Source organism: Elaeis guineensis, chromosome 11 (genome assembly GCF_000442705.2).
Source record: "Elaeis guineensis isolate ETL-2024a chromosome 11, EG11, whole genome shotgun sequence".
NCBI classification, from domain to species: domain Eukaryota; kingdom Viridiplantae; phylum Streptophyta; class Magnoliopsida; order Arecales; family Arecaceae; genus Elaeis; species Elaeis guineensis.
Window position 1 is genome coordinate 106,872,869 of NC_026003.2, and position 61,851 is coordinate 106,934,719.

At 40.7% G+C, this 61,851-nt stretch overlaps 2 protein-coding genes across 2 annotated transcripts; both read right to left on the reverse strand.

Annotated features, from left to right (window-relative positions):
- Positions 1–4,228: 4,228 nt before the first annotated feature.
- On the reverse strand, positions 4,229–8,529 carry LOC105054297 (protein SHORT INTERNODES 1). Its single transcript, XM_010935795.4, is given in 3 exon segments — positions 4,229–6,973; positions 7,190–7,315; positions 7,318–8,529. Coding segments are annotated over 3 exon segments (1,011 nt in total). The 5' UTR covers positions 7,766–8,529; the 3' UTR covers positions 4,229–6,536.
- Positions 8,530–18,803: 10,274 nt separating this feature from the next.
- LOC105054295 (uncharacterized) lies at positions 18,804–44,871 on the reverse strand. Its single transcript, XM_010935793.4, has 13 exons — positions 44,648–44,871; positions 44,323–44,481; positions 40,926–41,177; positions 40,677–40,796; positions 33,888–33,968; positions 33,286–33,378; positions 32,743–32,838; positions 32,159–32,212; positions 31,874–32,077; positions 27,458–27,583; positions 23,570–23,635; positions 19,887–20,186; positions 18,804–19,693 (listed from the first exon to the last, which is right to left on the reverse strand). Exons 1-13 carry the CDS (start codon positions 44,708–44,710, stop codon positions 19,226–19,228), a joined length of 2,082 nt encoding a protein of 693 aa, XP_010934095.3. The 5' UTR covers positions 44,711–44,871; the 3' UTR covers positions 18,804–19,225.
- Between the last annotated feature and the right edge of the window lie 16,980 nt (positions 44,872–61,851).

Consider the following 61,851-nt stretch of genomic DNA (forward strand, 5'->3'; position numbering starts at 1 on the left):
AGAAAAAGAAACAATAGTAGTTCACCACTCAAAATTAAACTTATATTTATTAAATTATATAAATAATAAAAAAGCCAATCAGATTTGGGAACTCCCTACCCCTCTCCAACCTCTCTGTGTGGGTGTGTTTTTCTCTTTTTTTTTTTTTTTTTGGTTAATTTTCTTATGGAAAAAGTTTGTTTTAATTGTCTAAATTTTATGGATTGGCATTGTCTGTATCTTTAGAGAACTCGTTGTGGGAGCAGATGGGAAAAGGAGAAGAATACCAGGAACAGTGTTTGATGCATTTTGGGAAAACAATTGTGGTTCCAAAGCCTCTTGAGTCTTTTAGCTATGAACTTTGGGACTCAGATAAACCAAGTATAGAAATTTACAGTTTCAAACTTATTATAAGGATTTAGAAGCTATTGCAGAAGAATGAGTAAATAGGTATATGATCTGCTTGGCTCCTCTCTATAGCGCATCTTTCCCACTGCAGAGATGAGAGAACGGTGCATGCTTAGATTGCCATCATGTCGTTCATCTCGGAAATGGAGTGCGGTGTACCATGTGTCGGCGATCCTAGCATGCACTTCTCTCAGCACTCCAAAATATGCACCGCAGAGGATCTGGATTCAAACTTAATATGAGAACAAACTAGTACGCTAGTGGCAGCATAAAGAGTATGATATTATCTGGTAGTAACTCAAATATAAACAATAAAAGGCCATTTTTATGCTAACTATATCTAACATGATCGGACATTTTAGGGTCTGTGACTCGTAGTCAAGGCTCTTGCTTCTTTAATTTTCCTTGCATTAATAAACTTTGCATTAGGTGGAACAAGCAAAGATATTTGGCCAAGGTGAGGAGCACGCGGGAAGAGTCAGGTGCAGCAACATTGAATCGGACGCTGCTACGTACCTTTGGCTTGCTAATCTTTTTTTTCATCCTATTTTTTGTTATAAATCTTAATGCCTTATATGAACTGCAGAGAATCCTTTAGAATTCACATATAGCAACAAAGTTCACCAAATTGTTGAAAAATGATTGAATTGCTTAAAATTTTTTCATTGACTGAAATGATCCCTGAATAGCTAGCTCCATAATCAATGTATTAATAAGGAATTATTCATTGTTAAGAAAAAAAAAATCTTGTAATTATTCATGAATCATTCAGACTTTAATCTGTGAATACTTGAGACCATATTTGCTTGAAGTGAATTGCCCCAGAGCAAAGAACTTTGCGAGTTGAGACCGCTAAATCTATTTTAGAATTCTTTTAATAATATAGTTTAATTTCAGTGGCATAACTAGCTCAGGTCAGCCAATTTACCTTGTGTGGAAAGTGGTTTTGCTAGTACCATGTAGAAGGAAAACTATCACACAAATCCAACCCACTTTCTTTAGACAGGCTGACTTTTAGGGCCTGAAAACATCTTAAGTTGAATCCGTTCTAACTGGTTCGGGCCAGTGTGGAGCCATGCATTGATCCGACCCTTAAAATGACCTAGGTTTTGCATGTCCAAATGCACGCATGGAAGCTTGCACCAATTGACATGCATGAACTAGCTAGCTTGGCAAATAAATATGAAAACCGGCTTCAAAACAAAGATCTAAGTTGATTGCATTGCAAGGTAACTTCAAAAGATCGATAAATGCATCATGCTGATCAAAATTGCATGTCACATGATTCAATTTGGATGGTTAATCCATTATAGATGAAACAGTGATTTACAATGAACACCAACAGCAATAGACCACCTCTAACAGCTTGTTCGCCAATTCACCAACTCATTGACATAATGAATATTCTGACAGCACTCGCAATCTAACAAGATTTTCATTTCAGTTTTCATTTTTGTGCTTTTTTGTGTGGTGTTCACAGACGTGTATGCCGCTACGCATGTATGTGAATTTACATGCATGCATGTGAGAGGGTAGAAACAGAATGGCAGCTTTTAAGCAGCTAACATGTGGAAGATCCACAAAATTTACTTTTAGGCTACCCTCCCTTGATAATTCAAAACAAATGTGAAAGTAGTCAACATCACTAGAATGACATCAATAGTATTATGAACTCTCAAGTGTTCTCAGGTGTCCTACTGATGCCAAATCATCCATCATCACATGCTTACCTTCGGACCAGTCTATAAGTTATAGCAAGTTCACATTTTATCTCCCAACATGCTAGACTGGTCATGTTAATGGATCAACATTGGAAACCACATAGATTTCATTCCAATCCCTTTAGAAGATGAAAGCTTTGGGCTATGCACGCCTTGCAATTTTTTATAGTGGTGAACTGTGGAGGTATAGGATGGCACGTTGTGATACACAATAGGGTACCTTTCATACTTCCAGAGCACCTCATCCCTTTATTCCTTTTTCTTTTCCATTTGAAAACTCACGGAGCAAATGAGGATCCCACAACGTACAGCCACAGGCCGTATTGAATTCTCTTTCTATATCCTCCCTATTAAGCTCTGAATCAAGCTTATGATCAGGATCAGTTCCTTGAGGAACTAAAAAAATACAACACTTGTATTCCTTTATATGCTCCATTTTTTTTTCGTCATTGCTCCAAGACTACTTGCTGAATGGACAAGCATAAAAAAGAAAAAGGAACTGGAGCATCCTTCCAATAAGGAGAATATGGATAAAAATTTTGACGATGATCTCACAATGCACCGAGTAGCTCAAATTCTTCACCAGTAGAAAACTGGAGTATGAATATATTGGAGGATGGATAGTGTTTCTCTGGTGATTCATTAACGTTATAAAATCATATGATAAAAACATAAATTGAAATGCTTTCATGTGATTAAACTGAACGGTCATAGTCACTACCAGACCACTAGCCATCTTTGTTTTTGTGGTGCATTACCGCACTGATCACCCAAACTAGATTAGCTATGGTTAAAATCCTAAGCATCTAAGAGTCACGTAGGCATAGCTAAAATTTGACAGAATAATTGTAAGCATACCAAAGTAGAGCTTTTTCAAAATAGCATAGACTGGGAATTGATGGCAAGGTGATGCCAGCTACCATTGTCCCATGATGTGGTTGAAGATAGTTATCAATTATCATCCATAGATCGGATATTCTACATTTCTTGGAAACTATAACATATTCTACTGCAAAAAGATTTGTTATATCTACTGTTTTGTTCGGGAATCAGTGATGCTTTAGATGGCAACCTCCTACTCGGGACTCTATATCTTAAAGAAATTTCTCTGTCAAACCTAAAGTGTCATCCATGGTGTTCTGTGTATTATTTTATGGATGCAGTAGTCTTTGAATTTCATATACAATGCTAATTGTGTTTCTTTTTCAGAACCCAAATGCTGATCTCATCTTACATTTTAAGGATATAGGCAGCTTAAGTTCCCTACTGTTAATTACTATAGAAAAAGAACATACTGTAAGACTGCTACAAGGAACGAGTAGCTAGGTACGTTCTTAGCTTTCCTGCTATGGCTATCATGTCCTGCACCTTTTTCTTTTACTGCATCAAACCAATACGAGGATACATAATATCATTATTCATGCTATAAATGTGTCTGTGAGCACACTCCTCAGACCCATCTTTAGGCTTATGATTAACACTAATACTTATGCCAGACATCTTTATACTTCAATATTTGGCTTCTTGCGTTACAATATTATTTCTTTTGCTAAGACTAATGTATTCATCAGCTCAAAAAGATTATTATCTATGTGGTATGCTGCACACAGGCTTCCAGTGACTATTAAGATTAATTTATCTGGTAAAGCAATTTCACTCAGAGGGTAAATAATTACAAAGGTACTTTCTGTGTTTTTATGGTTTGCTAAAAAAGGTGTAACTCTATCTTTCTATATTAACTATATTTGATTTTTCATTTTTATTTCAGAGTTCCTTATTAATTGGCTTCCCTAAGATGTACCTCTGAAAAATTCATTATGTGACCTCATTGAGCTATAAAAATTGCATTTTAACGAAATATTACTTCATTAAAACATTTCAAATCATCAATACAAACGATGCAATTCTAGCACTGTAACTATAGGCATATATAAAAAGAAGAAAAATAACTATAATTTTCTTCTTAAAGCAAGAATGATATTTGACATTCATGTTCAATAATAATCTGAATATTTTAAAAAGAAACTCCAAAATAAATGAAAATGTCCCCTATGTTAGAGGATGGGGGAGAGAAGAAGAGGGGGGGGGAGCAATTAAAATAGGAATTACACAGAAAAACTTAGTATGAGATATTTCAAGAAGACTTGAAAAATTTTCTGCAGTGAATTTAACAAATACTCGTACCCTATCTACTTCTAAAATGTCCTTTAATTCTTTTAAGAAGGAAAAAAAAGAGAGAGATGAACATTTCTAGCACAGCATACAAATCTTCTTGGTGCTCGGAAAATAAGCTTTCTAAGTATACTTGGGCAATATTTAACAAGTTTTTTTAAAAAAAGAAAAAGAAATGCATGTTTTTGAGTACTAAGTTGTCGTCAGCAGCAGTATAACAAAAAATTTATAAAATATTATTAAATTATATCAAATAAAGACATGAATATGTCCTGGAACGCCAGCGAGTAGTGATGTTATTAAATAAGAAAAAAAAGGCAGCATCCTTTGGGAAAACAAGATAACACAAGATCATTAAATAATGCATGTAGATATACGATATATATTTCACCGTAAATAACAAACCGATTCCTAGGTATTAATATCCCTTCTAACATTGGTTACAATCAGTGTTTAACTGTCTATCAATGCATATATCCCAAAGTCTTAATGCTCTTCAATATTTGTTTCATAACTGAAGAGCACAAGATCTTCTCAACTTATCAAGGTCTCCTCAAATCATCTAGACATATATTTTCTTTTTCCATCTAATTTATCTATTACACAATTATTTGGTGAAATAACAAGAGCCCTCATATATTTGTACCTTATCTCTCCGAGTTTCAACCAAATCTGTTCATCTCTAAGAGGTTTGCTCATTCTAACTCCAGCTCTCTCTTCCATCTGCCCTTTAAGGACACCTTTAACCTGTAACAGTCTTTTTCTTATGTCTCAAACTCATGATATGGCAATCAAATTATTCCAGAGTTCCACTTTGTTTATCCATTATAAATCCATTGGATTTTGCCTATGCCTATCTCACTTTCTGTCATATGCTAATTAGTGTAAGAAAATTTTCTTGTCACATGGATATGTATAATATAAAGTACCAACTTTTGGCCAATCAGCAAGGCAAATTATGAACAGAAGCAATCAGCATAACAAACTATGAAGCATATATACATATCGTGACGACCAAGTAATCAATGATCAAGTAATTTAATATGTCTACTTGTAATTAACAAGTTTTATTAATATATTCATGCTTGTTAGTATAGGATGAAACAGTCCGGACCACTGACTTCTTCCTCCTGCTTGCCTTTTTTGACTTGCAATTTAGCACCCTAACAATACCATTTTCCATTATAATATAAGCTCTTTAAGCTATGATAACGTAGAGACAATGTTAAGGTCAACAATGTATACTAAGACTATGGGGTGCCGTAAACTCCTATTCCCCTTCCGACAAGCTGCTTGTCCTAATACACTGTTCCAGTCTTGGTCTAACAACATGTTTGTTAACTGAGAAATATATGTAAGCCAGAAATTAAGGTGAAACAAAGGTTACTTTTTAGAAGAAAAATTCATGACATTGCATCAAGGAGGGAGGGAGGGAGGGAGGGAGGAGAGAGAGGGAGGAGGAGGAGGAGGAGCTGGAGCAGCAGCAGCAGCCGCACTTCTCACGATGAGAGTCTAATGACAGCTAACACAAGCACCACTCTAATACCAAGAAGTGAGGAAGTTTCCTTCCTCTTATCATTATCATTCATCTCATTCTTCCTTATATTTAGGCCCAAAGGACGGAGGTGACGAGGGTCACATCCATCCATCAATCCCCAATAAAGAAAGAACGGAGCCCGCATAAATATTTTATGCACCCCGGCCGGTTAAAAGAAGCATGGAGAATCAATAGAAGATGAACAAGATCGAGAAAAAAAAGGAAGGTTTCCTCTACTTCTTTCTTGGGTTCCGTACTCAGAATGCCATGCATGGGCAAAAAGACTAGCAGTGCCGGGTTGGTAGACATGACCCTCCAATAAAATAAACGAAGCCAAACGAAGGTTAATCCTCGATCCCTCATAGGAATAAAAATGTAAACCAAAGCAAAACAAACACACAACCCACCGCTCGCCTGCGGGTCTTCCTGTTGCCAAACCAATTCCGCGCGCCGTGGTCAACCATTTCAAACATCTTCAAATCCACGGGCAATCCCAAGAAGTCCAAGGAATATAGAAAGAAGGAGAGAAGGGAACAGAAGAAAGCTAAGTAGATAGCCAGCTCGAAACATTTGTTAGATTCAAGCAAATGTCGGAGGAACGGAAAGAAACAGCTGGGATCGACTCCAACGCTACATTCACTGAAAAACTAAGATTAAGATAGCTCAGAAAACTGGTGAAATGCTTCAACTACCAATGTGCATTGCTTAATTAGTTCTAGCTAGCTAGGTCTGGGGTGGTGGGGAAAGAACTGGGTACCGGCCATGAAAGCACTCAGTGGAGCTGGGTACAGCGACGACGGATCCAAAAACCCGGTGGAAGCTGCCGCAGTAGTACCAGCAGTGGCACTGGTGCTCGCGGCGAGACCAGTAGAAAGAGCGGCTGCGGTAGTGGTGATGGCAGCGGCGGCGGAGGAAGAGGAGGAGGATTCACCGTGGTGGATGTGGCGAGGGGTTGTGGTCGTCGGGAAGGGGGCGCCGTCGGGTCCCTGGTCGTAGAGGATGCCCTTGAACACGTGCCCGCCGATGCTGATCGCCGTCTGGTACGCGAACTCGTCCTCCGCCTCGTCCATCGGGCTCACCCGCACGCAGCGGAACACCGCCGCCGAGCTCACCTCCGCCGGGAAGCTCCCCGCCTCCATCCCTCCTCCTCCTCCTGCTGCCAATAACCAAAAGCTTATATCGGCGGTTCTTCTTTAGCGCATATGTATATATATATATATATATATATTTATGTATATATATGTGCGTGATTGTGTCGTTAATTTGTTTGTAGTAATGAGCGGGTGTTAGTGAAGTAGAGAGGATCACGCAAAGGATTCGGGAACAGTGGAGATGGGGTAGGGAGGAATAGTGGCGTGATTTGTACCGATACCTGACGAGGTGTCCGTGGCGATGGCGGTGGGGAGACGGGGGCAGATCTCTCTGGGCCTCTTGGAAGGCTCTCCGCTGACACCGACACCGGCGGATCGGAGGGAATGGGATTGGGAGGCGGAGCGAGCTGCTGCTGGCGCTCGCGGCGCTTGGCGGCGGGGACCCAGGTGCTCTTGACGTGGGTGGGGCACTGGAATCCACGGCTCTTGCAGCAGGTGCGGCAGCGGAGGTGGGGGCAATCCTTCTTGGCCTGGTTGCCGCAGTCCTGGCAGCTCTTCCCTCCTCCGCCGCCGCTCATCCGTCCTCCTCCACCGCCGCCGCCGCGGACACCGGATTGGGGCGGATGCCCCGGGGGCTCATCGGAGAAGGAAAGAAGCGCGGATGAGGGGTAGAAGTGCTGCTGGTGCCGCTGGATCTGCTGCTGCTGCTGCCATAGCTCGAAGCCGCGGGTGTAGGGGATTTCTTCGCTCCTGGCGCCGCTACCGCTGTAGAGGAAGAGATTCTCTGGAGGGATTCCGCCTTGTTCTTCTTCTTCGCCTCCTTGACGGTGGCTCCCACCTAGAGAGAACCCTGCCATGCTCCTCCCCTCGATTGCTGCTTATAATCCATAGCAGGACTAGACCAAACCAGTCCCCTCCTCCTGCTTCCTCTCTCTAGATCTGGCTATATTTATGAAGACTGGTGATCAAAAGGCAAAGCTAAGCGTGGAGTAGAGAGTTACCACAATGAAGGTATATATGCTATATAAGCTATGTGGAAGGATTTCAATTAAATTGAGTAGTGGTAGTAGTAGGAGGAGGAGGAGGAGGAATAGATGGGGTACGGGGGGGTAGGTTTTCTTCTAGTCCAGGCTGTGGGTTTTAAAGATCGATGAATGAATGGAAAATTGTTGGTCGTTGCTGCGCCCGCCCGCTGCTAATTTTGTCCGTACGCACGTCGAGTGCTGGGATTTGGTTTGCTTTTCCCTTTCTTTCTTCCTTCTTCTTCTTTTTTTTTTTTTTTTTTTTTTTTTACTGACACTGAGAGGAGGCGGCAGCAGTAGCAGCAACAGCGATTGCTGCTGGCTCCCTCCCTCGCTCTCTCCCTCTCTTCGTCTCCCTCCGCTCTAATTCTCTTCCTTATTTTCTCGTCTCTTCCTTGGCTTTGGCTTGGCTCCCTTCTCTGTCTCACTTCCTTGAAGAGTATATTAAAGACACGGAATTGGAGCCACTGCACCGCCGCCCTCCCTGCCACAATCTCAATTCCATTTATGACACCTTCCCAAGCCCACTCTCTCTCTGCCCCCTCTCCACTGCGATCCCAAAACCCTCTCTCTCTCTCTCTCTCTCTCTCTCTCTCTCTAAACAAGCATTAAAAGTTGATGTAGCTTTTAAGTTATAGAAGAATAATACACAGTTACAACTTACACACGGTATTAAGATTCGGATGGATGGAGAGAGAGAGAGAGAGAGAGAGAGAGAGAAGGAAAGAGGAATGGACACGGGGAGGAACAGTGGCGATGCGAGAGGCCAACGATTGGCTGAGCGTGGAATAGAGAAGGGGAGTGAAAGCTATCTAATCTTGTCTCCTTTGGCGCTCTACTGTTCATGGGACCACGCGGACCGTTGGTTGGTCATCGGAGGGTGTTGAGGTGTTTCACGTGGAGGACACTGGGGGCGTTTGCTTGGCCCGTCCTTTGAACCCGTAAAACCCGGTACTTTTCTGTGACCGGGGCCATGCTTTAATGTCGCTGCTCCTGCCCCCTGTTCAAAAGCTGAGCCCAAACAACTAATAGTCCCCCTCATTAACCCCCCCTGTTAAATAATTCTACTACCATCTTCTACGATGTATAATTCTATTCCTACACATTTATATCATCACCAGCATTTTTTTTAATATTAATTTTGCGCCAAATGAAAATTTAAAACAGCCACATTATCAACATGTACATCGAACATATGCTACATATATATATATATATATATATATATATATATATATGCTAATACTGGTCATGTTGAGTAATAAAATTTGAAAAGGTGAATTTGGGAAGGTGATGAACCAAATACTGGTTTTTAATTACCACGTCGTCTCGGCCCCTCGTATTCTTTTCCCATCCATTGCTTTCTTTTTCCATTCACGTTACTGTTTGTTTGGTTATAATATAAAAAAGATCGCTCCCGCTTTCCTACGTACCGTACTATGAATGATTTTTCTATTGTGCTGCATTCATTGCTGCGCCGGTCCGAAAAATATCCCGCCGAACATGGCTACGCTCAGCAAGCTGGGAAAGCGTGCCGCTCCCACACCTCCACACTACTCGTTGTTGGGTCATTATTATTTCCGAATTAAAACTCTTATAGAGATGGGTGCTACGTATCCTCCATTTGGCCCGTTTAATTTCTTCCAAGCTGTAGTCGTCCTTTGTAGAGTGGTTAAAAAGGATTTGGTATAGCACCATAATGGCTATGATCGATTCACGAAAAAGAAGAAAGAAACATAAGAACTGTGTTAACTCGGATGCTCAGTAGTGTAATCTGCTCTGATGGAACTATAATATGTTGATATTTGGTTGATAGATTTAGTAATCTTGTTGTTAATTACTTGGTTATTTATTGTTTATGGTATTTTAAATAGACAAGCAGAGATGTTTTAAATACTTAATATAGAAATAATAAGTTTAATATAATAATGGATCATTTAAATTAACAAACCATACCATTGGCTATGAAAGATATATATATATTTTTTAATGAGATACATAGTTAATTTCAAACGTCCAAATCTTTTGAACTTTGAAAGGTTTTTGGACTTATGGGTTATAATCAATAGTGCAAATTTTAAACTTATATGCTATGTCATACATGTTAGCTAGCACACTAGCACTATTGATACTACTCATGTAACCAATTAATTTTTATATATAGTATACTTGGCTCCACTTAAGTCCCCATCAAGTCTAAATCGGATGATGAGAATCCCATATTAATAATCCATGCTGTTGTATGTGATATACTATCCTTAGATTGTTTATAAACTAAAATTCATATGATTTGGATATCCCTATAATCTATGCATCATGTGGTTAAAAAATTAGTATTATTTCATGTTATTTAAATTGCTCATGATTTTGTTTTTTGCATAAATAGTATAGAAATATTAGATCATATCAAACAATGTGGATCATCGATATTGAATTCCTTCAGCTGATTTAAAGTTGATTGGATATGAATAGAAATCCACTAGAATATAGCCAAATCCACCTATACATACTCTCTATCATGATTGGCAACTTAGTCAATGGCTTGCTTTACCTTCTTGCAAATATACTGAATAACAATGTCTGCAAACTTCTTAATTAGTGACAATCCTATTGGCAATAACAAAAACCAAGTAAAAAATCATGTTTTCTGCTTGGGCTATTCGATATATGAGGATATTACAGGGCAAACCAAACTACAGACCATACTTATAGGTTATTTTATATTTTGATAATGTCGAAAGCCCTCCCATACATAGCTATTCACCTTTCTCTATCATAATAAGCAACCTAGTCAATGGCTTTCTTAGCCTTCATGTGAGGATACTGGATATGTAACAATGTGTGTAGGACTCATTTTGGTGACAATCTTATTGGCAATAATAAAAACCAAGTAAATAGCTGGCTTTCTACACATGCTGTAAGATGTATGAGGCTATGACAAGGGGCAAAACTAACATACAATGACCATCCTTGCAAATTATTTTACCGATAATGTTAAATATTCTTTTTATAATATAATGACTACAATTTTATTTCAATAGCACAATATATATTGCTGATCCTGTATTGAAATTATGTCCTGATAGTTCCATAGGTGCCCAAAACCATGTTTATTACATCACACCTGCTTCCAAGGGTTCCAAAATTCTAATTATTTGAAAATAGTATAGATCTTGGTAGGATTCAAAATCACAATGCCTTGCAAAATGAAAGAGGGTGAGCATTAGTCTGAGGCCACAATTGGCATACCATTATTCAATGATGTAATTATGAAGGAAAATACTGATGTAAAGTTTTAGGTGTTGAAGTGTTCTATTTTGTTTAATAAACAACATGATCTAATGAAGCATGCTTTTTAAAACATTATAAGGCTTACGTGGAACCATTTTCTTTTTCTTGAGCAAAATAATGGACAACTCATCAACTTCATTTCATAGAGTTTTCAAGACTTAAAATAGATTAATTGTTTAAGTCATAACATTGTTCTATTGTTGTTATATACAAGGCATCATATGTACATGCAAGTACACATAATGGGTGACAATTCTAGCCATTATAGCTGTTTTTTCCCTTTTTTCCCCTTCCTTTTGCTCATAATGGTTAGAGTGCCACCGATCATTTCCTGAAACATTGGGAGATTACCCATTTTAAACTCTTGATGCTTGAACATGAAACCTCCTCCAAGTGAAGGAGAGAAGAAATGTTCTTACTGTGCTAAATCCCAATGTGCAGTTGTTATTGTAATTATTAAATTATTGTTTGTTGTATTATTCAATTCACAGTCATCTATTTGACCTGATAGTGTGAAGTAGCTAGTAGTGTACAAAGGCTCCTAGCCTACCATGCATGGTTGTCAAGCCCTAGCATTCTTTGATATCCTAGAACCAAACCATAATTAAATATAGTTAAGTATAGCATTAATTTGCTCACCATGTGTGCATATCACATTACTTGAACAACTTGAGCATATATTGCTCATTGTGGTGCTTGCTTTGAATCAAAGTCTCTTGTGAAACTCTTTAAGGATATGAAGATACCAAACATTAAAATCTATCTATGTGGGGCATATGCCAAGTATCAGTTGGCTAGCATTTATTCCTTTTAGTGATAAATTAATCTTTAGATTAAGCTGCTAGCATTCATAAAGAGAAAAAAGAGAGTTAACAATAAACTCTAGAAAAATTACAGTGATACTCTTTCAACTTTTTTACAATTATACTTGCATCCTAAAGCTTCTATTTTTTTCAATCAAACTCCAAAACTCAAAATTCACATGGGAGCCAATCTTGCTAAAAAGGGGTAAATGATTAGCACAGGATTTTCTCTCTGTGGTGCAAATGAAGAGATAATCTTACACCTCTTCCTCAAATGCCCATTTGCAAAAATCTTGATGAACATTTTGAAAATTCAATTGAAAATCAGAGGATGGCCTTCTTCTTTTAATGAACTCTTGGAGAAGAAGGAAGTTTCCTACACCTTTGAGAAGATGCATTAACCAACTGTTGGCTACCTATTGTTGGGAGATTTGGAAAAAAAGGAACAACAGAATCATTTTAAATAAGCCTTCAAACATCTTCTCTGATTTACAAAAAATTCTATCAGACTACTATCTATAGAAGAATTTATGTATCTAGGCTAATATGACAAGATATAAAATCCTTTGAAATTCTCTGAAAAGATTGCTATCGTCTACCGCAATCTTTAGGATTGTAAGAGTCAGTCAAAGAGTGCCAAGTAAAGTTATTACTGCAAGTGAGCTCTATTTGATACTCTTTTTTTCAAATCTTCGAAATGATCAATCAATGCTTTTATCAATGTTCAGGATTCTCTATTTTTTTTCCTTATACTCTGTTTTACTCCACTCTATATTGTATAAATAATTTTAGCAATAAAAAAAAGATGGTAGGCTCTCTGCTTTTCTTTCACTCAAAAAGAAGAAGAAAAAAAAAAACTTCAACACTTAAGATTTAGTTGCAGTATACCATGGTCGCAGTACTCATCCTCCACCCTTTAATAATAATCTTTACACCGTTAGTTGATGGTGCTCATATTTTAATTCAAAATATATATTTCTTCAAAAAAACTTATTACACATTCAAATTTACATTACCTACTTCTCCGGTGATGTTAATTATGAAGTCAGTAACGAGAACAGCCACATACGGTACTAAATGATAATAGGAACATCATCCACAGTAAACCTTTTGGCAGGATTACCGAATTAATTAATACATGCATAGCCAAATATAGATAGATAAAGCGTCGAAAAGACAACCAAGTAGCTCATTTGCTGGATGAATGATGTGGGGGACTCCCAATAAACGTGTCCATGTCTCTCCTTCTCGAGCCCTGTGCGGCCTCCCGGGGAGTTGACTCTCTCTCTCTCTCTCTCTCTCTCTCAACCCACTGCCTCTGCACTCTCTAGACTCACTCCCTCTGCGCTCTCTTTCTCTCTCTCTCTCTCTCTCTCTGTTTCTATCCCACCATATGGCATGGCATGGCATGGCATGGCATGGAGAATAGAATCCAAGAATACACGGAGAAAGGGGGATTTGAGAGCCATGGGATTAGGGAACCACGGGCACAAATGCCGGAGCTAACAAACTCGTCCACAGGGAACGCATGTGCCGAGTATTTATTTCGTAAACGCGTGGGTGTTTAAGGTTAGCGGAGGCGCGCGTCCACCGTCGCTTTCCCTTCCCCCCATTAATTGGTGGTTCATGCTAACCCACATGTCAAGCCAGCCTACAAAGCACGCGAGACGGTGTCCACCTCCCTAACTTTGGCACGAGTCTACTGCACGCATATCCGCGTGAAGAAACTTGGCCCAGTGATTTTTGTCTTTTTTTTTAAAAAAAAAAAAAAAAAGCAAGGAAGCAAGCCTGATAAATTTATCCAGGTCAATTATTTGGCCGAGCAATTATTTGATACATTAATCTTGGTTTTCATAAAAACCTACCTAAGCTTAACCTTAAGATGAGCATTATTGACCTTGCAATATTCGTAAAATATCGTGTTTAAAGGAACCCAGCTGTAAGAGCCCAAGATCCCTTGGAACTTTTGGATATGGATTTTGAGCTAATTATTTTCTATAGTCAGAGTTGAATCTATAGTCAAAATTAAGTTGTGATCTAAGTTTATTACCCAATGGAAACTCCTTTTTTCTAGTGAGAGACATTTTAATCATATATCTATGCCATGTCCAAGGGTAACACATATTTCACTGAGTAAACATTCCAACCATTATATTGAGTTTTTTTTTTTCTTTTAATGTCAGTACTTTTAATAAATAAATACAAAATTTTTAATTATAAATGATAATTATGAAATATACTGTTTATTTATTTAGTTATTTATATTGTTGAACATATTTTGCTGGAGGCTGTGAATTGGAACCATAGTCTATATAATTGGTTGTGACTTGGATTAATTAGCATCCTAGTGAAAATATTACTCCAATGCAGCATAAAATAGGCATATTCATGGTGACAAAAAAGCTATTTCCAGTTCAACTTTTGAAACAAACTATTTGGAAAGTTCATGGTGAAATGATTCGAGCACAGATCTTAGTCTACCATGCATCCCCGTCCGCCAGTGAAAACACCTTGTTTCCACTGTGCAACAAAACACCTTGTTCTTAAAATTGGCCTTCTCCCCCCCCTCTTTTTTTTCTCCTCCCCAACGGCGCAAAATCTCAGAATAACCGTTTCATTTGATCCCTTGATAGATGCTTAAATGTATATATATGCAGAGTAGTGCAGTACCCTTGTCAAGCCCACGCGGGGTCTCGGTGCTCGTCCTCCCAAAAACATGCATGCAAACACTTCTGCACACCGAGGGCACGTATCGGTGCAGGCTTCCCACACTGGCGTACGCAACTGCACCGCATTTTGCTTTGTCTCCATCCCTCCAGCTGCTGTTTGGAGAACAATAATAACTCTCCACCACGGCAAAATGGTCCGAAACGTCACAAAAATTCCCCAGTGACTCACGGATGCTGCCACTTCCACCCATTCCAATCATGGACATGAGCCATGGATGCATTTTAATACCTTTGCCAAAAGGAAGGGTGCCACAGTATACAGAAGAGATGGATGGGTAGCCTCTCTCTCTCTCTCTCTCTCTCATTCATACAAGAGCTGGGCCACCACCATATCACATCACATGGTGCTCCACAACGATTCTCTCGGCATCCCCTTTACCTCTTTTGTCTCCCTTACAGAAGAAGAAGGCTTAAAATATTCATCACCTGTTGTTCCTTCTCCAAGGCTCCCATTATTTCTTTGCTTCACATATATATATATACCTCTCTTGGGCTTTTGATGGTAGTTGAAAGCCTAGGATTTCTCCCTCCTCCATGTCTTTCTTTGTGTTCTGTTAGTTATCAACCCACTCTTCCAAAGTTTATATATATGTGCCTGTGAATTCTGACTTTGATGGTCCTTGAAACACTACACAATCTGCAGGCACCATGCTCTGAAGTTAGAGGCTTCCACACCTTTGATGAGGATAAATTGGGATACATGGAGAGAGTTGCATACATGATGGTGGCTTTCCAAAGGCTCTTGCAAAAGGCTGGGGGGCATGTGACTGTCTCTTTGTTGGAATGATTTGGGACCAACAGCATGACCCCCACTCTCAAACCCTAAGGATTCCCTAGGTTAACATATTCCATCACCCTCTATACCTCTCCACCAACCCATTTTTAATTCAACCTAATCTAACCTAATCGCAAGGAAATAGACAACAACAACAAAGCTAGGGTCTTAGGTGGTTGCCTAACATACTAGCATGGAATTGAAAATTAGGAGTATAGGATAGAACTCTACTCAGAAATGGCCACGATCGTCATCCCCATTGTACCTTACCTCCTTTTGCTTTCTATCGCTCTTGTGGCAATATTATCTCTTAGTATTAGTTTTTGAAAGTTCTGATATTGTTTTCAAGACCCTGATTTGGTCCACAAAATCTAGGGATCCACTTTGCGTTGGTTATCTCCATTCTTAGCTGGTCTGTACCTCGTTTGTTCGAGACAGTTATATTCGTTGCCTTTCTTTATCTTGTCAGCAGCAGCAACAAAGAATTAAATAGATGAATGATATGTTATACCAAACGAGACTAGTTGTGACATGGACAAATTGTTTTAGATTAATATATCGATCGGCATACAAGTGATCAGTACTGTTTTAGTTACAGTAAATGGCTGAGCAAATTACCCTAAAGGCGATATATAAGCTCCAATTCAATTAAGAATCTAGCAACAAATCTTGTAATAGTCCATCTCTAGTACTTGTTGCTACGGCTAGTAGGCAGGCAAACTTAGCGATTCCCGGTCTTGTTTGTATCTCTCCTTGATCCTTTGATCAACAAAGCCAGCTGGGAATCATGTACTACAAGAATAGCTGAAACAACGTTAACCGGTTAACATTTAAAGCTAACAGTGACTAACCATACTGATTGATAAAGGTATATAAGGACTTGATAGTTGATACCGACAACCATAAACAAAATGGAAGGAAAAGATGCATTGCCTACAATACTTAAATTGTTTGAACAACGAAAAGAAAACACTATTAGCATTGTGTCGAAACCCTGTGAAGTTACTGACACAAAAAGTCATATAAAAAGTTTCATTTCCTGACTTTACCAAGTATCATGCTCATTGCGATTCACTCCATGGAGAGATAGAATTGAAGATTTCAGTAGGGGACGAGAAACAGCAGAAGAACGAGAAGAATAGAATACTGATACAATTACTTAATTCCAGCTCTTCTTTAGAAATGGTTTCATTGAGACTGTTTATATAGTATAGAATGTGATCCTTCGGGACCTCTTACCCTGATGCAGAACCTTCCAAGGACATGCATAATGCATGCGTGCAGTCCAAGAGACAAGAGACACCACAAACGGACCATATATGGAAACTCTTTTTTGAATGAATGTTGACACCACAAACAGAGCATTTATTCTTTTTTTTTTAAAAACATTTATTGTGTAACGTCTCCCTCATATTATTCAACTCAGCATTGATGGGTTTAGTTAAATGAATGTTGCTCGTACACTTCGTTCCTGTGTCATGCACTGTGCAGCTGACGCTAGTTTTGCTGCTCAAACAGTACTCCACCATGTTTCCAACTTGATGCTCTAGTTATACTTCTTGCATGCTTTGAAACAATGGTATGAAATTATAGAACCTTAGACCAAATATATCACGCCCCAAACAATCCACATTAGCGAGAAGCATCAACCTTGACATATTTTTCTTTTAATGTTCCTATTTTTGAGAAACTAGGATGGTGGGAAAAGTTAAAATTTTATGACATTGATTGCACCACCTGTCTGGCACTTGGGCGTGTTATGAAGTAAAATTTTGATATGCCATATGGTAATAAAAGATTGGCATGGTTTTCTGAAAAGAAGAACATTTTGAGTGGTTGACTTAATTGCTCCAATAGCATTTTTCAATTTCTTTTGCGAGCTAGAATCCGACAACTCATTGGTTATCAGTCTGTAACACTTGAAGTCAACTTGATCAAACTCTTGGATAAGGTAATTCTGAACTATGCTAGCAACGTTCATGTATGCTTTTAATTTGTTAAATAAATTTTATATAAACCAACACGAAGACATTTGTGACATTCGCACGTGTTCATTGATATGCATTTTTGGTTTTCTGGATTCCTAAGGTTTATAATCTATGCATAATGCTCTTTAGAAAAGCTGTACGGGCCCAAGATGAAGTCACCTAAATGGCTGATCAAGGGAGATTTCTTAGAAATTCATGGAGGAAACATAAGTATGCACCATCCATTAGAAGTTGGATGGAAATTCTTTGACAAAACTTAGGACAAAATCACCTCTAGATATGAATGGAAGATCCTCAAATAGTAGACAGTTCTTCATCAAGCATGAAGTGAAAAAGAAGCACACACGAAAATATAGAAATCATCATGATGAACAAAGACCATAAAATTACTTAATCATAAGTTTGATTACACATTATTCTAACTACTAAATAAAAAAAAATCCAAAGATTTCTGATTTTCTAACCAATCAATTCAGGGTCATTACGACCGATAGGTGAAGACTCGCAGAGAATAAATAAGAAATAACCGAGCAAGTGTTGCAAAATAAGAATTCTCGAGTTCTTTATTCTGATTGTAAGAATTCTCAAGTTCTACGAAGAATTAAAAGATACGACTCAAGGGAGAAGAGCAGGATAAGTGAAAAAAGACGGATGGCGCCAAAAATGTGTTCAAGAGGAGAAAGAACCTTGTATTATTCAAGAAAGAATTGAATCAAATCTACCAAAGGGTATCCTAGAGGATTCGTTAAAGGACCCAAATATGACGAAAAAGCAAGAATATTGTCCTGCTTCTAATGTTGGAACTGTGGCCCCAGGGTAGACAAGCAAAGGAGAAACAAGGAAAAATTTCCCTCCCTAATCCTTTTTCGCCACAGGAAGAGGTCGCAAGCAGACACCAGCTTGAGTTTGAGCAAATCCAGCGTACGCCATTATTTAACAATCTCGTGCCCATTAGATGCTTATCAGGACGCTTCTCTCTATGGCTGTGGACTTTTATATGATTTGCCAGTAAATAACAGAGGACGAGGGATCACCTACACAAGGGCTTCATTTCTAATTTTGAGGTTCCCTGCTCATCATGCAACACTGACCAGCGGATGGTGATCTATGCCCGGTCATTCACGACAAATTGAGATAAACGACAATCAAAGTACTGTAGCTCACCAGTTGTATAGAGGCCAAAAGTGATAGAAAATGACCCAGATGGTCCACACCTGATCTTTGCCGAATCTTCATTCACCACCAATTTGCAGTAGTGGTCTCCCACTAAATAAACAATCAAGTGGCTTTCAGGTGCAAATGTTGGTTGCTCCTATTTTTATATTTAAGAATTGTAACATATTGTTGTGAGAATTACAGTACCAAAAGATCATTGATAACAAATACAAGACATGGATGACGCAAATACACGAGATCATGAAAACGAGCAGCCCCCCGGTAACCATTTTGTAGCACAATGCAGAAAAAGCAGACAAAAGTTGAGTTCTATTAAACATATAAACAGTTTCACTAATTTTCCCTGGAACAACATAATCCAACTAGGATTAAATCTCAAGGTAAGCTGATTGTTTAACCTGATTGTTTGATTCACTACATCTAACAGATATCCATGTCATGTTGCCCTTGTTTCGTCTAGCCTCTGTTTGTTTTCCAAGCCAGGGGAACAAAGTAATGGGTACCTTCACTATGAGGAGACTATAGGCCTATAATCAGTGGGAGCCTCTAGGTTTGCCCTTGTTAATGGAGTTCAGGTGCTGGGAAACAAACAGGACTCCCATGATAACTATCAGGCAACCAACAAGGGTGCTAAAAAACAGGGCTCCGGGCTGCCTAGACTGTATGAAACCATAAACTCCCCCGGACGTTACGAGAATAACATCAGTTAGACCATCACCAGAAAAATCCTCTAAGACCAGCACATGAGTAGGAGGCCCGGGCAACTCGATTGAAGTAAGTATGCTGCCTCCTGGAGATATCACTACTGCCTCTTGATCACCAGCTGCAATTATGACCTCTTTATTATCATGCACCAGCAGAGGGAAAGCCTTCAGAGTGGGAACCACCACATTTTCCATCATTCCAGATGGAGATGGAAGATTGGACCAAGTTGCACCAGTTGAGAGTTGCCATCTCCACGTGGCATCATGACCATGCAAGCCTGGGGAGTAAGAGGTAACCTACAAATTATGGGGGAAAAAAGCGGTGAGCCATTAAATGCATAGGGTAATTGTAGCTATTTTTATGCATCAATAACCAGATAAGCAACCATTAGAGGAGTTTTCTTATGCATAAATTGGTAATTGTGCCTAGCTTCATTTTAGCTCTAATTTATCTGCATATGCAATGATGGAAATCAGACTAGATACAAACCTCTCCTCGATTTGTCAGAAAGACAACATCGCCATGGCTTCCTTTCCGATGCTTATGCCCATCATCTCTGCGTACAAGTATAGGTGTTGCCACCTCTAAACTACCTGTATCAGCAGTCCTACCAAAGCTTCTTGCGAAGTCTCCATGCTGGAATATATTGAAATGATGATGATGACAGATAGAAGCATTGAAGAGTTGCTCTCGTACTGGCACACCTGATGTAGCAACTGCCCAACAAGGTTTCAACACTTCCATAGAACCGCTTACCACAGTCTGCTCAGCTCCATTTCCTCCAACAACCTATAATCAGGACACAATTACTGAATATCATGCTCCTGCAATAACTGCTTAATAAATCAAATTGAAGTAGCAAATTCCTTCAGTGGATGACAAGGCTAAAGCTCATACACGTTATCATAAGAGGAACAGATAACAATAACCACTGAGCCTTGTCCTGACAACTGAGTGCCAGATGTAGGAATCTTCATTTGCTAAGCATTCCGATGAACAATTATACAAGGAAAAGATTTCTAAAAATTTATTGAAGAAAGGGGAAAAATGTCAAGGAAAAATAAAATTTAGTCATATAAGCTTTTCTAAAGAAGGTTGAGATTGCAACATAACAAGTCCTATTTGCTGTCCATAAATGAATTCTTGATCTTTACATGAATTTGTACACTCTTTGCATATGCATACACGGCATACGTGGTGACATGCACACCTCATCCAAGTATCATATGTTTTTATATTTGGCAGCATAGTATATAAAGATTAATATACCTCCTCTCTCAACGCTTGCTTTCCAAACACCAAGGTATCAAAGCCTACAATCTTGGTCCCAAGACCACTGGCAAAGCTTTAGGGACTGACAACCCACTCTTCTGTGAGAAACTCCACAACTGGTTCTATCTGCTCAGGAGGACAACTAATGCACCACAATTGGCACCATTTTACCAAGACTAGCCAAATCCAGCTTATCCTTGCCATGATACTAATCAGAAAGTAGATCCTGTTATCTGGAAGATCTAAATTTTGGGAGCGAGCCACATCAAATCCAGCATTCTATCATCAAAATCTCTTACACAACTGCAGCAGCAACATTTCTCTTTAGCATCTCAATGGATTCTAGTCGCAATTTCACTACTTTGTTCCATTGATTGTTATTTCAAAAAACATTACTTCTCATGTCAGTTTCAAAGCTACATCTTTCCCAAACGATGTCACTCCAATTGGATATGCTTGCAAGGTGATCTTTGATTTGCTTCACCTATTATTCAATCTCTTTTGATTTTGCACCAACTTGACTAGTTCTTATTTGTATTGATATTCATCTTTCTACCACAAATAGCATCCTTAAATCTTTGAAGCCTTTCTAGCATTCATCCCCCAAACAAATGACCATCATGAATGCTCTAAACGCAAAGGTCTCCTTTATCTGTATGTATGTGCGCTTGGTGGGGCTTGGGCTTCAGATATCCTGACTCACATGCAATCAGGCGAGTAGCAGGCAGGCAGGTGGTATCAAGGCTCCAGCAAACAGGAAGTAGGCTCTAATTGCACCACATTTATCAACTAACGTATGTGTGTATGTATGCATGTACACATAATAATGAAAATCGCAAATCATGGACTGTGACTCAACTTGTAAACTACTCACAAGATTCTTTCTCCTCCATGCATTCTCTCTCTCTCCAGCTCTTTGTTCATTAAATCCTTCATGAAATACATATCTCTGTGAATAGATCCAATATATTAAATTGCTCGTAGGAAACCCAAACACCTAATTCTCCTTCCCTCTACATTGTCGCAACATGAACAAGAAAGGAGAAAGAGATCCTTCAGAAACATTTTTAAATGCAAATATGCAATTATGAACATGTGCTCCCTCACAATAGTTTGTCACCAGCTGTCATGTCTCTGAACAGCCTGCCAACATTAATCAAACTCTGATGAGGAACTGTTTCAGAAAATCCTAAGAGATCAGGGAGGATGGGCCAAGAGAGAGCACGAAAGGAAAGCATTCACGATCTTTTTTTCTTTTTTTTTTTATAATCCTGAGGGATCTGGCCCCATGACACCCTGCGCTCTCCATCTCCCTTTCTGTCTCCTTCCATTCACCCTCCACACTCTCTTTGGCCCATCCAGCGGATCTCTTGGGATTTTCACAAACAGGCCCCAAAGGTGACAGATTGGAGACATGGCTTGTAGTTACCTCAAGAAAGGGTGTGATTGTAAGTTAGGTTTTCCCTTCTTCATTATGGCAAAAAGAAAGAAGATGATGGATAAGCTTGGGCTCCCATCAATTCACAACATAATCAACAAATGTCAGCCCCATTTCAATACGAGAGTAGAGATCCTGTGCAGCTACATCTGTGCTACCTGACCCATACTAAGTTGGATTAGCTCAAGCAATTCCAAGATGGTCCAACTTGATCTTGATTGGCCTGGGCAACACTAGAACAACCTAGGCAAGTCCACATCAAGTTGACCTAGCTTGATTTACTCAGGGCTTTTATCCATACCAGGCCAGCCTAATTACACATATTCCAATCTTGCCTGCCTTAGTCTGACAAGGCCAAGTTGAACTCAATTGGAACAAGGACAACCCAACCTAATCCCCCTAGAAGGCCCACAGAAGACCAAAAATTATGTGGATTCACATGGAATGTTATAATCTTGGTATTCTATACTGGCCTAAACCGACCAGTACACCCCATACCGACGGAAAACCAATCCGATTCAGACTGAATTTTCGAAAAATGGTCTGAACCGGATCGAATCGATCGGTTCGGTACGATATCGGCCCGAACCATCCAATACCGAGCAGTTCGGTATGGTTCGAGCCCAGTTTGGTCCGATTTTTTTTTTATATATTGTTGGGTGGGATTTTTTTATTTTTTTATTATCAGTACGGTATGGTATGGTACCATACCGTACTAGCCAACAACCGGCATGGATTTTGGTACCGAGTCCGCGAACATTGATTATAATATTTCTATTATATAATATCTATCATTCTTAGAAAGTAATACATAAAAAGATAATTGTTTTTGCTAACATTATCATATTATTTCAGTGAACTATTTTTTTTGATTATTTTTATGATCTTGAATGCATAGGTACAAGAATAATTCTTTTAATAAATATCAAAATTTGTTTCAAAAAAGTTTGATATCATTTCCATACCCTTTAATATATCAATGATATTCACCACTAATGATGATTGATATCTACAAATTTCATTTATAAAAATTTAACATATCATCTCAAACCCACGTGCATCACATATGTCTATGCGGTAGTGTGTTTGTCTATGCATGTGCCTGCAGATTCATGACATAAGGGATATGTTTAAGGCACTCCAAGCATTTGATATTGATAATGGACACTACTTTGAACACCCACTCTGGTTGTTTTTGCTCCTATCTACTAGCTTCATGTAGAACTGGAAAAGGGAATTTGGTCAACCAAAGTACAGAAAAGAAGTAAAATATTAAAAACCTTGAGTTGCAGTATCTGAAACTCTGAACTGTCTTTAACTGTTCGACCAATTTAACTAACAACTATGGTTAATCATAAATGCATTGCTGCTCAGAAGTGGAGTTTCACAATATTGTTACCAGCAAAGGTATAACATTCTACACATAATCACAAAGAATAACAACTTGGGAAGATGGGTGAACCTGAACATGATCTAAAACGCCATCTCCATTAATATCAGCATGAAGGCCACCTTCTAGTAGATGAAGCTGACAATAGATACAGGAAATAAAATTCTGATCAGGTCTAAATAATGTGATGATACTAGCATATTATAGAAAGTCTGGGACTAGCTGGTCCAAAATAAAAAGTGTGCACTGTTGCTACTGTGATGCTTATCTAAGTAAATATCTATTCAAAAAAAAAAAGTTCCATTATTTAATAAAAAGCCACGTGTTAATTTCAATTACTTTTTGGTCACTGCTGCCAGCATATAGAAACTTTTAAATTATCACAGAGAGAATGAAAAATAAGTTTACCCTTCTTGCAACATTTAACAACATATATAAGGCGTAATAACCACATTTTGAATGCGATTATTAACAATTACAAATAAAACCAGACTAAGCACGTTATTTTGTTAACAGCTCATGTTATTTTGAATGCCTCACTGCAGTGCTGCCTGAAACTGAGCCATACAGGTTGGTACAACAGTTACCAGGCAGAGAGCAGTTGGTTCCAACCAGTACAGACCAATTCAGCCTCTACACCATATCAAGCCTCGCTACCATTCCGATACCTCATCAGTACAATAGGTATGCTCGGTACCCAGTAGTACGAGTTGGTAAAGTGAACCATGTTATGAGGTAATGGACAAACTTCCAAACTTAAGACGTATCATAAGTGAAATTTTGAAATAAAAGTAAAAACAGCGATAGACTTATGGACCAGAGGCCATAAGATGTATAATCATGAAGTAAACAGCAAGATGGCATGGTATAATGATTATCACAACCCATCGAGTAAAGATCTACTAACTGGAATGACAAATTTAGATAGCAAACAAATGGAACTCATAAGACTCTTTGTTAGTGATGACTATCTCAACTTATGGTAAATGAACTTCCTAATTATGTTTATGGACCCTGCAATGAATATATCTTGCTCAATGAAGCAAATGAAGATGAAATTGTGGTGGTCAAAGTTGAGTACAGAAATATAAACCATGGTGATTCCTTTCATTTTCATCGACTTGATATACAAATGAAGGAATATAAATATAATGAAAATGAAAGGAATCACAATGGTTTATATTTCTGTAGTCAACTTTGACCACCCCAATTTCATCTTCATTTGCTTCATTGAGCAACAAGATATATTCATCGCAAGGTCCATAAACATAATTAGGTAAATGAACTGCCTAATTATGTTTATGGACCCTGCGATGAATATATCTTGCTCAATGAAGCAAATGAAGATGAAATTGGGGTGGTCAAAGTTGACTACAGAAATATAAACCATGGTGATTCCTTTCATTTTCATCGACTTGATATACAAATGAATCATACATACATATATATATATATAAAGAAGAATATAGGATTTGGTATATGCTAGGAATGTTGTATGATTATCACATAATGGTGAAACTACAGAGAACGAATAACAATAACAAATAAGAGTGCATGCTTTGGTTAGATAATGGGCAATAATGAAGAGACAAGTATATAATATGAAAGTTACAAAGATGAAATCAGAAAAAAAAAATGTAGATATATAGAAGCATTGGAGTTACACCATGTAAAAATTATATGAAGATGCACAAGACAAGAATGGCCCCAATATGAAGAGAGAAAAGGTCCTAAGAGGGAAATCTAGAAATTAAGGGAAGAACTCAGCAACTCTACATGCTTGGTTATGATAAATGTTACATAATTGCTAGTATTGACACGGATGTAGTTTTTGACATGAATCAATGATATAAGACAATCACAGTAGTCTCCAAATGGATGGAGTTGGGGTTGTTGACCATGATCCTTTAAATGAACTACTAGTAGAGGGCTATTTGAGTTCTAGTTACGGTCTGTTGACCATGATAATAGATACTATTTTTCATTTTATGCTATTTCAAACATATAAAATTGAACAGCACAAACACAAAAATCACAATAACCAGGTCAATCTTCTATCATAAGAAGGCATCGTAATCAGATATTCCACCTTCTTTGGTGAAAACAAAACTCAAAGATCTGGTTAACTTAGAAGTAGTTTCAGGATATGCTTGATCCAGAGTTTTAGTGGATAAATGAATAGTACAAGTGATTGGTCATACCCTTATACAAGAAGTTCAACATACCATGCACACATGCTGTTCAAAGTAATAATCGTATAATAACTACTCAAAAAGAATTTGAATTATTATTCCCCTATGTGTAGCTTCCATTGTTTCATTTGAATCAATCCTTTTCTCACCCAAATTTAGGATAAGAACAACAAATGAAACCTTGATTCTTGTTCATAAGTTCTCATGGACCTCCTATTCCAAAATCATGTGAAAAGTCATTAACCATGTGCTTGATTTCCAGTTATTTTCAATGCTAGAAATTCTCTAAATTCCTCTCCTCACTCCCCTTTTTAATTCAGTTTTGATTTTAAAAATACATATATTGGATCTCTTGAGGATTATCTAGTATGAAATAATGACATGTTCTTGTATGAGCAAAACTAGAAAGAGCAAAGTGTTGCATATCCTTCACTGATTAAGCTATATTACCCAATTATGATCCTATTTGCCAAAAAGATCCTCATATAGCCCTTGCTAAAAAGCAAAAAAAAAAAAAAGAAAGAAGGGGGACCCTCATATAGGCAAGCTACCATGTGCCAAGTACCATAGAACAAGGATCAACCTGCATTCAGAGCTTTGCTTTTCCAGCGGTCTGCAGCATCACTTCTACATCCCCTAAACTGTCTTCTAATAATTATTAAAAGCCCCCTGATCTATTATCTCTCTCCCTCCATTATTTCTCCCCGTTCTCCTTGTTAACTAGGAAAGCAGATGCAACACAATGCTATAACCATCTAATTTACTCTCCTGCCTATGACCACCATGACAGCCATGCTATGAGGCTTGGGACCTTTGCTAAAAAAGCTAGCCAAAAAGTATTATTTAGCATCCTTGGCCCTGCTTATGTACCCAAGACAGACACTCCTACTTTAAGCCCTAGCATGACTTCCAAGAGAAGGGTCCAATCACAAACACCATGATCAGCTCATGGTCAGCCTCAAAAAGTTCCTTGTTACAATATTGCCTGCCATACACATCAAAAAAAGGCTAGCCAACAAATATTATTTGAAATCCTTAGCCCTGTTTATATACCCAAGATAGACATTCCTCCCAGTTTAAGCCCTAGCATGACTTCTAAGAGAAGGGTCCAATCACAAACACCATGATTGGCTCATGGTTAGTCCCAAAAAAAATCTGTGTGGCAATATCCCCTACCACACATGGGTCAAGGTCTTGGTTAGCTCTAAAATCATTTAAAACAACATAGGTTTTCCCTAAAGAGGCTAACCCAAAGGTATGTCCTTGGCCTTACTTATGTACCTAAGACCTCAATGTACTACTGATATGGGATTCAACACATGCCTGATAGGTCCTCCCACATGCTCTCTCATGTCTCTAAATAAGTTTAGCTGAAAGCCTACATAATTTGCTTGTATTTGAGAAACTACATTAGAAGTACTTAAACTACGTTTTTCAATGCTTTCCTTACGAAGATTAGAACTGGGATTCATCCAGCACAACAAGTTTCTTTTTATTTAAACACTCAACCACTACTTTAGTTTATCAAATAATTTTTCTCTAATGAGAACTGCAACATTATCCCAGCCTTCAGCATTGCTAGAACCAATGTATAAGAAAAAGAAAAGGAAACCAAAGATCAAAATCATGATTCCCTCAACAATCGACATTAATTCCACGACCGTTTATGGAAATATGAAAACATAATCAAACAAAAAGATGATGGTATACCTTCCAAATGGTGGAAATATAAAATAAAATATAATCAAACAGCCAGATTTTGGTATACCTTGCAAATGGTGCGGCCAGATGCCAGATGAACAGCCTCTATTCCTTCCTTCTGATGTGCAACGACTACATTTGGAACCCACCAAACTTGAGTATGATTTGTTATAGTAGGGATGTAAAGTGACCTCTGTAAACATATATCAAGCAAGTTAGGAGTAGGTTGCCAGCCCAGCAATTAAATTCCACAAGTGATTGGAGAGGAGGACAAAAGAATAACTTGCAGAGTAGAAGGATCCAACCATTTAGTTGCAAATGCAATAGCATTAAAGCTGGCACAAATTCCATATCAATCAAAGAATTTATAAGAAGTAATCTTGTCCAAGGACCCACAAAATTTGAAGCCATTAGACAAGATATGTATTTCAAAAAAAACTAATACTAGTTCAAGAATAAAAATAGGATCCTACAGAACAATTCAACAACCTATAAGTCCAAAAGGCAAAAATTGGTGAAAAATCTTTAATATTAAAAAGCAGTTCGTATATACAAAAGTTTTAAAGCTCATATTCCGAAAAGAGTAACATAAAGTATCTACTTTTCAAGCCAACATAGCAGACGATGAAATCAATTTATGAAAACAAAGTGAATAATTCCAAAATATGCATAAGCACATCAGAATCAGATGCTTAAGAAGGACATGTACAAGGAGCTAAAAAAAAAACCTACCACAAGTATATCTCCTAAATGCTACAAATCCTCAAAGTGGATAATTGCCGAATAACACTAATCCACTTACAACTCATAGGACTTAAGATCAACCTGAACTCAATTAACTATCAGAAGCAATTGTGTATGCTTATGCCTGAGACATCAAAAATTATTATTTACCAATTGCATATACTGCATTGCATGTAAGTCCATGAGTCAGAAAGATCTCAAAATGAGAAATTTCTTACTTAGACCTGATCTACTTGATCAGATTCAGAACCTGTTGACAAATTACAAGGCCAAGCCCAGACACTGTACTATTAAGAAGGATAGAAGAGTAAATGCTTTGTCAAGATTTCAAAGAAGCAACAGAAATACATGTCTATGGCCAAGCTGACCATCTGACGTGATGAGCCATACCCCTTTTATTCCTTCTGTTGTGAAGTATCTCCTGGTACTGTAGCTGCTTATTCCAGGTCAACTGGTAATAACTGCATATTTCAGAAATCTGGGGATAAACTTTGAGGCTCTTCTGGCCAATCCAATCTCGAGGTCATCTTTTCTTGGCTTCCATCAATTCAGCAAAATTTAACATCTAATCAGATCAGACAGCACAGAGAATTTGTTAGTGCTCCCATCCACCATTAACAACCAGCCCTCACAACCAGAGCTACATCATTTCCTCTCTGGATCCAAGCGAAAATGCATCAATTAATTCTAGGCACCGCATATACAAATCTAACATACTTGTTTTCCACACCTAGTGACTCTTAAGCTCCCATAAGTCAAAAGAACTTGTCCTCCCCCACAATGACTATCACAGATCCATCCATTAATCTAAAGATAGCTCTGCCTGCTTACATTCCTCCTAGTTACTACAAGTGTGCTTGATCGAGCTAGGTCTGGTCAAGCTTAAGCTTGAAAATAGAGATCAAACTTGAATTGTTTGTATTTGATCAATCCAAAATCAAGCCTAATATCAAACAAAGCCGAACTCGAGCCTATTTTGAGGGGCATGATAACATTTATTGAGTTGAAATCAATTAAAGCATGTATCAAGTTTCAATTAAGTTTGGTTCTAGCGTGATTCAAACTTGGTTCAGGCTGAATTCAAGCTTGAATCAAGCTCAGTTAAAGCTTGACTCAACCTCACTTCAAGCTCGGTTTAAGCTTCATTCAATGATTGATTACAGGGTCAGTTGTTGGATTTGAACCAGTTCTTGCTAACGTATATATCATAACACAGATGATCAAGTTCTCAAGCCTTATCGAGCCAGGTTATTTTCAATCTTGGCTTGAAATTAATTTTGAAACTATGAATCAGATTCAAGCTTGGCTCAATTATATTTAAATTCAGCTTGACTCGAGCTTATTCAAGATATGCTCAACCCAAGCTCAAGCTGCTCAAATCAATAAACAGGCCTACTAGTTGCAGACCTCCAACCCTAATTTCAACACCTCTTGGCTTCTGCCTTTGTCACTGCTAATGCTAACACTTTTTACCTATCCTAGGGCACTTCAATAGCTTCATTCGTCACCTTTTTGCAATGCAACCAATTTATGTTCCCTGGGGTGATTCCTATAATGGGATGCGCAGTGTATCACAATGGCAATGGTGAATCATCCCATAATAACAATGTACCACAATATTTTCACTTAAGATTAAAATCTATTGCAGATGGATCCACTCATAGTAGACGTTTAGATGAAGGTTGACAACAACAGGAAAGCAGAGCTTCGCATAACAACTCTTGTTTTCCCAGTTTGTCCTTACTCCTATGTGTCTATCTAAACACCAAATCAATCATTTGTTCCACTTCACTTCCCAATTAGGTAACCTTTAAGTGGTCAAATGATTCAAATCTATGTATATGTGATTATCTAAAGCTGATCATTAAGTATTCCACCCATCGCACAACATCAGGAAATCTGCAAATTAAATCAACACAACAATCGTTTAGTTTCTTTCAAGTTTCAACATCTTCTAAAGTTTTTTTCCTATTATTTTGTAAAGAATAAAGGAGAGTGCAGCACCAACAACCACACTGCGAGGTTGTTAAAAGTTAAAACACCTAAGTGGTTCCACCAGGTGATGGCCCAATGAAATGCCTAGGCAGGACAATTAAGCAGCCAGGCAAGCATTTGGAGTAACAAAAAAAAAATCCCCGAAAATTAAGAAAAATTATATTATGGCCTTGTATAATGAAATAATCAGAAAATATATATCTGATTCAATGAATTTACCTGAATAAAACAACATAGACATTAGATATACACAAAGTACTAGATCATAAATATTTATGAAGAAACATGAAGAATTCCAAGTGATAAAATACCATAAACAGGTGCCTACCTCGTAGAAAAGCAGTCAAAAGGTGGCTAGGCTCCTATCTAGGTGCTGAAATTAGGCACTTGGATGGCTGCCTTGCCTGGTATCTGGGAAAGCACCAAGAGCCTAAGCAGGACTCTCTAGGTGCTTAGGTGGCCACCTATGACAACAGTGCCATGAAGGAATGGTTTACAACATACATGTGCCAAACAATTGGGGAAACATCACAAATGGAAAACATCCTCCAGTGCAACCATTGAGCCATAGCCACACCTTCTAAAGTTTTTTTTTTTTTTTTTTTTTTTTTTTTTTGAGAGAGAGAGAGAGAGAGAATTTTGAGATATGGTAGTTACTAGTTACTCACCCCCACTCAAGTTTGAATTTGAGACCTCTCACTTGGGGAGGAAGGTACCAGCTTGCTGGGCTCAGAACTTCAAAAGTTAGCATGCCACATTTATAGCATAAGCACCCCAAGATACAGTGATTCAAACCGTATCATAACAAGAATTACCACATTAGAAAACAAACACATGGAACCCATTCTAAAAGACAATCACTAAAATATTTTCCATTTTTGTATACGAAAGTTGTTTTCTATACCAAAAAATATATTTGGCCTCAAGAACTCACATAATGATGAGTCTAGCCAGCCAACCTTATTCATTTTCATTTCACTTATCATGCTCTTTGGATATGTTACAAGAAGCTTAGTAATGATGGATTCATCCAAATGCAAGCAGGGGATGAAGTTCAAAAGATATTTGTATTCATTGTATCTCAAATAAAAGATGCCCAAAAACACCTTAATAAGGGTTCTGTTCTTGCCCCCTTCAAAACAGGTTAACAAGCAAGAAACACTCTTTGGTTCTCTTGTTTTGCCGCTAAGCATTGGCCCAATGGTTGATGGCATCCATAGCCATACAATCTAAACCTTGTTGATAACAAGATGTATAAAATTAAAATGTTATGGTAGCCTGACATCATATTGCTTAAAGAGCAAAATGAAACATTGAATAAAAATCTAGATACCACCATTTTTTTCCAATCATGCAACAGGAAAAAGGCACTCAGAACTCAGAAGAAAAGTAATCCTAGAGTATTAAAGAGAAACATTACCTCCCAGCTCAGATGTCTATCAATCTTCAACAAGGGTTGGATAATTTGGTTTTGGACAGGTCAATAAGGGTCAGTTTGTGCTGGATTCAGTATGTGCATACAAACTTACATATACATATATAGAGATAGAGATAGAGAGAGGCATGTCATGCATGCAAACAAAAATACGATGAACCACTACACTATGGCAGTTCTTGGATGACATATAGGTTGATCTTGTTTTTGATACAACAAGGATAAGTTTATTGCCTCGATGATTGTTATACAGAAATATCAAGCAAAATATAATTTGATACAGTACATAAACTTAAGCATAAGTTGTACCTTTTTGGCTTTCGCTGAGCCAGCATAATCCGCAGCTTTGCCAATCACATTCGCAATTTTATTAGATGAATCCTTCCCAGGTGGATTGTGTTCAACAGGTTTATGGAAAGGACTTGTAGTAACTTTCCCAGGCATTTTCTTCAATATTTTCCTTTTATGCCTTTTGAAGTGTGCCAGTTGTAAAGAAGTATCTTCCCGCCTCTCCTGATGACAAAATCATTGCAGAATGAGCTGATACTTTTCTTCCCTTGTGAAAACTAGGAGACAAAAGGAGTTTGTTATTACCCAATGATGTGGCATGACTCCAAGAATTGATTCTCTAAATTCTCTACATTCAAGCTGCAAATCAACATAAACACATTAAGCTTCTTTTGTACATATTTGAGCTACTAGCAGCCAGGTGGGCGACCAAATTTCTTTTTTTTTTACAGCTATGTAAACTACCTACTTATTCACTGGAGACAGGATTAAATTCATAACCAAATGCATAAAGGAGTAAAATAACAAATATAAACTTCAGCCATCAAAGTGAAGCATGAAAGTTATCTAAAATCATTTGCCATCTTTACATCTTAACTCACGCTCAGTATATGATATTTTAGAGTAAAATGTGATTTTGCAGATTCATACACTTCCATGGGTCCAGCAACTGCACGTCTGTGTGCTCACAAGAATGTGCATGTCATTCAAGTGCAGCACACATACCAACTCATACAAGGATACAGGCCAAAATAAATCTTGCTTTATCAACTAAATGCTAACATGATACAGATAAATTTACTATGTGTTCAAAACAAACTGCTACCTTTTTTTTGGTAACAAAACAAACCGCTACTTGCTAGATGATTTTCCAACATGCAAAATCATACCTCTCCAGGATGACGAGCATTCATAGCATGAACATCAAGCTTGTAATTATGTTGTGGAATCAATTGTGTTGCATCCAAGGGTTGCAACTGGATATTCTACAATGATAAACAGTATAAAATTAGTAGAGACTCAAACATAGTGAAATTTGTTTATTAAAAAAAAGACTAAAAAACATCATATGAAATGTTGCAAATAAAGAGCGCTTTGCTACTTCTAAGACATCAGTAATCAGCAAAAAAAAAAAAAAAAAAGAAACTAGGATGCATGAAGAAGCAATGCATCAATACTAGGAATATTATCTCCAAGTTAAGCACATCAATAATTTAATAACTTGGATATGGATTGAGCCATGCTACCTTATCAATTGTTAACATGCTCGATAAAACCTACATGATACGATAACTAAAGAAAATGCATGGATGAAAAAGAACAAACACTTTTTATTGGTTTCAGCAAGTTAACATAATTAATGACTTTTGCGATGACTTGTGTTATATTCTGGAGGTAAAAAAGGAGTGGATATTAATAGAAAATGAGCTTACTTCATTTTTTCTATGCCACCGTGGTATGCCAGACCGACCAGCAAAAGCATAAAATACAAAATGGCGTAGGTCTACAGTACCAGATCCAGGGGTCTGAATAAAAAATAAGATTCAGTACAAAGAAAGTTAGATCCGCATTATAATTTTTTTTCATATAGAAAATAATGTAAGAAAATGCCATAAATAATACTATTGATTGCAATAAGAAAGAATTTATAAACAAATTGACATTATCCAAAATTGACACTAACATTCATGAGAAGGAAAGTCAGCCTGCTTCATCTTTGTTAGAAGATTAACATGACCATAAAATTAATTATATAAAAAAATGATAAAAAGGGTATTAAGAAATTGGTGACAACTAAACAAAAAATTATGCAATTAAATAGATCCACTGGACATGAAAATAATATATATTCCACATCCATTACCTACATTATCTCCAATCATGTTTGCAAATCATTTTTAAGGCCTGTTGACATCATCATTCAGAATTTTCCACAACGTACTATTGCATGACAGTAAATTCTATTATGCAAGAAGAAAATAACATAATAATGTTGTAAAAATCTCATTGCCGAAAAGAGAAATAAGATGCATACCTCTTTTTCATTAGCACTTCTTCGGTGCATCTCACCATCTTTATCCAACATCATGGTTTCCTCAAACAGATCAATAGAGTTCTATGAAATATGACAAGTTAAAAAACTACCCTTCAGAAATAAAATAATTGTGAAAGGACAAAGTTAAATAGAAGGCAACAAAATGAACACGAAACAAATTATGAAATAAAGACAGTTCTTTGTATTACAAGAATGAAAAAAATAGTAGAATGTCTAAATCAGAATAAAAGGTTCATCAGCACTCTAGCACATATTTTATTTAGTCCGGTAAGTAGATCTGACAATGAACATACAAAAGGGTATCGAAATAAGAAATTGCAACTTCCTAGATTTATTAGAAGCAAAGAATGAATGATGATACCTGAAAATGGAAACAAAAAATTCGTCATTGAAGCCTATTTACCACTCCATTGTAACAAATCCAATAGATCCAAACTAATGAGGCATTGTTTTTTGTGTTTCAGCTATCAAATTAATTATGTAATGTTTCTTTACACATTTTGGTGAAAGTGGAACTTCCCATAGCATTATGAATAATATCTTGTGCCTTTGGTAGTAATATTAGATACAGTACATGAAGCATTTGAAATATTCACAGGCCCATAGCTTATACTTGCATTCTCATATACCAAAACATTGAACAAAAAAATATTTAGATTTATTTGATTTGATTTTCAAAGAAATGTTTTCCTCAATTGAATGGTCTTGCCAGTATCATTTTACGAATTTGTGGCTTTCCCAAATTTCATACCATATGGCACTTGTTGCCATTTAAGAAATTAGACCCACAACTAAATGATAATGATCTTCAAACAAATACTGCCAAGTTCCACTTGCAGCAAATAGAGACACAAGTTTCAGTGAAAGTTAGAAACCATACTTAATTAGCTCCAAAATTCTCAACAAGCATACAAGACAGTTTCAAGTTCCCATTTGTACCTAAAATTAAAACAAATAGATCATAATTGCCAAAAAAATTATTCACAGTAAGCTTCATGCTAATACAATCACAGAATACAAGGATTGTTGCAATCAGCTACTTGCAAATGGTTCCTCCCATACCCTGATTATATGAAAAGAAGAAGCAGAGAGAACTTAGGAAGTTGATGGGATTGTTAAAAGCAGTGAGTGCTCTGAAGCTTTCTCTATTGTATTGTCTTTCTCTAATGTAACTCCACTTCAGAAGTTTCAAGTTGTCCACGTTCATTGAAAGAAAAAAATTCAGGAAATCATCAAACAAACATAGCAAGGAGAAAGGAGAAGATTCAGATGATAGGAAAGAAAAGACCCAAGACTCAGAAAATAAGCTGTCAAAACAGTGCTTCAAATTTGTTTGGTGCTTGATCAGCTTTATGATTGATTGAGAATCTCTATCATAAGTGTCACAGTGACTCCTATATCCACATATAATGTGTTAACCCATGAACAAGCCATGGCTAGTGACTGCTTCGCAAATCAAGGTCACAAGTGCAAGTTTATCCACAAAACAAGGGAGGGGGAGGGATGCAACCCTCCCTCAAGTTAAGCACACTACCAATTCTTAATCAGGTTAACATAAGAGTACAACCGAGATTACCCAAAACATTTGGTCAAGATGTCAGCTAGCAAACTAGTTTCTCATGACAAACAATGTCAGATTTCCACCTATTTGATGAAACAACAATCTACATAAAAAAGCCTTACCATACATGAACCATGAAGTTTCTTGCAGTCTGAAAGAATGGCAACCTGCTTTCAACATATATTTTCAAGTGAAGCATTAAAAATAAGACCTTCCACATACATGTTCACATTCAGCCACATGCATATGCCCTCATCTTTTACTGGTTTTCTACAATGAACCTGCCAATAATGACTTATACCCATCACCAACTAGGTATTTGAACCCATACGTCTGTACACTAAATGAGCATCAAGCAAACATTTTCTTTCAAAAGTTCTAAAACTTCACTATGGACCGAATAAATCTTCTTCATCCTGGCTAGCTCAATAGGAAAGAAATATAATTGTCTGGTCTCTGATCAGCAAGAAAATCTTGCTGATCCACCAGCAACTAGATATTTGGACCCAGATGTGTTTGCATTAATTGGGCCAAGGTTTTAAATTTCGTGGGATGGGGCTGTCCTGATTTTGCTATGGAAGGGGACGTGCCACCGTCCCACTCTGTCCCGATACTTGGGATAGAGCATGTCCCATGACATCCCGACCGGAACGTTGGGACACTAATGGAACGCCCTGTTCCAACATATGAGATGGTACCCCATCCCGATTTCTCACGAAACGTCTTGCTGAGATCTAAATCCTTGAAATGGGTATCAAGCAAACAAATTCATTAGAAAACTCTAACGCTTAACCATTTACAGCATAATCCCCTTCTTTAACCTAGCTCGCTCCAATGAATACACACATACACACATGTACATAGACGTGCACGCGCGCGTGCGTGTGTGTAGTTGTATGGTAATAACACCATGCCAAAGATCCTACACCTGGAATGGAATTTTTTTTTTTGGAGGTACCTCTCAAACCTCTTAAGGTTGTTACTGCTGCTGAGGATAATATTATAATCTACATATATAACAATGACAACAACACCAGGTGCACTTCGTCCGATTTCTAAGACCAAATGATCATGATTTTCCATGAGAGCATAACACTGCACAATGATTAGATTTCAACCAAAGTTAGAGTACATCCTAGAGCATAAAGTTCTCATAGGAGTTGGGTAGTTAGGAAATTTGCATGAAAGAGTTGCTTAGCATGTCTATAAAGCATCGTTGTCAAAATTGAGAGCAATTGCAGGGACGGATCCCAAGAAGTGAATAATTTAGAAATACCTTTAATAAGGAAGTGCTTGGGAAGCAGGTACACGTTTGAGATTCTAGAAGATTTTGAAGCAGGTGTGTCACCCTATATACAAGACTTTGGCTGCTAAGGTAAAAAGTAATCTGACAAAGTAATTAAATATAACCCTCCTAGCCACCAAGAGAAGGTAAAGCATCAAAAGACCAAGGTAATTCAACAATCATCAAGAGTCACCCGACGTGACACATGATTTATCTATTTCCCAAAAAAAAAACAAAATTACTAACGATGCTCCAAGGGAGTAGAGGCCCTTAAGGGATGATGAGAGGGCAGAAAATAAGATGTTTTAGTACAAGATGAATCAACTTAGTTGCTAAATATAAAAGCCAGACAGATGCAGGTAGGAGTGAGAAGAAGCAGATAATTTAAAACACTATAGGTAAACAATCACTTAGTTTGTGGGCGCCAATTCAACTTCCCAAGGAGTTTTCAAAGGGGGTTTGTTACCTTAGAAGTTTCCTGCTGCTAAGAGCATGAAAGCCAAGCATCAATCTCCAGATCAGAAACAAGATCACACACTTCGAGATCCAAGGAGAACTAGGATCTACATTGTTGGCATCCTGAGGCTGTTCAAGTTATTACTGTCTGTTATGGACATGGTTGAGTTCCTTGACAGTTGACATGGATGGTTGACATGCTGAGATGGGCGTCTGTGCTCATACTGTAACAACTTTTCTGAATTTAAGTTTCAATTCAACTACAAAGCTACTCTCCTAGAGCTTCTTGTGCTGTTTAGAAAATGGTGGCATTGTATATTCCTATGTTCATCAGAAATATCACGCTTGCTTTCACAAATGAATTGTGAATATTTCAGCATATTATTCTGTCGAGTTAAGTTTCCAACATGCAATTCTACAATATACAAGTTTATGATTTTCTGAAACAATTGCAACATTTACAGAATTCAAAAATTTTTCTCATCTCATAGCACAAAAAGTCTAATAATTAGAAGACAAATTTAGGTTTCCTAATTAAAATTCTGACAGAGCTCAAATGACTTATATCTATGCATGCTATCATATGCAACCAATCAATATAGCAGAATATCATATTACAATCTCAAAAACAGCTTGAGACATGGTTATTAAATCAATATAAAGTATGAATTTGGTGCATGTCCAGCTAACTCCAAAACCATCCAAAACTCATGGAAGTTTAACTTTTATGATATAAATTACTACAAATCCATCCATACATACATACATACATACATACATATATCTATATATATATATATATAGTTGTGAGCAAGGTTCACCATCTCGGTATCGGATCCCATACCAATATCATCTTATTACAGTGTCGGTACATAGTTCGATACAGTACGAGACAGCATACTAAGTGTCAATATGGTATAAGATAGCATAACGGTATATGGTACCAGTATGGTACACACAATAACAGGTGGTATGGCAAACCATGGGTGTGAGTATATGTTACAGATCTTTCATCACAACAAAAATATCAAAATCATATTGCAAGCTTACATGCAAATGTAACAATGCCTTATACATTGTCAATCACATCAGGGGGCTGCTAAAGGGTCCACTCATGGGCCTAATATTCTAATGATTTGGGCCAAACCTATTAAACATCTGGATTTACTCAGCCTAGGCCTAGCCCATTGGCAATCTTAACCACATCACCAAGAGTTTAAATCCCGTAAGACGAGACTGTCCCAATTTTTTTATGAAATGAAATGCACCTCCATCCCATCCTGTCCTGACATTTAGGACAACGGATATCTCAAGACATCCCAATCGGGATGCTGGGACACTAGCTGGACAACTCTGTCCCGACACATGAGATGGTATCCCGTCTCAATGTCCCACATGACATCTCGCTAGGATCTAAATCCTTGTACATCACCATGTAAAACTGTGCCGATGTAAGCGTGGTTCGCCACTCTCTAGACCAGTGTTTGACGTACCATCCCATACCATCTGGTACAAACGTGTATCATACCATATCAGTACACCGTACCGAACCGTACCATATCATATCATATACTAACACTGTAATAGAATGATACCGGTACGGGGTATGGTACCAAGGCAGCAAATCTTGCTCTAAACCATCATTGAATACAAAGACAAACGGTATGTGCCATGTGTCTAAATGCCAAGATTAACAACAATAAATCAAAGCCTAAATTGTTAATAGTTGTTTAGCTTGTGCTGATTGGGCATCCATGATCATACACAATCTAACCATAAAAATTAATTAGTTTCTCACCGCAATAAATCAGCTAATCCATCATATTCATTGAACCAACATGTAATTATATACTCATCCAAAAGGTCCAGTATAACAAGTGTATCATAGAAACATATCCCAAGACAGGGGGAGAGGGGGCACAGCAGAGGGGGGAGAGAGTAGAAGGATGAGAAGAAGGTGAATGGTTTGGAACTCAACCATAAATATATGTGGAAAAGAATATATCTAAAGCCACAAACTTTATTGAACTTAAAGTAAATATTAAAAATTTACAAAATGGGACTAGTTTACATTTTTGTGTAGAACTTATAATAGCAAGAAAACAAACTATGAACCCTTAAATTAAAATTTTTACCAACTTTGACTTGACTAAAAGTAGCATAAATAACCCTTAACCATAATCCAACTCATCTTCAACTCCTATGAGGATTTGAGATGTGTCTATTCCATGTAACACCTACTCAGTTTTGTTAGCTGAACCGTAGAATTTGTGCATGCATTCCCTAAACATATTTTAAGCTATGTTCAGTTTCCGTGACCTGCTCATATATCTCATGTTCAAACACCAAAATGTTGCTTAATGTTATTGAATGACAGCTCAAAGGGTTATCCAAAAATTTTAGGTCTTTGTTTCAAAATATTGTGGCTTTTTTTTTTGGTGAGACATTATATCAACCACTATCAGCAAAGGACATATCGAAATATTTACTGTTCGTGATACTAGGTCGCGATTGTTGCTCCTGAACCATACGCATGTTACACTCCAGCAATGCCTATGCCATGACAACCAAGGTTGGCACTAGCGCTGCTAGCACCAAGGTTTTATGTCCCAGTGGGATGGGGGGCATCCCGACCATCCCGTCCCGTTCCTATGAGAAAACAAGACTGGGACGGAGTTGGGACTCCGAAACCAATTCATACAGGGACAGAAGAAGAAAAAGAGAAGAAAGAAAGGAAGATAAAGAAAGAAAAAAAAAAGTGAAAGGAAAGAAGAAGAAAAATGAAGAACAAACAAAAAAAGGAAAGAGAGAATAAGAAAAAGGAAAAAAAAGGAAAGGATAAGAAAATGAAACAAAAAGAAAAGAAAAGAAAGGAAGATAGAAGAAAAGAAAGAAATGAAGGCAAAAAAGAAAAAAAAGGAAAGAAATGAAAGAAGGGGAGAGAAAAGGAGGATAGCTACCAGGATGCATGATCGGGACAACTATCGGGAAAGAACGGGACGGGACGGGACGGGACGGTGGACCGTCCCGTTCCTAGAGATACCGAGACACCTCTGTCTCATGGGATTTAAAACCTTGGCTAGCACTACCATCATAGCTCTCTGCAGCAACATCATCTATAACACATTAAATAACTGCCACACCACAAGCCTAATATTGTCTAAGCAGAGAAATAAACAAACATATATGAAAGATTAGATTTTTGAGTGAGAAGTATTTAGAAATATGAAATGTAATCATCAGAAGCAAGAATATACTAACTGTTCACAATAATTAGCAAGCTATTGAAATTCAAATTCAAAATCAACCAAACTTCATCAGGGCACAAGAAAACATTATTGGAGTTATAATCAATTTGTGATAATGTATTAAGACTTCACCTACCAAGGAAAGCCTTTATATAAGGTGATACTGATGTTCATCATACAATGTTTTAAAAGATGACGAAAATAAGTAAGCAACATACATGGGGTTGCATTTCCATCCTCCCTCCTACAATAATTAATCCAGCATCCCCATGCTTCAGCGTATAATTGCTTATCGATATAGCTATCTCCCTATGGTGAGCACCATGAGGAAAATCCTCCTGCCAAAAACTAAAAAGATTAAGTGCATACAAAAAGATTATAAAAGACTTGTTGACAGTAAGGAAAATCAACAATCACATCTAGAATATTTTGAATACTAACATAAAAGAACTGAACATCTATTTTACCTGTAAATTATTTTCCCATAGCTTTTTGAGGTTGTGATCAAAACACATGACTGACCAGCCTGATGTGACAACAACTAAAACCTGCTTCTTTATTTCCCCATGCTTATACGAGCGATCAACAACACCTGCAGCCATTGCAACAGGATGTCTCCCAGATGATATGCGGATCTTATCTGGCAGCAAGGACACCTCAGCTAGCACTCGTGCTTCCATAAATCCTTCATCCACACGTCCGCTGTGGGGCCCCAAAACCTGCAGAGTAAGAAAATAGTGTTCTACATATGAAAGACAAGCACAAAGGCTGGGGAACACATATTGTCAGGGTCACGTACAGAACGAAAGAACGAAATAAAGAAACAAGAAAGGAAAAACGTTTAATTGATTTGAAGACATCAGGAGGCAGCATAATAAAACATTTATATAACAATGGCAATCATACAATCCCATTGCATGTCACAAGCACAGTAAAAACTGTAGATAAATCAAAGCCTAGTTTTGCAACTTGTGATTCTATAGAACACAGTCAACGAAACAAATTGAACAAACAGGTTTTAAAAGGTGGCGTGGTTCCAATTTAAGACTCAGGCAATAGACTGCCTCGGTATTCCCCTACTATGTTACGAGTCATGTTGGTTATGCTAGCATTCATAATCATTTATGTAGTGATAAATTTTTAATACATTTTGTAATCAGTGATATTTCTCCTAGGGGTACTCAAATTTGATCTTATGCTAGAATATATGCATAAGAACATAGACAAAAAATTGCTTGTGGTTAGATATACAACAATAAATTTGCAAAATTTTAGATATAAAGGCAAATATGATTACCTTACCCCATATTTAAGCCCCAAATGATGCAAAAAAGTAAAGTTGGCATATGCATGTAAACTTGCTCTGAAACTAACTACGATTATGGAACTTTCAGTTCATACTTTCAGCAAGACATGATCCTTATGAGAAGTAGACAGAATAAAGTCTTAAATGACAGAGATCGCAGAATGAAAGAAGCTACCTGACCAGTTATTTCTTATACAAAAAGCTGTGGATCGGTATAATCTATCAATAGGATAAGCAATTGAATGGAATATGCAATTTCATGTATCCACATAAGGGAATTCCACATTTTGGATAATATAGAAGATTCCAGGCTTAAGAACTTGAGCTACATAACAGAATTCATTCATGTGGTACGCCCCCTTCTTTTCCCTTCAGAATATACCACTCTGACCATCATTCTAATGTACCAGAGTAATTTTTTGACACCATTATTCATTGTTGTTTTCCTTTAATCTGTGCCAAGGTCTTAAGTTTCTCTCAAAACCGATCCATTTGGGGATCGGTTCCAGCTGAGAGACCAAAGGAAAACCAACACTAGTTCTAGGTTTTAGTCAGTTTTGGCAATTTCCACCAATTTCAACAGAAACTAATTGGTTTCAATAAAATATTGATCATTTAAATCAATTTTGACCAAAATTAATTATAGATGCTTTTTTTAAAACTATTAGTCTTTGACATCATACTGTGGTTTTTTTCCCTTTATTTAAGCATGTAGGTTATACAGTACCAACTTTCAATGGTTTCCCTTTTGTTCCTTCTTGTTCTCCCTTGAGGTAAAAGAAGGATAGATCATAAACATGAGCCTTAATGAACCAAGCCCTCTAAGAAGGTCTTTGTTATTGTACATTACAAAGATTATTGCAAACAACTCAATACAACACATTTTACAAGAATAATATTTTTATCTAAAGCAAATATACTGCCATGTAACTACAAGCATTTGATTTAGTATGCTTACATGAGAAAGAATACCTACATTTGATATATTTGTGAGCTCTACAAAGAGATGAAGCAAAAGGACTTGAATTTCGTAGGCAACATAAGGATTCATATTTCCCAAATATGATGAATTTTTTAATAACAAAAGTTCAAGAAATAAATATTCCATATAAATATATTTTTGCCGTCCAGAATGTCCATATGCTCGAGTTTTCACTCATACTCAGTACCAACTTTAGCCTGAAATCGTCAAAACTACACAAAATACTCTAAAATATTGCAAAATAACTTTTTCTTGGCTTCTTTTTTAAAAAAGATTTTGAGTTTCTTATTTGCTAAAACTCTAAGACTTGGAGGGAAGCTTTCAAAACAGCCTTTGTTGAAACAAAAACTCCCTAGACCAGGCCGAGACTGAGCGTTCGAACGTTGACTTGAACATTCATAATGGATAATTGATTAACTTCCATGTTCTACAGCATATGATCGATACATGGAGACACATACCCAACACACACCATGCATGGATATCACCATATCAATGCATTATGAAAAAAGAAGAAGAGATGGAGAATCTAGGCTCACAACGAGACACATGAAAAAGCAGCTCCTGCGTAAGCTTTTGCTGTACATGTGACCCAATGGCCATCAAACAGATATCTTTTGCATCAAAATCCCAAAGGCAAGTGCAGCATTCACTCTCCTCATCTCTAGCATGAAGTAGTTATTCACGAAATAGCAAATCAGATACATTTATCTTCCTCTTTTACCTCATCTTCATATGCTTCTTTTTGTTTCATCTTTCTCTTGTTCCTCTCCCTGTTACTTTTAACCATGCCCAGCAAATCAAATTCTCAAACTGACTAAATTTCCTTGAAGAGAAAAGGGTTTCAAAGAGTCATATACATGATTCTAATACCACATGTCACCTAAAAACTTTTAGGCTTCAATGTTTAGGCAACACTAGTCAAAGTTTAGGTCAATAGAAGCAAGCAGTGTCAAGCTTAAATACCAATAAAAGATGCACGAGCAAAAGCATCAACACCAATACTTGGTTAACAGTACCAGTGTAAATATAGAGTAGTAATTTAGAAAAATCAAAAACAACATCATCATTTTTTAATCTTTTCTTGAAAATCTCCATGACAAACACAAGTCATCAAAAACAAAATTTCAAGCTTGGAGGAATAGTGGAAAAAAACAAAATCAAAGTTTGCTCAAAACCTAGGAATTAGCATTGAATACAAATTTCAGATTGGATGCCAAAACATGAGCAGCCTTGACCTGATAATAATAACTACAGCAAACTACTATCCAGTGTTAAACCGCGAACGTTTCTATATAGCCTACTTCTTTCACATTAAATATATTTTTTTTTTAAAAATCTGTTTCTTCCCATAATTTTGATCCAACGACACATACACCATTGTCTGAGTTGATAGCTTGGCTCTACAGCAATTCCTTGTAAACTTGCCCTACAATTCAGGCCTCAAAAATCCGCAATGAGCTTAAAAAGAAAGAAAGAGAGAAACAACCATGACCAAATAGACAATATCATCAGTTCAAATTTTGAAGTAATTTCATACTTCCAGGTTGCCATAGGCAATCAAAAGCTAGCCCACCTGAATTTTTGCATCGTGTGTCGCCACGAGGACTTCTTTCTTTCCGTCACCGTTCAGATCAGCCACGATCGGCGGCGGGAGACGCTCGGCTTCATATCTGATCGGGTATTCATCGGAGAGATGGAACCACGCCTCCTTGAAGGAAAAATCACCTCCATGCTGGGGGTAACAAAGAAAAAAAAAGAAACGAAAACCGGCATTGGGAGTTCAATTCCCGAAGGAATTCAAGACCGTTGGAACATTAACACAATTCGCAAACCAAGAAGGTCGAGGAGGAGAAGAAGACGGACAAAGAAGGAACGGAAGGAGCTGGAAGATTGAGTACCTGGAGGGAGAAGAAGATGGCGAAGGCGGCGAGAAGGAGGATCCCGAGATCGCGCTTCCTCATCCCTCCTCCGGCGTTATGAAGGCAACGGAGGAGAGCAAGAGAAGGTAGCTCTGATTGTTGATCACTCCCGCTTCCTCTTCTGATTCCTGTCTCAAAAGAGAGATGGGCAAAGCCCTAGCTCGGAAGCACGATAGACTCCGTGAAAGAAGGCGGTGGGAAGAACCAACGGCGTCAGATTTTTTTTCCTTTTTTTTTTTTTTTGTTGGGTGGGATTTTGGGGGGCGGCGTTTGCTAATCTGGTTAACGATAGAAGGTTGCATGTAGAAATGTCTACTCTCGGGCTTTCCGACATCGGTTCAAAATTTACAAGCCTTTCTTTATTGGGCTTCAATACCCGTGCCGATTAGAAGCACGATGCTAAATCAACGAAGGGATAGGAAATTCTTACAATATAGGATCTATTTGAACGATTTGTCACAAAAATCTATAGGATTCATAATTCAAATATCAAAAATAATAGACTATAAACAAATAGATCATTTATTTGTAAGTATTCGGAATTAATTTTTGAATGGACTGATTCAAATCTCATAGGGAGAAAAAAATAATTTCAATCCATTCAAAAATGCTCCTAGATACTTATAAATATAGGATTTGACTTACTTATAATTCAATATTTTTTATAATAAGATTAAGAATCTTACAGAATTTTAGATCCATCCATCCAAATAGACCCTTATATGGTGGAGGGGTTAGAGTTCAGCGTTTGCTTTCACATTATAATTCACAAATTGTATGATCTAATTAAAAATAAACCCCCACAAAAAAGAAAAAGAAAAAGCTTTGCATGTGATGGCTCTTTCATCGCAAAAGGGATGATGGCTTTTTACGTCGCCAACATGCGCTGACCTCCAAAGATACATTGGAGAAATAAGAAGAGAAAGAGCAATGGTTCATGGTTGTTGGAAGTTGGTCCAAAAGACTCCAGCACCATCATAAAGAGCTTAGTGAGTAGCAAGAAGCCCTAAACATTCATAGGTTGTCCATGCCTTAGTAGAGGCTTGATCAGGAGAACAAACTTAGATGAATTTGAAAATTACCTCTTTTGCCTCACCTTCTAGTGCCAACTTCGGTGGGAATGACTATTTATAACATCGTGTTTGCTCATTATAGTATGAGAAATTCTTTGTGCACTGCGGGTAGTGTAGAACGTGCGCACCGCCTGTGATGATTGGCTTACGCATGAGGCAGAATACGACACAAAAAAAAAAAAAATCTTTAATCCTGTATGTGAGTCAATCATCACGAATAATACATGCAATTCTGCACCACTCGCAATGCACAAAAATTTCTCTGTAGTAGAAACACATCTGAAGCTTAGGCCTATAATTTGTCCAGAACAAATTGAAGATTGTAATCATGTTGTTGTCTCTTTTTTCTTTGCTTGAGTCTGTTGGCAACAATTATGCCACATGTTTCGAGTGGCTTTCCCCCATTTCTTTGTCGGCATTGATTGACTATATATCTAACATCCTGATAGAGGAAGGATAGAAATCACTTATGGCGTATGTTGTCTGGTTGCTCTAGTAAGTCGGTAATAAAAAAATATGTAATCAAGCAAGCTACGGTTTGCTTCAAGTAATTCAAAAGGCTTATGTGTTGTTCAATTCTATTGTTTTGATTGGTATACAAGATAGAGATGCTCCATGCAGGTACTAGGGTAGCCGTCCTTAATCTTATATCCTATCTAATTTATCTAAATTGCGATCGTGACAACCTCCTCCTTTCCGTGCACTCAAGGTAAAATTTGATGCCTCTGCATATCCAATATAGCGACTGCTAGATATATGATAAGGAATCATAACACTATATTGCTGCAAGCATGGGGTAAACTTTGTTGCCCTCGTTGATTTCTTTAGCTAAGTTGATTGTTGCTTGGCAAAGAGTGCAGACTGCAGTGCATAATTTGAATTCATCCCGTATTTGCTTAGAGAGTGATTCGGCTATAGTAATTTTATGACTTAATGCTCTCTGTTTGCAAAACTATCCATATATTCCATTTCTTAAAAATTTATTGAGTTGGAAGCAAGCTAACTTATATTTCAAAGTAAGATTGAGCACGATTATAGTGTTAGTACATAATTCGATACGATAAAAAATAATATATCGGTATAAGATCGATATATTATATTTCATATGGTAGTATGGCGCAATACGATGGATCATGCTTCAAAGTATCTCATATTTATCGAGAAGCAAATTAAGTGGCAGATTATATGGCCAATAGAGCTTTTCAAGGTGATTTTCAATGGAATACGGTGCCTGTTAGGGATCTGTGCTGTAGCTTCTTGAAGCAAATGGATATGAGATTAGTTTTGTGCGACATAAGTGAATCTCCACAGGGTGCTCATCATTTATGGCCTCTCTTACTTTTGCTGGCATCTGTGGTTATTGTCTGGATTTATCTACATCAGGTTCTTTGTCTGTTCCAACGTTGGTGTTGCTGGTTTATGGTGCGAGCTCTTAGTTTCTTACACTGCAGTTTCATTTATGGCTTGCTGCACTGCAAAATCAACTTTACCAGGCAACTATGTACTGGTTTTTATGTCATCTTATACTTTCTTTTATTTTATATGTTCTATATGTCCTTACAGGGCTGAGGCAGGGGTGTATATTGTCACACCCGCATCTCGAATTTAAATTAAAATAAAACTGAGGACGTGATCATCGCATACCTACAAAATAGTAAATTTATGAGCATGCACTCATGACTTTCAATCTAATAAAAATTTTAATATAATATTTAAAATAACATATTCTAAACAGTGATAATAACAAAATAACTAACTATTGCATATATCAATTTCAACTCTAATTTTATAATAATATATATTAATTTTATATAACATCATTATATACCTACTATCTCAGGAGATAACCATCTACTGCAAATCGATCTCACTTTCTAGATAAGTTGGCCCCAAAACTAGTCCTAAAATCTGAAAATAATAGGTGAATATTTATAAGTTTCACGGCTCAGTAAGTAAAGATGTATTTATAAAATAAATTTAAATCATAATGATATACAACTCAAATGCATCATACAGAATGTGATATCAATATAATCAGGATTAAGATTATGTAATTAAGGATATTCGAGATGCAATCTTATGTCACTTCTTTATAATATGAAATCAGTAGATATGATATGAGTCCAATATATACCTAATTCATAATATTATACTTAAGCATGGATTCTCATTTTTTTTAGCTCTACAATCCTAACTGTGATGCTATGATTACCCCATATGGCAAGAGATTTCAAGTCTATGATATCTCCCATAGTGGGGATCTCAAGTCCACGATATCCCCATGGAGGAGATCTCAATTACCACGATACCCCCATAGTTGGGGTCTTAAGTTGAACATCATACATAGTAAGATTGAGAGAGATGATACATATATTAATAACTATATATAATTCAAAAGTTTCTTTTCTTTTCGATGCATCTTTTATACGGTTTTGATACAGCTTGATATAGCTATGATACATCAATGATATATATATTTCAATAGGCAATAATCATGATTTGTTAAGTTTGATCTAATCATAGCATGCAACATTAATCAGTTCACTTATAAATCTCGATTCATTGATCAATTATTCATAACATATAAATTTATGCATCATTAGATCAAAAATCAACTAAAGTGGTTCACATCATGTCAAGAAGATGTACACAACAATTTATACACAATCAATTTTGAATTGTCTACCATAGTTTATGTCATTTCAATTGAATTAGATGATTCTCATTTGATTCAAATGGATCATAATAAAATATAAGTATTACTTACAATAATTTATATCATATTAAAAGATGATCTAAATATTTATTTAATTCAAATTAATTACAAAATGTAAATGTTACTTATCTCAAAATTGCTAATAATCAACAATTGACCACTTATTGGGGCTTTTTGGGACCTGACAATCCGCAACCATAGCTAAGTTAATAGGCTCTAATAAGATTTAAAACTAATTCCTAGCAACTTTTCCAACCTTCTTAAGTCTTCGAATTTCTAAAATTTTACTATTTTGAAGAAAAAAAAAGAAAAGAGAGGATACTACGACCTCTCCTCATCTTTTTCTTTCACAACAGCTACATTCTATCAATTATTTACCCTAGCTACACTCACCTAAAAATCCTCAAACTTTATCTTTAAGTCGACTCATAAGTCAACAATCCCTGGTTAAAATTTTAGATTAAATTACTCAATCAATATAGAATTAAAATTCATGGATTAATCCTAAGCAAAGTCAATCCACCCCCATACATAAAGCATCCATTTTTTCAAAATTTCTTTGCTACAATATTTAAAATTTCAATTTTTTTTATCTAATTATTCATTCCATCGTCTACTAACTAACTCATAATACAAATCTATGTATACAAGAGTTTTAACATCCAATATTTAATTCCTAACAAATTTAACTATATAACAAAAATTCTAATATCTACTTATTAATCTTTAATTAAAATCAGTCCGAGCAATATAAAAGGATGCTTAATCATGCATGCCCTGATGAAGAGCTTCCCCAGCAACAGCCACAACCACCAAAGCAATAATAGGGAAGAAAAAGAAAAAGAAGGGAAGAGAAGGAGGAAGGAGAAAGAAAGAAAGAGGAAGAGAGAGGGAGAGAGAGGTATCTGATTTTCTTTTTCTTTTTTTTTTCCTTTTCTTTTCTGATTTCCAATCCACTCATGTATAAATGCGCGTGCACACATGCACATGCAAAGAAGAAAGGAGAGACAAAGAGACTCTCCTCTTTCTCATTCTCTTTTCTTCTCTCTTTTTTTCTTTTTTTTTTTTTCCTATTTTTCAACCCACTCACACACACAGATGGAAAAGGGAGAACTCGAGGTGTCAGAGAGTGAAAGAGAGAGAGCATAAGAGATAGAGAGCAAGAGAGAGAGTGCTAGGGAGGGAGGAAAGCGAGCGCGAGGGAGAGAAAGCGAAAGAGAGGGCACAAAAGAAGGGGTTTCTGTTGGAGTTGAAACAGGGAAGGGGTGTTATTTTTCTTTTTTTTTTATTTTCCTTCCATTAGGTTATACGTGGCTACCCCACGGTTGGCCACAGGTCCAGGACATGCAGACCCCAGCATGGCACATGAAGCAGGCCTTGAGTCGGGCTTATTTGGCTCCGGATAATCTTTTTTGGTTTTAGTTGCAACTATCTATGATAGCGTATCAGTGCTAGGAATGAATTCTTATCATTTGGTGTTTCGGATATGTGCTGCCTCTCCTTAATCAGTAAGATTGTGTTGCTCATGTTGTGAATTGCTCTGTTCTGATTTCTACATCTTGATTCATTAAGTAATATCTCCAGTATTTTTTTATCACTATTGATGAGTCTTTTATCCTGTCGTTCTTCTATATTATATGTCTACTTTCATCTGATACATCTTATGTTTCAAAAATTCTCTTTTTATTTATTATGCTGATAAGTTGGACTACAGTTGATGGAACTAAAAGTTCTATGTGCTGGGTTGCTATACAATCTCACTCGGAGATGTATATCGGTACAAATTGGTGGTTTGGTACTATGTGAAACTAGCTGCAGGAAGACTCTTTTTTATGCTTCTCTCACTAGAAATTTGATTGCTTCTATGCTCTTCTAGGATAAATGCTCTCTTTTTTTTTTTTGAATAAATCAAATTTATTAAACCAATGTAGAATGAAAACAACCGTATGAATCAAAAAATAAAAATATTAAAAAATATAACTAAAATATTTAATGAGGTTATCTAAAATGTAGTTTTCATGTAATTAATGATATATATTACCATCCAATCTGCAGTATTTTTTATTTTTCTATAGATATGTGTGACTTCAAAAGACTGTAAGATTATCTCCATTTTTCATTAATTTTATCGAAGTAGGTGAGAACCAACCTCAAATGAATTAGATCCAAATCATCATTTAGTGGCTGTCATAGAATCTTGTTTAAAAATAATATGAGTTGTTTCAAGAATTTTGAAAACATACGATAAACCTTTTCATACAGCTTGAAGTTCGGCCATTGGCACTATAGTATTAAATAAGCCAATCTCACCTGCCGCAACCAAAACTCCACTAGAATCTCTTATCACAAATCTAGCACCAGACAGATCACCATGATTCACTACACTACCATCAATTTTAACCTTCACCTACTTCACCAACGGGAGCATCCATCTTATCTTCCTTATTTGGGGTGTGCAATGTATATGGTGCTGGCTGCTTTCTGCAGCAGCCGTGATGTCCTTTTTCAAACATATCTACTCCTGACTGTACGTTTGACATGCCGCACCGGGATCCATTGCCGCGTACTTTCCACGTCACATTCGTCTAGCATGATTCCCAGTGGTGGATTATGTTTTCCGCTTTAACCTAAAATTTAACTGCTCATGGTTCTCACAAGCTGCATTGTCACTTCTTCTGGATGGGCATACAATTTTTGGTGGTTTTAACATCTGGTACTTGCGAGGTTACCGTACAAGATTCTGTTTCTTAGGAGGTTCTTTTGTTTTATCACTGCGGCTCCCTTTTGCACCGTAATCCTGCTGCACGCACGCCTGAAAAAGTTGCAATGCTTTGTGCGTTAAAGGTTTTCGTAACTTCTACTTCTTGCTTGTAACAAGTGAAAAAGCTTGCAGAGCAGCAAATTGCCGGCTTCACCAAACATCTGCTGGTTAGGGTTAGGAAAGCTACTGTCCTCCCAGAAGCAGCCCACCAAAATTCAAACATGAAACCTATTGCGGCCGATCCTCTCGTCGCTTGATCGTCGGGAACGAGCACCTGCAAAAGGAAGTCCGCACTGACCGAAGATGACTCCGGCGGAGAACCTCCAACGGTCAAGTCAGAGAGGAGACTGGGCAATAGTGAAATGAAGACAGAGAGCTCAATCGAGAGAGAGAAAGAGAGGGAGCGAGCCTGGAAGTTTTTTCGGACCGCCCGCAGCACTGTTGCCTCCCCCAATATATATAGTGGAGCGTGGTATGACGCCGTCATTAATGGCGTGGACAATTGAGGAATTGTCAATTCACTGTAGAATGTCAGAGCCACCGTAAAGATGTCAACTCGCCGTGGGGCCGTCAAATCACTAGGGTTGACCATGCCATAGGCGGGATAATGCCGCTAAGCGGTAGCATCACATGCCGTTGTCAGGACTGACAGCCTCTGACGGTAGTACGGCGCCTGGAGAAGCCATCCGACCTTGGATCGGTGGCCAGCCGAGGGGCGCCGGGTAGAGCTTCGGACTCCTCCTACGGTCAGTCGGGCACGTCGCGGGAGTCGGGCACCGGACCCCCTGGTGCAGTCGGTCGGTAGGGCAGAAAGGGTCTGCCCGACCGACGTACCTTCGGTTGGTCGATCGGTCGGTCGGCCGGTCAGTCGGTCGATCGATCGATCGGTCGATCGATCGATCGGTCGGTATACCCCAATAGTTGCCCCCCCACTCCTGAGCCTGACGTCGCATTAGCCCGCGTCACCACGCAGGCGAAAGGAGTGGATTCCTTGCTGCGTCCTGGATCGAGTTTGCCGATCTCACCGACAGATGGTCCGGTCGGGTCGACGTCAGACGTCCTGTTGTTCGATGATGGGACGTCAAACAATCTGGTGCCAAGCGATCGGGCGCCGGACGACTCGGTGTCAGGCGATCGGATGCCGGACGATTCGGTGTCAGGCGGTCGGATGTCCGGCGCCTTTTGGGGAACGCAAATCGCCGCCCAGCGCTGGTTCTGGGAGCGCGGGGCGCTGTCAGGCGTCCCATCGGGAACGCGAATCGGCGTGGGCGATTTAATTCTGAACCGCGGCCCTTTCGCCACGTGTCGGAGGTTGTTGGGCTGGCGTCCTTCGCATTAAATGAAGGCGGTGCGGCCTTCCCGGGATGGGCGCGCCGAACCACCGGGCCGAAAGGGGGGCCCGGATGCCGCCAAGTGTCACCCATCCGAGGGATCTCGGTCGGCGCAGCGTCATCTCGACCATCGAACGGCCCTATATATATAGGGCCACTTGTGCTGGAAGCTCCATTCTTGACGATTTGCTGCGGAGACTCTGCCCAAGTGGTTCTTCCATCGTCGCCAGCGGCTGCCTCTTCCCCCACTCTCGCAGGGGTACACCTGGGGTTCGTGATCCTTCCCGTTTTGCCGTAGTTTTCCTTTAAACCTTCTTTCCTCCCTCTTCTCCTTCTTTGGTCTTGCCTTCCTCTTGGTTCTGGTGTTATGGCCGGGACCTCATCTCAGGGGGCTCGGTCGGAAACCCGACCGATGACCCCCAGTCGACTCCGAAAGTTGTGGTTTCCTCACTTTCGGGATCGAACGTTGATCGGCTTTGGGATCAGTATCGTATCCCGGAGCAATTCCAACTTTCGCCCCAGGGTCGGCGGTCGGGTTAACAACCCTCTGTCGGGCCTGGTGGCACTGTACGTCGAGGACCTCCGGGCTGGTCTTCGACTTTCGATTCCGGAGTTCGTCCGGAATCTGCTGGATTATTACGGACTTTGTCCGGCGCAACTGGCGCCGAACTCTGTCCGGCTAATAATCAGCTTCGCCTTGTTGTGTCAGCTTCTGCCGACCAACCCTCGTATCTCTCTCTTTCGGGCATTTTTTGTCCTCGACCCCACCCTAAGGCCCGAGGGTGGTGGCTCTTCAACCCCCGGAAGGGCCTTTCCTTCATCACTGGCCTTCCATCGTCCATCCACGGGTGGAAGAACCAGTTTTTCTTTGTTTCATCTTCTTCTCCTGGGGCTTCCCTTCTCACTGGGGCGTGCCCGAACCGAGGCGAACGAGAACAGCCGGGTGGAGGCGGACGACCGGGAGGACTTCCACCGACTCAAGGACATGTCGGTCCCGAAGCAGAGGGAGCTTGTTACCGAGCAAGCCCTTATGACGCTGGCCTGAGCTTGGTCCCCCGTCTAGGTATCGCCCGATCCATCGATTGTCTTTTCATTTGGCATTCGTTCTCGTGCCTATATTAAGATTTCTGTCGGTATCGCAGGGACACCGCGAGGATGAGGCCGACCGACGCTGAAATCCAACAGTATACGGTGAGGAAGAGGCAGGCGTCGGGGGTCGGACCCTCACGATCGCCGAAGAAACCCTCCACAGCGACGCCGACCGTCGCGGCGTCGGCGATCGATTAGTCAGAGCCGGTGATCGCACTATCGGCTCGACAGTGCAACCGGAGGAAAGGCCGGTGGAGACAGCGGCTGAAAGAACGTTGGCGGCTTCGCTGACGGGAGTGGCGTCGGATGCAGTTCGGGAACCCGAACGCTATCCGACGGCGTCTGCAGCTGCAACGGGGGGTGCTGCGTCAAACTCGAGCATCCCATCCTTACCGGATCCACTGGCTGGGGTGGCCGATCGGGGAAAGCCCCGATGGACCCCGCTGACGACACAAGGTCGGGGAGTCGCACTGCGGCGTCTGGCGCTCAGTTCCCCGAAGGAGCGTCGGCACTGGCCGACCACAACCTGGCCAGGAGGCTGTGCCAGGGGATTCTCCTCCCAGCCGACGTGGAGGTGCTGAAGTCTCGGCAAGTGATCGAGATGCTATCTTCGTTCTACCCGACTATGATCGGGGTAAGTTCCACTTCGCCTCCTCTTTCCTTAGTATTTTCATTGTTTCGCTTTCCTGACGTAACGCTCACGTCGGCAGCTGATCTACACCATGTCCGAACTTAAGGCCGGATACCAGAGGTTCGGGAACGTCCGGGCGGCTTGGAAGGACAGGGCGGCGGCTGTCGAAGCCGACAGGGCGATGCTGGTCGAACACTTGAAGCAGTCGACCGACCGGGAGGCGAAGTTGGTGGACGAGATCTCTCGTCTCGGGTCCGAGCTAAAGTCGGCCCGAAAAGAAGCCAAGCGCAAGGGTCGGACTGCGCACCGTCTGCGGTGCGAGCGGGACGGCGTCGCCGCCGAGCTCCGGGCGAACGCGAGCAGCTCCGGTCAGCCTGGAGAGTCTCGCCAAGGCCGAGGAGGACTTGTCGATTGCCCAGGCCGATGCCGACATAGCGAAGGCAGAGGCGGAGTCGGCGAAGGGCTCCCTCGATCAGGCAGAAGCGGAGGTGAGGTCGGCGAAGGAGTCGGCGAGTCGGGCGGTGGACGACTTCCGTGGCTCCGACCGGTACCGAGAGGAGCTATTGGAGTCCGGCTTTGCATCGTACGGGTGGGGTACGAGGATGGTCGGGACGCAGTCCAAGCCCTGTACCCAGAGCTGGACCTCAGCGGTATCGTCCCGCCGGGGGTCGAGGACCAAGCCACGAAGAGATGGCCGACCCGTCGTCGGGAGGCGTCGCCGTGGGGGAGAGGCCGTCCAGGAACAGATTGCCAAGGGAGAGACGCCGTGACTTCCGGCCAGGCCGCGACCCGTGATCCGGCACCGACCGCCAGTCCATCGCCGACCGACGATCCTGTTTCGACCGTCGACCCAGTGCCGATCGCGGTGGACACACCGGTCATCCCCGAGCTTCCGTCAGTCGAGGAGATTGACTCGGAAGGATGATCGTGGCCTCGTCCTCTTTTGTCGTTTTTGTTTTTCTTAGAACACTTGTAACCGGGCTTCGGCCCGATTTTGTAATCGAATGAACTTAAGAACTTTTTAGTTTCTCTTTCGACTTCCTTTTCCTGCCTGCTGGGATGTGCTTGTAATCGCGGGGTCATAAGGTCGGAGGGAGCAGCCTTGGCGTGCCGTATTAGGGCACCCAATCATCACGCCGGGTCGTTAGTTGAGATAGTCGGCGGTTCAGTGTGTGATAAGCAAGACGAACCCCGACCACCGATCGCCCATTTTAGGACCTAGACCGAACATCCGTCGTTAGGCCGCGAACCAAACGCCAGAATCGAACGTACATCGTCCTGGCGTGGGTCGGAGGTCGACCGACTTTAAGGCACGAGCGCGCTGAGTCGGCCGCACTGGCGGAGTCGAAGGTCGCTTGTGGGGGAGGAAAGTCGACCGGCTTTTGGGCGCATCCCGATGACCCGAATGTCGTCCGATGTGATCGGTCAGACTACGTCTGCTGTATTATCGCACGCAGTCGAGCGTCTGGTCGGGGCGTCTGGTCGGGAAGGCGATGGTAAGTCGAGTTTTCCTCACCCAGACTTTGGTCGAGCGGTTGTGTGGCGCCGTGTGACAATCGATGGTAAGCCGAATATCTCCCGACCGTCTGTATCTCGGTCGATGAGTCATGAATGCGACAATGGTCGCTTCGCATGATAGACGGTGGTAAGCCGAATATCCTTCGACCGACCGTAGCTCGGTCGGTAAGTCGCGACGTCGGCCGCGTAGGCGTTACGTCTTTCTTTGGTCGGGGCTCAGCGGTAGGTTAGCCGATCGTTTAGCCCGAAAGTTCGACCGTAGGAGCGCTAACTCCCGTTGTTGTGGGCGATTCGGCCTTCGTGAGCATCTGATGTGTCGTCGGCGATCGGGCCGTCGATTCCGCGTGGACATTAAGTCCGAGCCAGGACGTCGGGACTCGGCCTTTTTGGCGAGCGCCGATCATCAGTCGAAGAGTGAAAATTCCGAACCTTGGAACCGATTTTGCATTCCAAACGAATAGGTACAAAGCTCATTGGTGATACAACTTCAAATTATCGGCATTCCAGGTCCGGAGAATGGGTTTCCCTTCCAAAGTTTCCAGTCGGTAAGCCCTTGGCCCGTAGGTGTCCGCCACCATGTAGGGCCCTTCCCAGTTCGGAGCCAGCTTCCCTCGTTCTAGGGGCTTCGAGACTTCTGCCTTTCTCAGGACTAAGTCCCCAGGCCTGAAAAGCTTTGGCTTGACCTTGGCGTTGTAATACCGAGCTACCCTCTGTCGGTATGAAGCCATGCGAAGTTGAGCCTGGTTTCGTAGCTCGGGGAGGAGGTCTAGGTCGGCTCTCCGGCAATCAGAATTATCCGGCTCTTGATACCGCTCGATCCTGGTGGATGGCAGCCCGATCTCGAGTGGTATCATCACCTCCGTCCCATAGGCTAAGCTGAAAGGCGACTCCCGGTCGGAACGCGAGGGGTCGTTCGGTAAGCCCACAGAACGGAGCCCAGCTCGTCGACCCAGAGGCTTTTGGCTTCATTTAGTCGGGTTTTGAGCCTGTGTAGTATGGTCCGATTGGTCACCTCGACTTCGCCATTGGACTGCGGGTGCCCGACTGAAGTCAGTCGGTGCGTGATGTGAAACCTCGCACAGAAGTCTCTGAAGTTTTGGTTGTCGAATTGTCGTCCATTGTCGGTGATAATGGTATGCGACAATCCGAACTGAAGATGATGGATTTTTGGACGAAGTCCTCCATCTTCCGCTCGGTAATCTGTGCCAGGGGCTCGGCCTCCACCCACTTGGTGAAGTAGTCGATGGCGACGACTATGAACTTTCTTTGGTCTGATGCTGGAGGGAAAGGACCGAGAATGTCGACCTCCCACTGAGCGAAGGGCCATGGAGCGACAATAGGGGTGATCTGGCTGGCCGGTCGGTGTTGTACGTTGGCGTACTTCTGGCATGGTTCACACCTCCGGACCAACTCAGTCGCATCCTTCCTCATGGTGGGCCAATAGTAACCCTGCCGCAGGACCTTGTAGGCTAAGGATTTGCCCCCCAAGTGACTCCCGCAGATCTCTTCGTGCACTTCTCGGAGAGCATAATCTGCGTCGGTCGGTCCCAAACACCTGAGTAAGGGAAGGGAGAACGACCTTTTTATAGTCGGCCGTGATCATTACGTACTGGGAAGCCGCCCACCGGAGTCGTTTGGCTTCCGCAGGGTCTTCGGGGACAGATCCATCAGTCAGGTACTGAGTGATCAGGTCCATCCACTCTGCCCTGTCGCTAATTGCAGTACTTCCTCGACCTCGTCGATGCTCGGTCGCTCAAGATTTTGCACGAAGGTCCGGCCCAAGTGCCATAGTCGGACGTCGCGAGTCTGGAGAGGCGTCGGCCCGAGCATTTTCCGCCCTAGGAATGTGGGAGATCCCGAAGTACCCGAAGGGCGCCACGAGATCTTTCACCTTTTGGTGGTATTTGGCCATGGTCGGATCTCGTGTTTCGAACTCGCCTTTGGTCTGTCCGACGATCAGTTGGGAGTCGGAGAAGACTTTGAGACGGTCTATTCCGAGCTCCAGTGCAATTTCAACCCCACGACGAGCGCCTCGTACTCGGCCTGATTGTTGGAGGCCTTGAAGTCGAATCGGAGGGCTGTTTAGTGACCACCCCCTCCGAGTTGGTGAGCAGGAAACCGGCCCCGCTCCCTTGAGCATTGGAAGCCCCATCGATGTGCAATACCCAGGCGGATCGGGGTCACAGTCGGAGGTCCCGACCTCCACGGGGTCCCCCTCCCCGATGGTAGGTCGGTCGTCGGGCATTCGGCGATGAAGTCGGCCAGAACCTGAGCTTTGAGGGCGGGTCGTGGCCGGTACTGGATGTCGAATTCGTCCAGTCTCACGACCCATTTCGCCAGCTGTTCTGATGTGTCGGGGCGGTGCAAGATGGCCCTCAGGGACTGGTCGGTGAGGACCACAATGGCGTGTGCTTGAAGTACGGACGGAGTCGCTGTGCCGAAATGACTAGGGCGAAAATCATTTTCTCTGCCTTGGAGTACCGAGTCTCAGCTTCGTGGAGCACCTTGCTGACATAATATATTGGTTGATGAACTCGGTTCTCGTTCTCCCGGATGAGTACAGAGCTAACCGCCTCCGGAGAAGTGGCCAAGTAGAGGTACAGGACCTCCCCGACCTCCGGTCTCACAAGGAGTGGCGGAGAGGTGAGGTACTTCTTCAGTTCCTCGAAAGCCTGCCGGCACTCGTCCGGCCAAGAGAACTGCTTGGCCTGCTGCAAGGTTTTGAAGAACGGGAGGCATCTTTCAGCCGACCGAGAGATGAACCGACTGAGGGCGACGATTTTTCCATTCAGCTGCTGGACTTCCTTCTTGGTGTCCGGGTGCCGCATATCGATAATGGCCTTGATTTTCTCGGGATTGGCCTCGATTCCTCGTTGCGAGATGAGGAACCCGAGGAACTTCCCCGAGGTTACTCCGAAGGGCACTTGGTCGGGTTCAGCTTCATCCGGTGTCGTCGCAGAGTGCGGAAAGCTTCTTCAAGATCCCGGACATGATTCAGAATCCGCGCGCTTTTTACCAGCATGTCGTCGACATATACTTCCATGTTGCGCCCAATCTGGTCTTTGAAGACCTTGTTGACGAGTCGTTGGTAGGTGGCGCCAGCATTTTTCAGCCCGAAGGGCATTACTCGGTAGCAGTAGAGGCCCTTGGGGGTCACGAAGGCAGTGTGCTCCTCGTCTTCAGGCACCATTCGGATCTGATTGTACCCGACGAAGGCGTCCATGAAGCTGAGCAGTCGAAATCCAGACGTCGCGTCTACCAGCTGGTCGATCTTTGGAAGTGGAAAGCTGTCCTTCGGACAGCCCGATTCAAGTCGGTGTAGTCAATACAAATCCTCCACTTCCCACTGGCCTTCTTGACCATGACAACATTGGTGAGCCACTCGGGATACGTAGCCCTCTGATGAAGCCCGCTTCGAGTAGCTTGTCTACCTCTTCGTCGATGGCCTTCTGTCTTTCAGGAGCGAAAGACCTTTTCTTCTGCCTCACCGTCGGGTCGACGTTGAGTCGGTGCGTTATTGTCTCCGAAGGGATGCCCGGCATATCTGCCGTCGACCAAGCAAATATGTCGGCGTTGGCCTTCAGCAGCTCCGCCAGCCGCCGTCATTCTGGGTCGGGTAGCTGAGACCCACCCATACCTGTCGGTCGGGGTTTTCCGCTATCGAGATGGGAATGAGCTGTTCGGCCGGTGAACCCCGTTCTTCCTCCTCCCGTTGGTCCAGTTTGTCGATCGTCAGGGAGCCCTTCGGCTCATTACCTTGGGCGGAGATCTGGAAGCATCGACGGGCGAGCTGTTGATCTCCGCACATCTCTCCGACTCCGTATTTGGTTGGGAACCGAACCAGAAGATGGTACGTCGAAACGATCGCTTTCAGGACGTTCAGTCCGGGCCTTCCAAGTATGGCGTTGTAGGCCGAAGGCACCTGGACGATCGTGAAAGTCAAATGGATCGTGCTTTGCCGTGGTTCGGTGCCGACCGTCACGGGCAGGGTGACTTCCCCTTCTGTTGTGACGGCGTCGCCGGCGAAGCCTACCAAGGGTGTAGGGACCCTCTTGAGTCGGTCGATTGATAGTCGCATCCGGGAGAAAGTGAGTAAAACAAAACGTTCGTTGAACTTCCATTATCCATAAAAAAATTTTTACATCATAATTGGCTATTGTTGCCGAGACAACAACAGCATCATCGTGGGGAGTTTGGATGCCCCGAACATCTTCTTCTGTAAAAGTGATCGCATCGTCCGGGCGTGGCTTTTTCGTCGGCTCCCCTTCAGCGGACGTCCCCGGCCCAGTCGTTTGGAAATCATATTGATGACCCCGGCCGTGGGCTGATTAGTCACCGCTTCTTCAGTCGGCTGGGGTCGTCGTCGGCAATGGGTTGAGTCGGCGGGTTCCTCCGAATTTACCGAGATATCCTTGACGGATGAGAGCTTCGATCTCATCCTTAAGCTGGATGCATTGCTCGGTATTGTGGCCGTGGCCCCGGTGGAATCGGCAGTACTTCCGTCGGTCGAGGCCTTTTGCCTTCAGAGGCGGAGGCCGTCGCAGATATTGTTCCCCCTCGATCTCCATCAAAATCTGCGCACGGAGAGCAGAGAGAGGAGTATAGGAGTCATACCTGGGGCGTGTCGGCCTTGGAGTCTGCCGTCGGGGTGACTTCTGGTTCCGTCGCGGAGGCGAGACCCGACCGCCGGTCGGGGCCTGCTAGGTTCGGCGGTGTCCCGACCCTTCCTCCGCTTTTCCTTCGGACCCTTGAACTCGATCGAGCGCCGGTCGGAGGCTCCTTCGTCCGCGCGCATGTACTTGTACGCGCGCTCCAATAGTTCAGCGTACGTTCGGGGGAGGGTTTTGTCTAGGGAGTAAGTGAATCGGGATGCCCTCAGTCCCCGTTTCATGGCCGAGATGGCCATGTCTTCATTGAGGTCCCGAACCTCGAGCGTGGCCGCGTTGAATCGCGTCACAAAGTGTCGGAGCGTCTCGTTTTCTCCCTGTTTGAGGGAGAAAAGGCTGTCCGACATACGCGGCGGCTTCCGGTTGGTGCTGAAGTGAGCCATGAAAGAGTGCTCGAGCTGCCGAAGGAGTGGATACTTCCCGATCGAAGATCGGAGTACCAGGCCCTGGCAGCTTTGCGGAGCGTAGCGGGGAAGCCGATGCAAAAGAGAGCGTCGGTAGCCCCCTGAATCGTCATGAGAGCTTTGTAGCTCTCCAGGTAGTCGATCGGGTTGGTGGAGCCATCGTAGGGCTCCACGTGCGGCATTTTGAACCGACTTGGGATCGGTTCGTCGAGAATGAGTCGGGAGAGAGGTTGGGCGGTCTGGAAGTTGACATCGTTTGAAGACTTCTGCCCGTCCACCTGCAACTGTGCAAGCCGACGGTCGATTTTCTTGAACCTACACTCGTAGTCGTCCGTCCGTCGGTGCTGGGAGACCCCAGGAGTGGAGTCTCCTGAAGATTCCGAGAGGGAGGCGGACGGCGTCCGCGGTCGCTTCTCCTTCCTTGCTCGTTCCAGCTGGGAGGGTGAAAGCTGTTGGGACCTGTGGGCCTCGCGCCGTGGCCGCCCCCCCTCCTCTCTGCGGGAGCGCTGCGGCAGGTGCTCCTGCGGAGGCGACGGGATCGATGCGGGCGTCGGCGACTGCTCCTGGAGGGCATCAGACGTGCCGCGATTGCCCGACCGGTGATGGCGGCAGCCGTACCGACTGTTGTTGGAGCTTTTGACCGCATCCGTCAGCACGATCATCTGCCGCACGATCGCCGCGATTTGCCCTCAGTGGTCACCGGGGGTGTGGAGAACTGGGTTCCACCGCAGAGGGTGGGGAGAGGCCTCTTCCCGACGGGAAGAGCGTCTCGCCGACCCGATAACCCTTGATCGCTGAGCCCTTGTCTTTGTCATCTCAAATTCTGTGGGGATAGTGTACCGTAATGTCCTGTGCGTGTCTTGCTCTGTGCCCCCTACCTGGCGCGCCAATCTGTTGCGACCGATCCCCTCGTCGCCTGGTCGCCGGGAACGACGCCTGCAAAAAAAATCCGCACTGACCGGAGTGGCTCCGACGGAGACCCTCCGACGGTCA

What these genes read in the sequence shown, in the direction of transcription:
- LOC105054295 (XM_010935793.4), bottom strand. Translation starts at nt 44,710, where the DNA reads ATGAGGAAGCGCGATCTCGGGATCCTCCTTCTCGCCGCCTTCGCCATC. An exon ending in ATGCTCGTCATCCTGGAGAG is followed by an intron (nt 32,213 to 32,742) that starts GTATGATTTTGC and finishes GTTGATTTGCAG; the next exon opens with CTTGAATGTAGAGAATTTAG. An exon ending in CTGGCCGCACCATTTGCAAG is followed by an intron (nt 23,636 to 27,457) that starts GTATACCAAAAT and finishes ATCTATTGTCAG; the next exon opens with CTTCATCTACTAGAAGGTGG.